At 39.3% G+C, this 64,200-nt stretch overlaps 5 protein-coding genes across 6 annotated transcripts; all 5 read right to left on the bottom strand.

Moving 5' to 3' along the window:
• Positions 1-11,534: 11,534 nt before the first annotated feature.
• LOC139621005 (thyrotropin-releasing hormone receptor-like) lies at positions 11,535-15,059 on the bottom strand. The gene is made up of 2 exons (XM_071477146.1): positions 14,175-15,059; positions 11,535-13,032 (listed from the first exon to the last, which is right to left on the bottom strand). The coding sequence occupies exons 1-2, from the start codon at positions 14,949-14,951 to the stop codon at positions 12,634-12,636; spliced, it is 1,176 nt and encodes a 391-aa protein (XP_071333247.1). The 5' UTR covers positions 14,952-15,059; the 3' UTR covers positions 11,535-12,633.
• A 2,827-nt stretch (positions 15,060-17,886) lies between these two features.
• ocstamp (osteoclast stimulatory transmembrane protein) lies at positions 17,887-22,400 on the bottom strand. Its single transcript, XM_071474976.1, has 3 exons — positions 22,363-22,400; positions 19,861-20,875; positions 17,887-19,786 (listed from the first exon to the last, which is right to left on the bottom strand). The coding sequence occupies exons 1-3, from the start codon at positions 22,398-22,400 to the stop codon at positions 19,433-19,435; spliced, it is 1,407 nt and encodes a 468-aa protein (XP_071331077.1). The 3' UTR covers positions 17,887-19,432.
• Positions 22,401-24,329: 1,929 nt separating this feature from the next.
• slc13a3 (solute carrier family 13 member 3) lies at positions 24,330-34,144 on the bottom strand. Of its 2 annotated transcripts, none has more exons than XM_071477143.1 (13): positions 33,991-34,144; positions 32,823-33,088; positions 32,119-32,297; positions 31,306-31,375; positions 30,989-31,168; positions 30,778-30,903; positions 30,460-30,552; positions 30,249-30,353; positions 30,007-30,104; positions 28,655-28,767; positions 27,733-27,894; positions 26,014-26,151; positions 24,330-25,934 (listed from the first exon to the last, which is right to left on the bottom strand). In XM_071477143.1, the coding sequence occupies exons 1-13, from the start codon at positions 34,096-34,098 to the stop codon at positions 25,752-25,754; spliced, it is 1,821 nt and encodes a 606-aa protein (XP_071333244.1). In that variant the 5' UTR covers positions 34,099-34,144; the 3' UTR covers positions 24,330-25,751. The 2 variants fall into 2 exon arrangements, with proteins under 2 accessions (XP_071333244.1, XP_071333246.1); XM_071477145.1 differs by having other exon boundaries at positions 25,618-25,934; positions 32,823-32,915; positions 33,991-34,118.
• Positions 34,145-39,483: 5,339 nt separating this feature from the next.
• On the bottom strand, positions 39,484-46,290 carry LOC139621003 (uncharacterized). The gene is made up of 5 exons (XM_071477142.1): positions 46,135-46,290; positions 45,558-45,686; positions 45,217-45,430; positions 43,519-43,697; positions 39,484-39,925 (listed from the first exon to the last, which is right to left on the bottom strand). The coding sequence occupies exons 1-5, from the start codon at positions 46,159-46,161 to the stop codon at positions 39,878-39,880; spliced, it is 597 nt and encodes a 198-aa protein (XP_071333243.1). The 5' UTR covers positions 46,162-46,290; the 3' UTR covers positions 39,484-39,877.
• An 8,454-nt stretch (positions 46,291-54,744) lies between these two features.
• Positions 54,745-56,310, bottom strand: tcf15 (transcription factor 15). The gene is made up of 2 exons (XM_071475010.1): positions 55,663-56,310; positions 54,745-55,142 (listed from the first exon to the last, which is right to left on the bottom strand). Exons 1-2 carry the CDS (start codon positions 56,137-56,139, stop codon positions 55,080-55,082), a joined length of 540 nt encoding a protein of 179 aa, XP_071331111.1. The 5' UTR covers positions 56,140-56,310; the 3' UTR covers positions 54,745-55,079.
• Positions 56,311-64,200: the final 7,890 nt, after the last annotated feature.

The following is a 64,200-nucleotide window of genomic DNA, read 5'->3' as shown; positions in this document are numbered from 1 at the left end:
AACAACAACAACAACAATAATAATAATAATATGTATAATATGTATAATTATATAATATTTTAATAATATAATAATATTATGTTTATGTTCTGTGACACATAACTCCAGTTTTACTTCACTATGCCATGTTTTGTGGGGTCGGCAATGTTGGTGGACAGATTTTTTGTACAGAGAGTCATGGTCCCAAGAGGATATGTCCTACTGACTTTGGTTACCTCTAGCGCCACCATGAGGTTGACCTTTGTGATTAAACTTGAAATGTGTCAACAATAATTAAATTGATGATCATTACATTTTGTACAGACATTGTAATATCTTTGGATCATCTGAATTTTCATCAGTTTTATGATAAAATATCTGCAAATGACATTTAACCTCAGCTGTACTTTATGCTAAGGGATAATTAGCAAGTGTTAGCATGCTAACACACTCAACTAAGAGGGGAATATTATACATGTTAAACATTAGTACATTAGCATTGTCAATATCAGTATGTTAACATGCTAAATTTAGCATTCAGGTCAAAGTTGTGCTGTGGCAACAGTTGCAGCAACAGGTCTTGCAGATCTTAGTTTTCAATACAAACTTAACAGTCCAATGAACATATGAAAAATTAACCCTAAAATACCCAGACACTTTGCAGACTCTGTAATAAAACATGTTTAAAGCATGAGAGTGAAATTTAAAGAGGATTTCCTTGTTAGCTAGCAAAGTGTGTAGGTTAACAGTGCTGCAAAATGAATAGTGAAAGTTGTCAAATGATAAACTAAACTTACAGTCATGTACTGTACAGAGTGAGAAGTAACAGCACTGTGTTGTGAGGACTTGTTGTGCAAAATCAGTACCACTCTTATGTTATGTTATCAAAGATAGCTTACACATCTTAGCATAAAGGAAACAGGTGCAACAGTTAGCATAGCTCTGTCCAGAGGAAAGCTGTGATTTCCTCGAAGTAGCCTACGACTGGCCAGGAGATAGTCTGGCATATTACCTCTTGTGTAACTGCAGAGGTTTCAGAGGTGCTGGTCGACAGATTTTAGTTTTCCAAGTTTTTATGCTACGCTAAGCTAAGATCTGAGTGCGGTATTCATTTTCTCTCGTAACCCTCTGCAAAGAAGTGACTAAATGTATCTCTTAAAATGCCAAATTATTCCTTTCATGTCATATTTGATAACTATACACATTTGCAGCTTTGGTTGCTATAAACATAATTAATAATCCTTATTTAAATAATTAAATAAGGATATTCAATGTCCAGAAATCAGTAATTGGTAACACATAGTCATGTTTCCCAATCTGGCTGGTTTTGCATATCTGATCCAAAGTTAGGAGAGAGACCAATGGTGTTTTCATATGAGTTTTCCCTGCTTTCTATGGGCAGACTTTAATTTTAATGAATTGTTTCCTGTGGGAAAGGTGTAACATCAAGTTGATTCAGACAAGCAGGATTCTAAATCTGCTGGATTTCAGTAGTCAATATGGGACGTGGATGTCTGTTGCAGATGCACTTGTTGATTCAGATGGATAATCCTGTCTTGTCCCATGACATTAAAGCAAGAGATGTAAGTTTAACTCAGACTAAGGACTGTGTGCTCTGAGCTGTTTTATGTTTTCCCTCCACACTCTGTTGCTATAATCTCATAGTGGCAGTAAAATGAAGATGGGAGTTGGGCACTAGCCGATGTAACTAATAGCAGCCACTGTGGCCTCAAGTTGTAATTACAGGATCATGGGACATTGAATTTGTCTCAATTTCCCTAGTGTGAGTGGCTGCTTTAAAGACATCATGTAAATTGTAGCATAACAGAAGCACAATAAAAGCAAAGTGATAGCAAACTCATTAATATCAATAAGCCAACATACAGTAGGCTATATGTTAAGTTTGTTGATATTAGCCATCATAAGTTAATTCGTTAAAGCCAGATTCAAGGTGTAATAACAAACCACTGGGTCTATTAGCTCATAATTTTCATGCTTCTGACTCACACTTTGAAATTATTATTATTTCTTATTTATTTAAAATGTGCAAAATCTTACTTAAACACCCAGGGATGTTTGCAGTAGCCTATAATAATATCTTGGAAAATTAAGCAGATTTATAGACACCACAGTGATATAAAACTGTAGGTCTCCTGACACAGTCTGGAGTGCAACAGCAAATAAACAGAGCATGAAAGACCTCACATCCGGTCAAGAGCCGAATTATGGCTTGAACACAACAGCAAACGTCAGGGGGGTGAAGAGCAGATTAATAATGACAGCAGTGATCTTCATATAACTGCAGGGACACTGAGGTGCAATAAGGTACGGATAGACAGTGAAGTGGAGCTGTCTCGCAGAATTAAGGTCTTCTTGTGAGATGTGTAATAAACACATCACCAGCCTGTAGATGCTAGCAGCTCAAGGTTTAGGAATGCTTGTCTTTTGGTCAGTTGGTCCACAACTTTTTTCCTCCATCACCACCATGATGTTGAAATTTGAGAAACTGACCGATGAGAGATGATGGATTACCACGAATTTGGTTCAGAAGATCATGTTTTCTTGAGATGAATTGTGACAATTTTGTTTATCCCTTAACTTTTCCTCGAGAGCCATAATCAGGTAAAAACTAACATTTTGGTTCATGATCAAATCTGTAAAACGAATGAAAATCCCATCAGCCTCAGTTCTACTTTGTGTTTTGTCCTATATGTGAATTATTTAAATTTTTGGTCACAGTGATTATTATTTTCTTTATGTTGTTCATCTGTTTACCTGAAATCAGTTACAAAGGAAGCATTATTTCTTCTTCTTCTTCTTCTTCTTCTTTTTCTTCTTTTTCTTCTCAAAATAATAAATATTGAGGGGTAGAGAATATAAAAGAGGAGAATCCTCTCCTCTAAGGATACATAAAACATGCATTTACAACACACTATTGATAGCCCTGTTGCTCCCTGAAATATCAAAACCCAGAGTAATCGATTCATGAGATTCTCTGTGAGTGACTCTTTTATGACATTTTTGATTGCAGAGCAGAGAGTATTGATCAGCACTGACAATTTAACCTCTGTACATGAAATGTGCTTTTCACCTGAATGGTTTGAAGACCCATTAAAGAGATGTTCTACTGACACTATGAATGTTATGATGATTTGGGTCACAAAAAATTTCTGACTTGTATCTGTACGTACCGAGAGGACTCCCCTCTGCTTTTACAACCAATGTACAGTAATGCTTTATGAAAACTGAATCTACAAAAGAGATAGAATAAAGAGGTCTATCATGTGCTTATTTATGACAATATAATTTTGTCAAAGCCTCAAACCAATCAAATGAACAACAACAGCACCATTTTAATGAGTGATCAGAAACCTTTGGCATTCATTAGAAATCCATAATGCAGTAACCAGGCAGGGTGCTGGCCAGATGCAACACTTTTAACATCTGTATTAAATGAATCAATTATGTATATGAAGTGTCTTTGTGTTTTTTTGTTTCCTGGACAAGAAATTCAAATGTTGTGGAAAACTGTTCTCATCCAGTGTTTGAATGGTTCATGCTTTTTATTTGAGGATAGAATACAGATGATCAGTTAATTAACCCTGCAGGAATACCAACACATCTTAGTAAAAGCTGAAAGACACAATACACAGACAGCTTTTTTTCTGCAGGTCATACTATCAGACACTATCAGTTAGAGATATGGAGATTGAGGCTTCTTCTTAACACAGAGGATGTATGCATAACCACTCTGTTCCAAGATTATCAATTTATTGGTGCAGCATGGTGTAGGATATGCATACATACATGCAATTAGAATAGAGTAAAACTATACAGAACATACAGCTTATTTTTCTGACCATCTTAGCATGTTTGAATTGAATTTACTAGGTTCTTACACAGGGTCATTAATACCTCACACAGTTTGGGTTTTCTGGGCGCTCAATATTTTAAATGGCTGTAAATGTAACATCTGGGACAATAATATTGACTTCAAACCAAACATGCAGTGAGGCCTCAGAAAAGTTCAAAGTACGCTGTGATAAGCACCAATCAATGTCAAAATGTTTGCTGTGGCAGTAAAGACGAAAGATTTGCTCCTCTACTAAAGCATTCATTCATGTGGTTTTTAAATATCTAAATAGTGAAATAGTGTTAACTTTGGACAGAACCAGGCTAGCTGTTTCCCCCTGTCTCTAATCTTTGTGCTAAGCTAAGCTGATCAGCTGCTGGCTGTAGCCTTATAACAAACTGATATGATTCCTCTTGCTTTACCAAAAATCATAATATCTGTTGTCAGATGTTTATACAGAATCACCTTTAATGTTTTAATCAAAACTGTATTATTCAAGCAATGACATAACTTATGATATAATGTATATGGTATCTATAATGGTTCCTGCAGAGTTATATGTACCCTCACACAGCTGAAATACAGTACAGGGTTACACAGACAAACAGACAAAGACCCGCTGAACTCCTGTCAGAATATAGATACACCAATATACTGCTGCACACACCTTATCCAAAATCACTTTACAGCACAGGATAAAAGCTCAGGACGTTTCATAGCAACCTGCCCTACCCTCCATAATCAATGAGGCCTCTGATGCTAATAACCTCCTGTTTCTAAATGACTGTATAGCTCTTGCACAGTAAATCAAGAAATCCTATAATATATTGTTTCAGTGTTTATTATAGTATGCCTGTCAAATGTGGTATTGAGATGTTGAGACTCCCTTCAGGATGTAATCCTGGGTACGTGGAGAGTTTTATGATGCTTCCCATCAATAAATACAGAGTAATAAATGAAGGATTTTCTATTCCAGTAAACTGAATAAACTCACATGGACACAGTGGTTGTGGCACGAGAATCGTTCTTTCTTTCTTTCTTCAAGTTCTGGCCGTGTTAGAGAACAAACCAGATCAATGGGCCAAAGTGCAGTCTGCTAAAGTTGTTTCAAGAATGTCGATATGCACCTTTGCCTTCCACCTCCATGTCCATGCCGTGGACACTACTTTTTTCATTTCATTGTGGAAATGTTTTAGGGCACTATAACAAATTAACATGCTCAGAATTTGGAGACTCAAATTAAATGGGTGAGGATTTCAGCCACAGATGGACAATGGGAGATTCATTTCAATGGTGGCACAACAGCTCTGATGTTTATAAATTTTATAAATTACATTCATATTCTGAACAAATACAGCTCCGATAGGATCAGTCATTTCCTATTATTACAATAAAGTACTTTCATTTGTTGTATACCAACTGCAAAAATATTAAGATTAGTGTTTACTTTGTAATATTAATATTGACATTGTGGGGAAACGGGGTATGGTGTTGAATCCAGTGTTGTCTTACCTGTGTAATGAAGGACCATTAGGTGGTGTCCTGCTGTGTCTGCCACTGCCAACTGATAATGGGACTGTAACAGGCAATGAGGGGCTAACAACACAAACCATCTTCCTAATATCAACTTAAATGAACTGTTCACTTGCTTTCTGTAAACTATACACACAGGATTTTCCCAGTGACTGACTGGAGAGACAGTCTGCTGGGTGGTGCAGACAATTCCTGTGGCGTTGCTATGGTGATTAATTGGTCTCTTAACGAATGAACAGCCTCAAAACTGCACGTCTTCTGCACCGTCTGTGTGGATTTCAAAGCCAAAACATATCATTTAGTGAAATTTGTAAATATGATACTGTACAGATTCCACATTGAGTGCCTTGGACAAGTTCAATAAATATGTACTTGCCATGAAGCTAGTTAGTGAAATATTCAGCATATAAACACTACTTTATTATTTCTGCTGCTACTGAATGTGGTATCCCACCTTTTATTCAAGAGAGCAGTGCTTCACTTCACCAATGCATTTCAGGGATCAAGGTCCAACGAAGGCAGAGTGACGTCATCATGCGCACTCAACAGAAAGACCATCTCAAAACCTCTGTGTTGGTTGCACTTTACTAACTTTGGTGGGTCTTTATATTCCACAATGTCACAAAAAGCCTAGGGAACGAATGGCATCTGTGTCCTCCTCCCTAACTGAGTCACACCCACACAGCCATTTTCAATTATTCTGACTGATTAGACCTCTGCCAGAAAAGTGAGGGAGGTTCCAGCCAAGCAGAGAATGAGCACACCCACACAGTGCACAGATAAGTGACACCTGTGGGGGCTGGACCTTTAAGAAATATTCTTGCTCCAATAAAAATGGATGTGCGTGTCTTATAGCTGGGCTGTGACATTTCAGTTATCCAAATATTGAATCTGTTTCTGAGTGATATTTAAGAACATTTTTAATCACACTTTCTCAGAACTGCATTTGTTCCAGAAAATTAAGTTCACAATCTGTAGATGTAATCAATACAATAATAAACTGCACTGGCTATAATGTCTGACAGTGTTAACCCAATGCTGTTTAAATTATTTTTCAAAATTTGTTTTTAGATGAGCAATTTTCTCATTACATAAAAATATTCAAATGTCTTTTCCCTCTCAAAATCTAATAAAGTCATATCAATCTCATATTTCTATCATGATCCACTGTATTATTTGTGTAATTCCAACATTACAGCAACTGCATTGCACAAATATTTACATATAATGGACGACTGCAGCACATGTGCACTGTGCAGATGGCTCAGGTGCTGGTTTGGGTGGAGTTCATGCGCACAGCTTCCTTCTCACCTGCTGAACTTGGCTTAATTCACCATGAACATTCAAACATCCTGCTTGGCTTTATCTGCAACATATGTACAGGTTATATAATTTCAGTCCTGGTTGTATGAGCTGTATGTACGATTGACCTGAATCAACACCATTTCCTCACCTTCACAGTTACCCCGTCTAAATGAAGGACATAGTGAAAAACAAGGCCACCTTCATGCTGAAAGTAGCCCTTTGTGAAAAAACGCGTGGCGCCACAGTGGGGGGTGGCAACACAGGGTCGTCCAGCAAAAATGTTAAAACTGGCTAACTGCAGGTGGTGCTGCAGTGGCCACTAAAATACATACAAATGTACATTCCTGCCAATTTATTTCTTCTATTTACCTTGTGATCGCTGAACTATGATCAGCACTGAGGAAGACGGATGAGAACTCTTCTTGGAAAACCAAGACCTGGATGAAAGTAAATATTCACAGACACTTTGTGATTGCTACAACAAAAGAGAAAATGGCTGTGATACCTTTGCAGAGTTATCACACTGTCTCTGATTATTACAAACCGTTTCCCGGTGTTTAGCCGTCTGATAAATGCAGACATGCAAACAGGTATAATGTTTATCTTATTCACCTTATTTTAGCGTGTTAGCATGCTAACATTTTCTAATTAGTAATAAACACAAAATGTGGCTGGGGCTAATGTAAATATCATCAGTATTTGGTTATAAACTGAAGCATTAGACAATGCTGCAATATGGAAAGTCAGGGGACCGTCAAACTCATAGGTTTCATCCTCTGGGGTTCATGACGGTCTCTGTTTTAGGGACAGAGGGAGGAGATTTTTTATTTATTTATTTATTTTTAAAAATTTGAGTTAGTTATAGTTTTGTTCACTGGTTTAAATCCCCATAGTCCACTTGGTACATAAAAGGCATAATTTTCCTTGAGGTCTGACTCACTCCAGCTTTTCACACTTTTACAGGTATATTCAGTAAAAAACAAAAATCAAGTATTTCAACAAGTATTTAATTTACACTATGGCATATTCAGCAAATTAGCATCTACTTTTGCTTTGAGAGTACTGGAACAAAATATTTGTTGTGCTAAAACCCATCTCCTGCCTTCCCGCTTTGTGTCTTAACTAATTCTGCTCTCCGCATTATGTAGTTTCCATGAAGAAGCCTCGAGAACAGAGAAATCTATTCAAACACAGGAGGATTAATGGACAAGAAATAATAAATAGTCTCTTCAATGCAGCATTATGGGCTTCCCTAAACAACACAAAACACTGGCTGCCTTCGATTATACTGTGTGTTGATACTGACAAGACAAGAGCTCTTGACAGATGCAGTGGATAAATTATTCATTCTCACAGAAGAACAGCTCTTAATTTTGTGTATCATCAAAAGGCATTAAAATATGTTATACTAGCTGCCACCGATCATTCTGCCTGTTACTCCTATGATTTATTCATGATCTTTAAATAAGTGGCTTTTTGAGATTCATATATGATACACATTCAACAGTACTGAGTTAATTTCTCAGATGTAGATATCTAAATGATCTTAGGCTATTTTGTCTTTGCCGCATTAGCTGGAAAATTAGGGGCTTTAAGTTACATTAAAAATCCAAAGATGAAAGTTAACATTAATATCTTCACTAATGACTTCACGTCATGCATCCATAATTTTACTGAAGTAGCATACAAGTACAAAAGTATTTTCAGCAAAAAGGTACTAAAATGGCCTCGGTAAATGTTGTATTATTGGATTATTATTATATTGCATTAATATGTAAGAAGCATTTTAACAATATATCATATTTTAAAAAAGGATCATCTGTTTTGTATGTTGATAGATCTACAACATAACTAGTAACTTTAGCTATTATATAAAAGTAGTGGAATAAAAAGTACAATATCTGTATTTACAGTGAAATGTAGTAGAATGTAATAGATGTAAAAATAATACTAAAGTAGAATAAAATTACCTCAAATGCGTATTAAAATACAATACCTGAGTAAATGTACATAGCTATTTTTCGCAGTTTCATTTGATGTAGTTCACAATAGTGAAGTATTTTGGTTTTAAACAGGCTTTGTACAAAAGTGAGCTCAGTATTAAGAAGCTCTAACTCTGAATGAATGAATGAATGAATGACCCTGCATGTTTTGCCCATTTTCTGCCCATGGACAGTGAGAACTGTAAACATAACTGTCAGCTTCATGCCTACACATCTGTGCAGCAGCTGCATCTGTTTGGTCATTAAAGGCTTGAATTTGTTCGGTGGTGTCAAATGTATTGTGAGTGATAGTTCACTCTGTAACAAAAGCGAAAGCTTTACATTGTCTAAAATGTGTTCACAATGCACACTGAGTGGAGGAGAGCAGTATACAGTACATAATGTTTGCTGCTATCCAAAGACAGAATTGCATCAGTAATATAGAGAAGATTTATTTGTAATATAGTTTATTAAATTTGTACAAACACCAAAGAATAAAAACACTTGGTGACCTTCAGAGCTGCTAGTGGGAGGATTTTGTTATATTTGACAGATTCAGGCTAGCTGCTCCCCCCTGTTTCCAGTTCTTATGCTATAAGCTAAGCTAACCAGCTACTGGCTGTAGCTTCATATTTACTGTACAGATGTGTGAGAGGTATCGATTTTCTCATCTAACTCTTTTCAAGAAAGCCATTTTCCAAAATGTCACACTATTCCTCCAGGACACTTTACTGTGGCAGTTGCAATGTTTATGGCTGCTAAATGCTTTGCAAGGATTCAAATGAATTCTTTCATCTTTGCACTCTCTCTTTTTTTGCATACTTTGAACTCTATATTCAGTCTGTTATGAAACTTTAAATTTACATTTCAAATGATGTACACTTCATTATATAAAGTAATAATTGCAGCCACTGTTCTGGTTTCTGCGTTTGTTTTCCTCCCCTGTCATTAATGTGGTAAAACATTTAGTACAAATGAGTGGGCGCAGTTTCTATTGTATGAGCCATAATTAGAGGGAAAAAGAAAAAACACCATACTGAAAAACAAAGCTCTCAACAGGTATTAAACCAGAGCCTACTTAAAAAGCTTTTCAGTGCAGTTGCTGGGGAGGAAAGACTGAAGGAAAATGATGATAAGAAGTCCTTGATTATCACTTGGAACTGTTTATAAACTTTTTTTGCTTTCAGACATCAACTTCTTGTTTTTTTTTCTGCAAGTTCCTGTTCAGACCCACTATCATCCAGCTGAGCACGCTGCCAAACAACAAAACAAAATGGGCCAACTATTTGTAAAAGCTGTTGGTTTAATAGTAGTAATATCCCTGTAGTAAGTGGTCAGCATATCTTTGAATCATGTCTTAAGCGTTTGTCTAGGCTTCTACGCTTCTACAACATTTGACACCCACCAAACGAAGGACGGTGGTATAACTGTAACTGAAAGATTAAAGCCTTGAATCTCTTATTAAGATATCGAGTTTTGTGGAAAGTATGAATGCTATAGAAATCTCTAAAGAATAATTGTATGAAAACACAAACAGGCTATCAGTTACACAAAAAGAGATTCTGCTGTCTGACATTCAACACAACAAAACAATGTATTATTAATCCATGTTACATGTCAGAGATGAAAAGAAAATTTAAATGGCGCTGTGGGTGAAACAGAGCCATTAGAAGCCTCTTTTTTCTGTAGGTTTTGCTGTGAGTGTGTATTTCTGCCTTCATTGATTCTTTCCCTCAGACCCTTGTGACATCTCTTTCATCATAAAAGCTGCTTATATAGAATTTATCAGCACTATACAGCCTGCACAACGTCCAGAGGGACTTCATTGCTTTGTAAGATATTTCAAATGTGACTGAGAATATGGCTCCCACATTAGAAAACACTGTCAGGGTTGATTATTGACAGTAACTTCACTCTACCACCCAACTTGATGATTTAGCTCCTACAAAGGCTTCACATTTTCTCCGTGACATATATTTGGCTAATTATTGTCATTCCAACTGTTATTTATGTTATTTCACGCTTAAATGTGGTCTTGATTATGTTTTTTTTTTTTTTTATATAGCTTAGAGCTGCAACAGGGAACTGGAAAAAAATCCAACAAAGCTGTGATCTGATTTGCTCAATCACACATGGCAAGATATAAGCTAATGAATGCAAATCAAAACAAAAGAGAATAATAAGTGTGTCCTTGAAATGGTCCATCTGTTATTCTCTTTTCAAACCTGATGCTTAAAAAGGTAATATATATATATATATATATATATATATATATATATATATATATATATATATAAAATGTATGCAGATGTGTTACTATCAATGTTAAGTCACAGTTTTCTTAAGAAAATACTGGAGGAATAACTCAGAAGATTTATTTTAATTTGACACACAAAACTCTCATAAATAAAGAGAATCTATACATATTCAGGGTTGTAAATGGGTTTGCTAATCCCACACTCCACAGGAAACTGCAAAGCCTGTTTACAAAATGTATTTACACAGGATCAACTTCTGGCTCAAACATGAAAGGGATTTACACACATCTCACACTGGTGTTCTAGATATTCAATACCAAGTTACAGTATATGACAAATAGAGAGGTGGATACGTTGAGAGATGCAGTACTGTGGCTGACAACACAAGACAACAGCAATAACACGAGAGAGACTGCAAATTGGTGACAACATTTAGCATCACAATATTTTTTTCAATAATGTACTTGCTGTCAGATTTGTTGCAGATCTCCAGTGGATAAAATGACAACTTTATATTCCTTCTCTGACTTGGCTGATGTCTTGAATTGGAATTGATTTGTTTGTTATCAGAGCTTCTGTGGTTCCTACCTACGAGTTACTACCTCTCACTGGATGGGCTGCCTCATTTATTTATTTATTTATTTATTCATGGTATTTTCAAGTAAATCCAGTGACAAATCCTTGAAGTAAAAGATGAGGAAAAACATTCTTGCTACAAACTAGGACTGAAAAGACTTCATATTAAAGGCCCTGCACACTCTCGCAGGTGTGTTCAATTACTTTGGCTAATTAGACCTCTAGACGTTCTGAAATTAGATGGAGCTATTCTGGGAATTACATGATGTCGACAAACTCAGTGAAGTTTGAGGAACGATAATGGCACAAATGGTCTGAAGCTAACAGGTGCAAAATATGTGACGGGAGAGTAAGGGAGCTGTCAATCAAACTCTGTACCCGCCCACACAGATCTGCAAGGAGGCCTCATTAATTAAAATCCTCGTTACACAGAACTAGTACTAGCTCTAGAGCAGCAGTTCCCAACTTTTCCAACTTATGGCCCACTTTAAAATTTCAAATGATGCCTTCCCATAGCACTTTTCATTTTAATGATAATGATTATATATGTATATATGTATATATGTGTGCAATAAAATTGTAATATTTTGCTAATGGTTTGTCGGCCCACTTGCAATACCTTCGCGGCCCACCAAAGGGCCAGGCCCCACAGGTTGGGAACCACTGCGCTAGACAAAACTAGTTAACATAAAGTCTGAATATTGTTCCAAAAGAAAATTTTAAATATGCATCCACAACATCAGTAACACATGTATTATAAATTGTCCATCTTCCCCTTCTTACTTCATGTCTTATTTATGTGACCTAAAATTGGGAGCACAATATTTCAAAGAACCACTAATTTTTGTGTAACAGTGGTGCACACAGTATAATGCAACCATGTCCCAAGTTTGAAGTACACTAAAGCCTGATATCAAACATCTGTATTTACAACACAGTTACAATAATGATGCAAAAATACCACAACTACAACAACATATATACAACCTGTGTCACAGCAAAAACAGAGAATATCTACAGCGTCTGTGAATATGTTTTCTAATAATCTTCTAATAATTTGAAACATTAAAATGAAACATATTCATAAATAATTTATCATACATGTCATCTGCCCTGATGAACTCAACACACACAATCAAAGCCTTTATTAAGAGATGCTGAAAGTGCTGGTGTCATCATCTGTTGCATTGAACCTTTTGATGGTGTGGCTGCTCACGTCCTCTTGCTCCGTGACCGGCTCGTTGCTCTCGTGGGATGAATCCTTTATCATGCCGTAATACATCGGCATGTTGTACTCGGCCACCTTCTCCTTGTGCCGCCAGTTGCACTTGCAGAGCTTTTTGAACGCGACACGAAACTTCTGAGACATGAGGTTGTAAATGATGGGGTTGATGGCACTGTTGGTGTAGATGCACATCCGGCAGAAGAGGAGGAACCAGGTGTTGTGGTAAGGTGGGTCGACGAGGGAGTTGACCACCACCAATGTTCGGTAAGGCATCCAGAGCAAAGCGAAGAGAACGACCACTACAGCCAGCATCTTTGTTATCTGTGGATACAGAGGGGGAGGCCGAGGAGCAAGGAAACAAAGGACAAGAGAGTGGTGTAATCATGTGACAATAATGAGGAAGATTACAGTCCCCAGGCACAACTGTGTGACTCAATCTCAGTGTTGAAGAAGATGTTTAACAACTTGAATCTGCAGCCCTGCTCGCAGCTGTGTGCAGTACTGAAGATCAGTGGTGCTAAATGCTAAATGACAATGACAATGCTAATGGCCAGGTTGCGCTAAAATGGGTTGTCTGACCATGTTGGAAAGCTGTTTATAGTTCCAGTCGACCACACTTTAAGGCAAGGTGAAAAGCAGAGAACCGCACGATTAATGTTTAAATACGGAGATAAAAGTGCACATTTTCAGTTTCACTTCATCCTGGAAGACATCCACAGTGCTGCACCTGAGAGCCTGAGTGAGAAGGTCAAATTCGGCTCACTTCTTACTTGGCCAATCTCTGTGAGAAGTGGGTGTGAAATGTTAACATAAGATGGTCAGATGCAGACCCACCACTTCTGATGTAAGGGGTTTCCAAAGCTATCTGACCAATGGAGAAACACTTCTGATGAGGCATAGTGGCAGATTGACATGCTGATGTTTAGGAACTATAATGTTTACCATGTTCATCATCTTGGTTTAGTGTGTTGGCATGCTAACATTTGCTATTAGCGCTAAAGACGAAGCTGAGGCTAATGGGAATTTCATTAGTTTTGCAGGGTTTTGGTTACAAACCACGGTTTCACACAAATTAAACTTTTGTTCTGAAGGTGGTAGATGAAAACTCACCAAAGATATTACATTTAATCAGCTGCTGTTGAGACATTTACTCAAAATAACAAATGTCAACCATATGGTGGCGCCAGAGGAAATGTCAGTAGAATTCATCATCTGGGGACCATGAACAAAATCTACCGATTGTTGGTGAGATATTTCAGTCTGGACCAAAGTGGAGGGCCAAACATCTGACACTCGCACAGCCTAGCATTATAAAAGATTATAAATTTGAGGAAATCAATATTTGGAAAATCCTGACCTGAGGACATTTGTTAGACATTATTCATAAGATCTCAGTATTTTTTCATAAAGGTGGAGTTTTCTCCTTTTTACTCTAAAGCGTCTCAGTCAAGCCTCTCCAGTACCTGTTTCCGTGCAGAGACCGCACCCTTGTTGGCCTTGTTGGCGCTGTTGGAGTGACCCTGGTGAACCGACCCTCCTCCGGCTCTGTCGTTGAGATGTGACGGCAGGGGGCTCATGAACAAAATCTTCGCGATGAGTCCGTAAAGCACAGTGGCCACAATGAGAGGGATCACATAAAAGAGAGTGAAGTCCAGGAAATAGATTGGCATGTAGAGGCTCCTGGAGACACGGTAGCCACAAGTGACCACCACTCCGTTAGCATAGACGGTTTCATCTATGTCCACTAAGAAGAACCACATAATGCAGTAGAGTGAGGTGAAGACCCAAACTCCAGCTATGATCCTCTTGGCCCGGGAAACAGTGCATATGAACTGTGCTTTTATGGAGTGACAAATAGCGATGTATCGTTCAATGGTGAACGCTGTGATGGAGCAGGACGACACGTTGATGCCCAAGTACTGAAGGTAAGTAATACACAAGCAGCCTGTGTAGCCGTATATCCAGAAGGCTACAACATCAGAGATATTAGGCAGCCCTGCAGCCAACAGCACAATGAGGTCTGCGATAGCCAGACTGACAAGGTAACAGTTGGTTGGGGTCACCATGTGTTTAGTGCGCAGCACAACCAGCACCACCATGATATTCCCAGCAATCCCAACTCCACAGATAAGCATGGTCAAAAATATTGTTATGACCTGCTCTTCCAGAGGCTTCAGAGGCATTTCTGTCAGATTCAAAACCTGGATGACATCCTGAAAGATGGTTGTGTTGTTCTCCATCGTGTTCAAGTGCTGCAGTCAAAATTCAGCTGATCTCGAGGGGCATAAAAAACAAAATCCTAAAGAGAGAAATGCAAAGAGAGAATAGTTAGGGATTGTCTGAAGATTATAGGGGTGTGGAAGAAGGTTGAATTTTTTATTTCTTTGTTAGAAAGCAAGGTCTGGTCCAGGCTTATTAATATTTTCTTTGGACTCTGCCTCTGAAAAAGAAAACACCCTCCCCTCCAACATCTCAAAATATAGTACTGAGTTAGTGTAGAGTACTGTAAAGAATTTGAGATAATATAATCTAATATAAATCTCAAAGTGACTACAATAAATATTTTTATAATAACATCAAAAGATAATGTAAAACCTGTGTGACAATATGAATGGGATCGCTTGACAGAAATGTATCACCTGAATCTGCAGCGTTATAGTGAGAGTCAACTCATCGTTCAACAGTCCGACCACAACTTTACTGTTCTGATTCATTCTCCGCACTCTCACTATGTCATTTTTGGTCATACCAGGCAGCTGTTTTCAGCTCTAAAAACTCACTGGCACGCCTGTGTGCCAAATTGCAGCAAACAGTCAGACGCTGCTAGAAAGCACCTGGTGTTCATCATGGAGTAATTAGCTGCTAAAGAGCCAGATATTTCCCTCAAGAGTCAATGGAATCCAAAACCAGAATTAAAAGAGAGTGAATAATGGACTTAGATTGATCAGGTGGCCAGAAACACGTCTCCAAATCAGTGATAATCTCACTCTGTGGTTGCTGGATGTGTAAATAAGTAATTGTTTGCTAACAAGTTCACCATATCAACTTAAAAGGTGATGATAGGTCAGTGTTGTGTTTACAGCTTGTTTCCACTGCCCCCAGGTGGACAAAAAAAATATTGTTATTGCAGGTTTAATGGTCGACGTCGGTGATTGTACTTTTCACCATAACCACCAATACACACGTTTGAAGCGTAAATTTCAAAATTTATAACAAACATAACAAAATTATGAAAATACCAGCTATTGTCTATTATAGAATAAAACAATACCAAATAAAAGGCCAACATTATATGACATATTCAACTATTTTATTAAACTTTTTGTTATTATGCAAACAGAAGGGAAACAACTGCTGGTATAGATAACATTAAATCACAAATATCCATAAAGATATGTATTCTGTGTTTCTCATATATAGTTGACTATATAGGAATAATTAAGCCCTGAAACAGTGACAGGAGTATTGTCCTCAGCATATAATAGAAAACATGTTAATGACCCACTGTGTACATGAAAGCCATCATTTGCAACTATCTGATTTTTTTTTTTATAAATCTTGCAATTGAAGTAAAAATTTAAAGACACTCACCTGCTCTCCCCGAGAAGTCAGGCTGTCCTACCCTATTTCCCTCCCCTTTTCTGAAATAAAGCAGAAATAAATTACTAAAACATTTGCAGCTGAATCAAGTCAAGAAAATAAAATCACAGCAGGATAAATAAATATTTTCAAGAGAAGGAAATGTGCAGCTTACCATCCTTTTTCCAAGAGGCAGTGCTCACTCTGACATGGTCGCAGCACTCAGGTGCAATCAACCAAGAAACACAGATGACTGCTTAGTCCTCCTCCAGAGCCGCTCTGGTCGTCCACATATGTCTCTCTCTCCCTCTTTATTTTCCCAGAGCACCCCTCCCTCTCCCAGCACACACCACTTTATCCACACTGCAACACACTGCTTTGTTCAGCCACCAACTTGAAAATCAATTCCACCTCCCCATCCAAGCTCAGGATGTCATGTCAACCACTGTGGCCATGGATGTGACCATAAACCCTGCAATTATTGAAAAGAACGGAGGAGGTAGCCTGCAATTCAACACATCATCCACTGCAGTCATTCGCCATTGAACTGAAATGGCACTAATTATGAAGCCGACCTTTTTTTTTTCTTTTTTTCTTGCCACTAGCAGACATAATTTAGTTAACACTTCATCTTGTGTGAAAGGACAAATTGATATCTTTAGATTCTCTGGGTTGGCGCTCATTCAGGAGAGTAGAGTAAGAAAAAAACATCTTTCTGCTTGAGGGACAAACACACAGGGGAACACACATCGGAAGATTAAGATTCTTGCTGTTCCTGTGACATTTGGGAAAGCTTTTACGGCTCCTGGCAGTCTGACTGCGTGGTAGATGCCGACGCTGTTATACCTGGTTGCTCTCAATAGCTGGAGACATTAGGTAAACTTAAAACCCATCATTCTAAAAAAAAAAAAAATCAAATCTGTTTCTCAAAGCTATCAAAACAGATTCCAACAAACCACTTAGAGCTTGGGTGGCCCTTTGACCCTCGGTCTGTAGACAGGACTGTCAGTATGAATGCTAATACATGAGAAAGGCTTGTATTTTCATAGAAGAATCGTTTTTAGTCAGTCCACCAGACTGTCTCTAATGAACAGGTAACAGCTTCACAGAGGGGGGAAAAAAAAACAGCAGAACAGTTTGAGTCCAGGTAATTGTCTGACTGAACTGCTGCATGCTAAGAAGTCATCACCAAGTCTATACTGGGTCAAACAATTATAGCTTCTTCATTCATATCTTTATTTATACTGGCCTGCCTACTGGTTTGCCAATAATGGAAACTCATGCTCTGCATCAGAAATATGTTCAAATCCATTGACGTTTTAGTTGAGATCCCAAAGTTTCTAAAAGTACCAAACATGCCAAGCTGAACTTTGGGGAATTTATGTAAAATGAAAGACATTTAGGATATTTTGTTTTTTTTGTGATGGGGTAGAGGTCAAACAGAGCGTTCAGTTTTAATATTTTACATCATATAGCTTTTTGGTAGAACAGGCTGATACAGAATATATTCAGTATGATACTGTCAGACAGATTTTTGTGACCTTAAAGCTATGAAAGGAGAGACAGAGGGGGGAAATTTGGGTGTAAAGGCTTAATTTTTATTTACATTTCAGCAATAATCCATCAGCGCATTTCTTTAAGCTTAGGAGCAGAACTGTCACACTCATAGTAAACAAAACACTGATGTGAGAAGTCATAGTAACAGAAAATATATATATGAATTATTTATAATGTCTGTACCATCATCTTTACACAGGCTGCTGCTGAATTTTGAGACAATCATGAAGTAGCTAAGAAGTCAAGAGTAAAAATAGATGATAAAGAGGTATTCTATTATTATTCTGGGATGAAGTCTTAAAATAAACTCCTGAAGCCTCATGGGAATTTTAGGTAGGAGTGTACTGATATGCAAAGGACTTTTTAAAGAGGAAGGAAGTGATTCTTTTTTATAAGGCCATGCTAAAATAGGCTGGTAAATTGTTTCATGTTGCATGAAACAGATTCATTTAATTTATTTAAGTTATCTAAGCCAATGTGATGTTGAAAAAAAACTGGCAAGATCTAATCTATTGCTGCTCATTTCCAAACTGGAGTTACTGTATGATTCACTGTCCTCATTTGTCCAAAGCACCGTAGTGACATCTAGTGACACTGTGGGGTAAAAAACACAAGAAATAACAGACTGAATTACACAAGGGGGAAAACAGCGCTGCATGGACAACACTGAAAAAATAAAGTGTACATTTTGACTTCCTGTGAAAAACAACAACAATGCAAACTGAGCAGATGTTGTGTTACATCTATAAAAACCACATCAGGTTTAAGCGTGAGCGCCTTCTGAGAGGAGGCTGTGGTGATACGCTCACAGAGGAAAAGGTGTTGAGACAGGAAGCTCTTTCATCAGTTTATATTTTGCTAAAACAGGATGATGTGAAACAATTTTAAAAAGAATAACTGTACTGTGGACAATGAGTCGACAGCCACACTGGCAGCTGTGAGGCTGACATTTGCTAATTAGCACTAAACACAAAGTCATACGTTTTGCAGGTATTGATAATTAAAGCTGTGAATAATTAACATTTGGCTTGATGATTGGATTAAAAGCTAAGTGCTCAAAGTTACTACACCTCATCCTCTGGTGGACATGGATGTTTTCATGACAATTCATCCATTGTTTGTTGAGACATTTCAATCAAAATGACAAACATTAAATCTCTGCAAATCATTAGACACATTGTGTGGGAACCATGAATCTTATTTTGTGGCAATTCATCAAGTAGATTTTGAGATTTCACTGGAGAATGAAAACATTAACCTGCTGGTGGTGCTACAAGACAAGTCAGGAGACGTTAAGGTGATGAGGATTCATTGTGTTGGCGCCTTCAATATCTGCACCAAATCTCACGGCAACCCATTCAACAGCTGTGGAGACACATTTCACTAAAAACCTAAAGGTTAACCTCAAGCTGTGCCTGAAGAAAAGTCAAAAAATGTAGGCTTTGTCCTCTGGGGACCAAAATATGCCTGTAGAGAATTTCATGGAGATATTTCAGTCCGGAGTGATATTTGATATTTCCATGCAGCTAACAAGGCCAGAAATGTCAGAAAAATTAGATGAGCTCTGCTTTGTTCAGTGACACCTTCACCCACAGGCAACCTGAACAGGAACGGTCTCTTTTTGCTCCTTTTTATTCTGTTTCTCTTGTATTTTCTTCATCAAGTAAGCCATTCTCCTCTCCTCCTGCTCTCTGAAAAAGGAAGCAGAGATTTTCCCACGCAGCCGTCTGGCGTAAACCTCGAGGAACACCAGAGAGTAGCTCATCAGCCAGAGACATCCCAGCAGGACTGTGACTCTCAGGTCTGGAGCTGAGGTTGTCACATCACAGAGCGACGGCTCGGGGCTGAAGGTCCATTTGTAATCCCTGTGGAAGTTGGTCAGGTCCTGTGTGACGCAGAATTGTGGGATAATACAGGATGCAGGGGAGAAGAACTCAACCTGAAAAACAAGAGCAAATACATGTAAAGCCTAGAAGTCGTGTAGTGGTGAAAACAGTCTGTGTGCTGTCTTACCGTATAATTGACACTGATGCCAGCAGATGTAGGTGGAAAATCCAGTAACCAGGGCACAATCACCTCAACTATGTGATGTACAACATGATCCAAAGCTACTATTGCAGTAATTGCAATGAAATATAATGTCACCACAACCAGTGTTATGAAGCAAGAGGTGCATTCCTGACTTGTTACTTTACAGCTTGTGAGATTGAGTTTTTTTTTAGCTGGTCTTTTGTTACCAGCAGGAGTTGCTTTTTTCAGGAGCTCTCTGGAGATGTGGCCATTATCAAACTGAACGGATGTCAGATAAGATTTCAAGTAGCGTGCAGATTCAAATATAAGCAAAGCAACAAAAGCAGCAGCAAGGATCCGGTTTGCAAGCAGTTTGCAGTCTTTTAGCAGGTTCCTGGCATGTGAGAAGTTCACCTCTATCTGCCCAATCATTTCATTAAACCGACGTTTGACTTCTGACACATTGACATGTGTGAAATGATCAAACTTCCTTAAATTAGTCACAAAGCTCAAGTCTTCCCTCTTCATTTTGATGGTTTCTTCAACAAGGTCTCGCTTCACCTTGTTCAATGGTTCAGATGAGTTCAATAAAGTCTTGGTAAAACCCTCAGCGGTGCACTTCAGGATGCGAGCTACAGCCCCTACATTCACTGTAATATTGGGGATGACGTTCACCATTAAAATCATGATGGAGGCTGTGATGAGGAGTTTGCGTCCCTGTTTGGTGCAGACAGTGGGCAGAATCATGGTGAGCACGCAGCGCAGAGGGTGACACAGGAATGAGACCAGAAGTATAGCCACAGTGTAGATGCAGGTGGTCTGAACAGACGCGTCATGGTCGTATCTCAGAGTCTTGGACAGCCAGTGATGAAGGAGGCCACCGGTGATGATGGCAACTGTGGCACAGAGGGACAGCAGAGTCAGGATGTCTCGACCAGCGGGTGAAGGTGCAGAGTAAACATCCCAGAGATAAAGCAGCACAGACTTTAAAGCCTGTCTGCAAGATCTGGCTCTGTTCCTGAGGATAAAAAAAAAATACAACTTAAACAATGTTAAGGAATAGTTTGACAGTTTGGGAAATGTGCTTATTTCCTTTGCTGCTGAGATACAGATAAGAAGATTGATATCACTCTCATTACTGCATGCTAAATAAGTAGATACCACCGGCAGCAGGTTAGCTTAGCGTGGCATAAAGACTATAAACAGGGAGAACAGCTAGCCTGGGAAAATATGTCCACCAGCACCTCGAGGTCTCCACTGGTGCCCTGACAGCGTCACAGGGTCAGCAAGACTCCAGCACACAATACATTTTGTACGGCTTAAACAGATGAGATATAACGTGTTAATTAGTGAGCTGTAGAGATACAGGCACAAGGATTTCTTACCACTGGACAGAGCAAGCTGTTCCCTTGTTTCCTGTCTTTACGCTAAACTAAGATAAGACAAGTTCAGCTAAGATAAGATAAGATAAGATAAGATAAGATAAGATAAGATAAGATAAACTAAGCTGAACTAAGCTAAGCAATGCTAACTGTGTCCTGGCTCCAGCTTCATGTGAAACTGAGAAGAACCCTGCTGATCTTCTCATTTCACTAAGCAAAAAATCAAGCATAGCATTGCAGGCTTTTGGGGGGGGAGGGGGCAGCAGAAACATTTACATATGAAGTTGGTACGTTGAGCTTGTTAACAAACAGTCATTTATTTCACATCCAGCAACTACATTGATTTGGAGTCGAGTTTTAGGCCTCCAGCTGAATTTCAGTCCAATATTCACTTTGTTGTAGTTCTTTTTTGGTGTCAACCAACATCAATGGGAAATATCCGTCTCTTTACTAAATGTTCCACTATGTTCACCTGCAGTGAACCAAAACAGTAAAACTGCAGCTAAACAAGGACCTGAAACTTGTATTAAATATTCCCGGTAGGTTAATCACTACAGGTGACCCCTTTTAATGTTGTTGCATTGTTTTCACATTGTCATTTGATACATTGTTAGTATGAAAAATTACCATCACCTCTAAATCTCACATATCTCAATTGTTTCATCCATACACATAAACATAAATAGAAAAAAGATCATTTGTGGTTTTAGGGGGAGTTATGTGCAGGAAATATTTATTGACACATATCCTGGAAATCAGTGCCTCCGACTGTTATTTGTCAAGAAATAAATACAACACACAACATTTCCTGTAAAACCAAAACTTGTGGTTTTTCTCTCCTCAAGATTTTTGTCCCAAAATGATGAAAATTTTCTTTAACCCCTCAAAGTAAAAAACTGAAAGGAGGATCACTTCTGTAAACATCATCATTATAATATCATCATTATAATAAAATACACTGATATAAGCCTAGATCATTTTTCAGAATAATACTGCAATTTTCAATTATGTAGGCTTATAAAAGAACTTCAAGTACAAACCACATAGTTATGTTAAAATATTAAGGCTCAATAAAAATTAAAAAAAAAAAACCCCCAAAACAATAGAACCTAAAAATTCTTACCTGAGAGGAGTAATAACTGTTTCTGTAACAGACTTCATTCTCTGACATTATGAGATTGAGGAAAAGCAGGCCTGGGAAATGTTGGACAACTGTGAAGGTAAAAAGGGGAACTTCTCTGAACAGTCACGGTCATGTTGGTGTTTGTCGGTCGCCTACAAGTTCCCATGTGGCAAATGAAAAGACAGCTCTTCTCCATGTGAACCGTACATGAGACAAAATCATATGGAGAGGCATGACACATTCACACACACAATGTGACACGCTAACCCGAGTGCAGTTTCAGAGTGACATAAGGTTTGATGTAATTTGTTGTATTTTTCAATCAGCTCACACAGTGTGAAGTCAACGACAGTGTGATCGCACAATTCAGTTCAATTCAATTCAATTTTATTGGTTTAGCGCCAAATCATAATATACATTATCTCAAGGCACTTTACAGGGTAAGGCCGAGACCTTACTTTGTTACAGAATAAACCCAACAGTTCCCACAACGAGCAAGCGCTTGGCGACAGGGGGGAGGAAAAACTCCCTTTTAACAGGAAGAAACCTCCAACAGAACCGGGCTCAGGGTGGGCGGCCGTCTGCCTCGACCAGTTGGGTTTATCTAAACTCAAAAAGAGTGTGCAGTTTGACAGCGTAGGCTTTTTTACACCCATGCCTGTAGGAGGGAAAGTCTGTCACTGAGGAGTTTCCTGTTAACTCTGTCCTCCAGTCTGTCAAATGAATAAACTGATGACTCATGCACATTTTCAAATCATACACGTAACCACAGATGGGCCTAGGCAGGTCTGGGCCTGGGCCCCAGTTCTCCTGGAGTTCAGGTCCCGTAAACACAGGGCTTGACAGTCACAGCTTAAAAAATTAATCATTACCAATCCATAGCTATTTTTAAATGTCCTCTAGATCATGTGACAACTGAAAATTAAACTTTTCATATATTTGGGTCTTGTTTGCTACTTGGTAATAATGTTCCATCATCTTCCTCTCTGTCAGCCAGCATAAAGCCTCACAAGCTGCAGAAACATCTGAACTTCCAAACTTAAAATTGTGTCACATGTGCTGTGAATGGCAAACAAGAGCTAATCATTAAAGCAGATTTTAAAATCTGCATCTTAAATAAATGCATTTTTAAACTGAATGAACAGAATTAAGCAGCTATGGTGCAACGTTTTGTTACCAACTGCAATAACAAAGTGTTTTCAATCCTCTTTGTTTTAGTATTAGTATTAACTGTAGGTTATCCTTTTGTTGTTCTTTGATTGTTGACATGTTATTGAGAACTTATTTTTTCTATGGTCAGCTCACTCCTTAACAAGCTTCTAATTTGCTGCTAATGCTACATTGAATTAGCGACTTGAATTACTGTTGTCTTTTTTTGTTACAGTTGTTACTTGTACTCTTGTGAAGTCTTAGTTAATCTTTCATTGATCTTTGTTTCTTCGTGGAGTGACAGACAATGTATAATTTGACAGTCTATACTTGTGTGAAAATATTTTCCTTGTTACTGTTTTATTTCATTTCCACAGCGCCTTTGGTTTTAATGCTTATTACTGGCAGTGTTGGGGAGTAGTAAATTACATGTAATTAAATTAGCAGCTTCCATAGGTGCATAGTGATTCAAGTTAAATAACTTTAATAACTTTTTTTTTTTTTTTAACATTTTTTGTGTAGTTAACTTCTGATACTACAAACTTTCCCATCAACAGCGGAGTAGGCCTTTTTTTTTTTGGTTTATGTATGACCTGTGAACAAGATGGCACTTTTTGCACTTGCAAACTGGCACGTAACTTTTGTGTATTATACCAGGTTATTTTGTTATAATTTCATATCACATGTACATTGTCAATTTGATTATTTTTTTTACTTTTTAGTAAAAAGTTGCAGTACTTTTCCCAGTGGTAATGTCATAAAATATTATTGTTTTGTGACTTGTGATCCCCAGTGATGAATTTGTTGTCCAATACAGGTTTCACAGTTTCTTCAACCTTTATTGGACGTGTGTTTTGCTTGTTGCAAAGCTGTGCACCTTCACTCATATTGAGGACAGAATTATTAGAGGCCTTACAAGACACTACACATTTTTCAGATACAATGGTGGAACGATATTGAGATGTATATGAAGTAAGAGAGATTGTGTGTCACCGGAGAGAGATGGGATTCAACACAGAATTATAGTTCCGGTTATGACCAATACAAAAAAAAAAAAAGAAAAAAAGAAGAAAAGTCAATTACATTGATTATGAGTAACAACTGAAGATTGATATATTTATAATCTGTGTTTGGATTCTCAAAAAGCAAAGTCGTAAATCTGCTGTGGTACAGTTATGTTGTGTTGTGCTGACGGTTGGGCACAAGCTGTCCTGTTCTTTCAGGTTCAGGTCAGTATTTTATAATTTTGCATCTAAATGCCACAGGACCTTTTGCACTGACCCTGCTAACACTGAGTAACCACATGGCCTCGCACAAGTTAACTATTGTTGTTGAGCCTTGTGACTTCAGACAGTTTACAACACCAAATAAACACTGTCAGGAATTTACAACTGTGTGCTCTCTGTCCTTGTGTCTTCAGAGGCCAAAATGTGTTAAAATATGCGTTAAGCCTGTGGAGGTACGGCTACAGCAAAACCTGGGGATTGAGGGTTACATTTAGCAGATATTCTGATAACAAATCCCTTCTATTAACAACAAAACCTGCTCATCCTGCTAATCACAGACATATACAGAGACTGCATAAAACTAAATGATCATTATTTAAATTCAAACAATTTATTTGTAACAGCAGTTATACTGGAAGAATGCAAATCACTTTTTAACAAAATTTACACATTCATTAGTCAGGATTCAAGCTCTAATGTAGAAAAGATTTAAAATATTGTTTGTGTATTATGGCTCCGGTCACTAAACACGTACCCTATAACACATAAACAAGTAACATGATCACTTAGTGATTTTAACCAAAAATATATATTTTTAGAAGAATTATTCACAGATGTCTCTCTCATTCTTTCAGCAGGGGTCAGCCTAGTAGCATCAGTACAAACAGCACACTCTGCAGACTGGAGTTTCAAAACATGTGTATAAAAAAAAGTACTCTAAAGAGCTGCAGTTTTTGTTGTTGTTGTTGTTAATGTTGAGGTTGAATGTTTATCCGGTCCAGTTTTAAGAAGGCAGAGTAAAATAATGCTGCCTTGTTTTTTTGTATATTTTTTGAATATAACAAACTTATGAAAAGCATCATAACAGGTAACAGCTGAAGCTCCCAGAGCATTTTGACATTTTAGTGGCACAGTGTAGACGTCTACAGACAGTATTTTGTCCCTGTTTAGTGTTAAATCTTTACACAATCCTTTGATACTTCTCCTGTGCTCATGCTGAGACTGGGTGAGTGATCAGAGAGTAGCGTTCAGCGACTGGGCAGAGGAGAAGTGCACATCAGGAAGAACGGCAGTCTTGTTGATGGGCTGAGCCCATTCTGGATACGTGTTCAAGTTAAACATGGCAACGCCCCATGTGTTCATGGCCAGAGAGACGGAGAGGACGCCCAGGATGTTCATGACGAAGCCCGTCTTCACCTGAGAGGACACGAGGATATGTGACGGGCTGTAAATTCATGTAGCATACAAGTGTGGAGTGCTGCTGTGACGATCTTACCATGTCTTTGACCATGAGATGCCCCGATGCAAAGGCTATGGAGTTGGGGGGCGTCGACACTGGCAGCATGAAGGCGTATGAACATCCAACTGTGGCAGGTATCATGTAGTACAGAGGGTTCACTGAGATATGAATAGCCTGCAGAGACAAACACAAAGGCCAGAATGTTTTCAGGACAGGATGTGAAGTACATTCTATCAAAAGCACTATTCTCGACAGGTTTATCCAAAGTTGTACTCTTTAAAACCTCAGATGGTGCCAAAACTCTGATTAAAAAAAAAAAAAATTGTATAAATACATTATAAATATATACTGTTTAAACCTACAAAACTTTACTTTATATTCTAGTTGTGATCTGAAGCTTTCCAAAGATACCTAATAGGTTCAAGCTTGGCTGACGGGAAAATGACTAGAATCTAGAAATGGTGCAGCCACACAGAGGTTTTGTGTTTGTTTAAGAAAAAAATTCATTTTACTTTTTGAGGCTGTGTATTGTAAGAGGAGTTTACAGGCATGATACTGGGTCTGTGAGGCTGTTCTTGGGCACAGTGGTCGCTAACATGCTCACAATAAAAATGTTAATATGCTTTTGCTGAGCAGGTAAAATGTTTACCATGTTCACCATCTTAGTTTAGTGTGTTAACATGATTTACATACACACACATACTGAGGCCCTGTTTAAACCTGGCATTAACATCTGTCTCAGCTGATCCGATCATATGTGAACAGCTCTAAGAACGCATTTGAGATCCAATCACTCAGACCACATACAGAGATGGTCTGAGCTACACGTGGCCACATTCTTTATCAGTGTGAATGCAAATGCATCCTGGGCCTCACTAAAGCGACCTTATAAAATACTCAACTGACATCCTGTGCCACAGTCTGATTCTGCCACAGTTTCATGATGAACTGAAAATATTTTACTGTTTCAAATGGGTAAAGACCACATTTCACTGTAGAGCTACGTGCAGCGCAATGATTTGCTCAACCCTTTCATGCCCCGCTTTACATGTCTGAGATCTCTATCTCTGACGTGATACAATGGAGATGAATTGTGTTTCATTGATAGCGCTCACCGCCTTGAAGAATTACATTTCGAAAATTCAACAGCAGCTTCTCTTTCTAGGAATGTCCTGTTACTTTGGATCATCCACAGAACACACTGTCTTCACTGATTTCAGATGAATGTCTATATTTCTTTGGTATTTCCCATTAAAACTGATGAAATGCAATAAACTCAAATAAATAAAACTAAGGAAAATCTGGGGTGGTTATGGTTCAAATTTTTTTTCTTATTTAAATGACAACTCAGCCCCTTGTATGTCCTTTGAATAATTCTTTAAGTAGTTTAGTAGTAGTTTAGTTCTAGTACTTTTACTTTAACTGTGTTCTTTAAAGTTTAGGTACCACTGCAAAGTACAAAAGCTCCAGTTAATAATTACTGACACCAGCAGTTAATGTCCAACAGGCTACAAACGTAAGAACATCTATTGCAAGAGTTTAACAAGTCTTCCAATCCTTTGACCAACAGATAGGGTGAGGTCAGCAACGAACCCTGTTCCCTGTCCAGCTGGTTAGTTTCCATTGCTTTATCCCGTAACAGAGTCTCACAGCTTGTCTGCTTGATTGGCATCTTCATTGGTTTGTTACACAACAGGAACACAATATCAAATAGTCTAACTCTCTACGTATCTTTAAGTTGAAGACCAGTCTCACCAGTTCAGCAATGACGGGTAAAAATATTATAATTGTGGCCGTGTTGCTGGCGAACTCAGTGAAACAGGCCAGGAAAGCAGTGATCAACATCACAGCTGCAGCAGGGGGGACCTCGGCCAAAGGTTGGAGGTGGCCTCCGATCCAGGAGGCGAGGCCAGATTCCTGCCAAACGCCACAAGATTGGGGTTAGGGGTCAAAGATCAAATCACAACATAATAAAGCAAAACAGAGGACAGGCCCAAACAGAGCAGAGCAGCACAGAGGCAACAGGAGAGAGGGGAGATACGTTTTATTACACAGGCTTATGACATGTAACGTTGTACAACTTAGTGTCGCTGATCCTGCATCCAGCTGGCAGGAAACCTTAGCAAACAAGAATAATCTTAAAGGAAGAGTTTGACATTTGGGGATATCTATTTCTTTGCAGGCAATTCTACTGTAGAAACAACCAGCAGCCAGTTAGACTTGGCTTAGCATAAAGACTGGAAACAGGGATAGAGCTAGCAAGGCCCTGTCCAAAAGGTTAAAAAAAAACAAATCTTTACATCTTGCTCGTTTAATCTGAACAAAAAACAAGAAGTTCTGGTTTTATATGGAGGTTATAGAGTCTTATCCAGGAAGTCACTGCATAGAGACCCTACAAAAAAACAGTTAGTTGTTTTTACACTTTGGTTTTGTGTAGGTGGATTTTTTTAACCACTGGCTGACTGTTTCCCCCCTTTCCAGTCCTTATGCTAAGATAAACTAACCAGCTACTGCCTGTAAGTCAGTGATATCAACCTTTTCATGTCTCATGAGGAAAGCGAATAAGAAATTTCCCAAAATGTCAAGTTTTTGCTTTAAGAAACATAAGAAAACATCATGAACCAGTCGTATTTCATGACAAGTTTATGACTGCTTTCACATGGATCAACATCTTTACCTCACAACCTTTGGCCATTGCGAAGCCGCCTCCAAGCAACAGAATGATATTCCAGGGAACAGAGTCCTGGGCTTTCTTCCATGACAAGAGAGGAACATAAGGAGTGTTTGAAGCTGAGGAGAAACAATGTGGGAAGAAACAATAGAAAACAGTTTTAAGTCAAGACTTTTATACACGTAGAGGAATATAATTCACTTTGAAGCTGGGATGTTTATCCTTGGCAACACTTAGGACATGTTGTGTTCTGTACAACATCACTGGTGACTACCGATGCAGGGTGTGATTAATGCAGTCATATCAACATCTTAACATCTGAAACCACTTGTCAGAATAAACACTGTCTGGTGTGCTTCCTGTGAATACAGTGGATGCATTTTACAGCTCACAAATCGTTAAACAGTAGCTACATTCTCAAAATACTCAAAACAATAACAGAAACACGAGCTGGTACTCTGAACTGCCTTTGGCAACCGAAAATATTTTGAAATCAGTATTTTAAAGAAAAAAAGAGCCATGAATCTTGCTCCAGAGTGTTTGTGTTGAAGTATTTCATTTGCATTTTTTTATGATTGGAACTAAGTCTTCAATACAAAAATGGTCTTTTCTGTTCTGCTTTTATATTTTGATGAGCTAAACAGCAAATTTCCACTCTGGTAGACAGTTAAGTTGAATTCAGTCTGATCTATTCTAAATTTTGACCTACATTGAGAGGGACAAATGAACCCCATGATTTGCTTTTTTTTCTTTTTTTTTTTTCAGTGGTTTATTTGACCAGCTGAACATAATATACACAATCACACTCACACGTGTCTCCAACACACGCGAGACACGTGCATACAGTGTGTGTGCACGCTCACACACACACACTCAAAGACACACACACACACACACAAAACAAAACCCCCAAAGTGTGACAACATAGCTTTGAGAGCTTATTCTAATCAGAAACAGAGAAACTACAGTCTTGCTTCCAGACGGAAATTTACTCAGACTCTCTAATCTACATTATTAACATTCCTCAGCTTATTTTCACTATTCTGCAACAGTCCCAGTCTGAATATCTTTGAATCTTTAAGAAATATTAATTAATGAATATTAATTTCTTTTTTTTACCCTTATTCAGCCTTACAAGCTGCTAACTATTCATTTCCAGTTGTTTTGTCTCTTTGGTGGATGGCACTCTCATTTTATCCCTTTTTACAGCTCTTTCTATGCTGCAAATCTCATCACTCTTGTTTATTTATAGTATCCAATATTTTATACTGCCAGTCATTAAAATAATAGTTTATAATGTTAATTTGAATCAGTAATTAGTATCCCTTCATAGGTGTGTTGTTTGAGAGGTCACTGACCTTTAGGGTCAAACCACCAGCTCAGAGAAGGTTTCTGCGAGGGGAAGAAGAACAATATGGACACAATGATCACACCGGTGACTGCATCTGAGACGTACCTGCAGGACAACAACAGGAGGACATAATTAACCCAAGAGGATAATTAACAGGCATCTCAAAATATAGATGCTGCCATCATTTCTTAATATGGAAAGCTAGTGTACTGAATAACAAGCACATTACTACAAGTGTGCCTTTCTTACCCTTTTTTAAAAAACACAGACCAGCCAGTGACAAATTTGGGATCTCGCGTGAACAGGAGAACGGCAAACAATATAAAAAAGAATGAGATGGCTCCCTCTGCAAAACTGAAATTGAATATCAAGAGTAAAAAGTCATTAAAAGGCTCTATGATAAAAACGTACTCATTCACCATCTATTGCATGAGATTTGAAGACATACACGAGTGCTCACTTTATGGGCCCTAGTTTCCTGTAATCCTCCTCTATTAGAGCCTTGGCTCTGGCCTCTGCTTGGGCTCTTCGGTCGTGCTTCTTGAAGCACAATCTGCATAAAATAAAAATGTGAAAGACAACAACATTTCTGCATATTCATAAAGAAAAAACAAAGAATACTCTGGCTGTACAATAAAAGTGTTTTCCTTCAAATGAAATCAAAACCATTGTCATGACATTTGGACTTTACTGACAATGTTTGTAGTGTCATGGAGCTAGAAATAAGTAGTAATTGAACATCAACTGTATAAAATTTCTACACATTACACCACATTACCGTGTATTCAGTCCCCCGTAGAGAAATGCAATCCATATCCATCCCAAAAACAGGAAGAGAAGCATGAGTGGGAAAGCGAACGCAAACCAAGAGCCGAAGTTGATGAGGTCGCAGTCTGGGAAGTAGCTGTAAACCAAAAGGGTTGTTGTCAAACAGAAGCATAAAAAATTGCTTCTTCTCTGATTAAATGCTGCACAAAATAAAAAGTTACCTCTTCAGCTGTCCAATCATGATGAGGTTGGGCGCGGTGCCAGTGAGCGTGGCGGTCCCTCCGATACTGGCCGCATAAGGAATGCAGATCAAGAATCCTTTCCACACCTTCAGCTGATACTCCGACTCTGATCGGATCTCCTCAGCTGTCCTCCCGTCAGTCTGCTCCATCCCATCCGGCCTTTTCAAGTCATAAGAGACTTATCATTATTTTATACGATTAAGTTTATGTTCTAAGGTGTCATATTTTGTATACATAAAACACACAATGAAAACACCATCTAGGTTTGTGTCAAATGATCACCATATTCTTCTTACCCATCTATTGACAGTATTTGTTTTTCCGAGGGCACGGAGGGCAGTGAATGCAGCTTTAAAGTAGACTGACCTGAAAGGAAGTGGAGCAAAGATTTTGCATTAGGTTCACATGAAATATAAAATTTAATTAAAAGTTAACAGTAATCTCCAAATATGAGTAAAATTATGAGTTGTAGCTCTTTTAGGAGGCCGTGCTTTTTGTATATTTAATATCTGACTAAGTCAATAAAGTATCATTAATCAATTACCACTTGAATATTGACTAACTTTGTATCTGTTGACTCACTGTATTGGAAAAACTGCACAAAGTTCACGTCTTAGATTACATATTAAAGGCTCATGCAGACAAGGTTAAGACAATGCAAAATATATTTACTGTCTGTGTACATTTTTTTTGTAAAGTGAGGACACATAAACATTATTGAACCTGCATGTATTGTTTTTTTTATTGGTAATTTGGGGACTTTGGTACAAGCTGTAAACACAATATTGACACATTATTACCTTGCAAAACTGATATGGCAAACTGGTTGCTTATTTACACATCCAACATTATCATTATCAAATATTTACTTGCTTTTAGCCTCATCTCTGGTCTCCACCAGCTCCTGAAGGGAATATCTGGCTCTTTAGCTGCTAAATGCCCCACTATGTTCACCAACTAGTTGCTAACTGTGTCTGCCTGCGGTCACTCCTTTAAGATGATACATGGATATTTCATCCATTGCTAATATAAAAATATTGATTAAAGCAGCTTTAAGTAACGGATAGTCAGGGATTAGTTGGTAAAAATTGCAAAGACATACAACATACCGTTTATTATATCGCCCTCTGGATCCTCTGAGGACTTGCACTTTCGCTTCAGGGTTTCCAGGTCTCCAAACAGACTCTCCAGGATGGCGTTAGCGATAGGGAGCATCATGGCTGTTGTGGCTGTGTTGCTGAGCCACATGGACAAGAAGGACGAAGTCATCATCATTCCCATTATGAGCCTGGGAAAATAATACAATCCTCAGCCTTAAATCATTAACACTAAACACCATCACAAACTCTCACTGAAAGGATGAAGTTGGCTCTATGTTCATGTCAAGAAATAACATCAAAAGACCAAATCTTACAATGTATTAGTCTGTTTCTCGATGCTTTCAGACTTCCCTAACCTGCCCTTAAGGCTCTCAGCTCCAAGCCAATGACGACTGAAGACATAAATCTTTAGGAATACCTCTTAAAGATTTATACATTTGCTATTATAAAACTGACACTAGTTTTTAGCTAATGTTCATCAAACATTTGCAGGGGACTGTTTTGAGCTGTGGATTAATACACAGGGAATGTCACCCAGTGCAGTGGTATGATTTAAATAGTTTTTGGACAAGACAGGAGCACTATGGCACAGATCCTACTAACAATACTTGTTAGTAGGATCAAGTCATTGTTGGGTTTGGTCTTTTCCTGACAATGAGATAAATATAGAATCACCAGTCTTATCCTTTATACATCCTTCCAAGTTTTCTCACCAGGCTGGTTTTACCCCGACAATACTCAGGACCTTCAGGGCTATTCTGCGATGCAGGCCCCACTCCTCGATTGACGACGCCATCACGAGGCCGCTGAGGAAGAGAAAATTTGTTTCGAGGAAGTACTGAGGGCAGACTTTTTTGGACGGAAGAATTCCCAGTGTTGGGAAGAGGCAAACTGGAAGCATCGCCGTGACAGCCAGAGGAAGGGCCTCTGTGCACCAAAACATAGCCATCAGCACCACCACATAAAGACATTTTCCCTCCTAAAAGATAAGCAACATGTGGTCGTTAATGTTCAGCCAACTACAAAAACAATAAACTCTTCACAGGTTAAAACGAAACAGTCAAATGAGCTACAGGGTTTTATTTCACAGTTAATGGACTGCATGTTGCTGGGGACGTCAGTGACACAGCACTGCCCTTCAGAAAACAAAATAACATCACATTGTTATGTGTGTTTGTGTCAGAGAAACACAGAATGGGTACATCTGTTCTTCTGTGTGCATGAGAGGTATTTTTGCAGAAAATGAATAAGTAATAATAAAATGCATACTAATACTGTTGACTAGCTTCGATGTTTGGCCAATGAAATGTCAAAAATAGTTCAAATATACCCATCACAACTTCCCAGTACCCAAGCTGATGTCTTCAAATGTCCTGTTTTGTTCAACCAATAGTCAAAAACTAAAAGATATTCAGTTCATAATGTTCTAAGTCAGAGAAGAACAACAAATCCTCTCATTTTAGCAGCTGGAACTACAGAATATTTAGCAAGTTTTTTTCAGTAGTCTATTTGTGCTTAAAAATTACTAAAATGCCTCATGCATCATCTAAATAGTTGCAGATTATTATTCTATTGATTAATGAATTAATCAACTAATTGGATCAACTTTGACTGTAACATTTCTTAAAGTTGCTAACGTAATCAAACCGGGAACATTTTATTTATTTAAAACTCTGGCCCATTTGTACTTAATTAATGCAAATTCATAGCTCCTGTTTGAGATAAATGAAAAACAGTGGCATGACTGAACAATGATTGTCTGATTTTAGACATAAATTTTTTTCATGTACATAGTGGTGTTTTAGGGCCTGTGTGAATCAGCCTGACTCATTCATCAATCATGGCAAATGCTAGAAACTCATAGAGCGTAAAACCACTCACCTTTTCCGGCAGAGTGAAGAGTAAAGGCAGGAACAGCAGCGGGCTGAGCAAGAGGACCAGCTGTTTGTGGACGCTCCACAGCTTCTTGGACACAACTGACATTTTCATCTCCAGAGAGAGAAGTTTTGCTCCGTTTGAGGAGAGGGAGCTGCGGACTGGCTGAGAGGAGCCTGTTGGGCAGCACTTTGAAGCCTCTGGCTGAGTGTGGAGAAGATTAACTACACACTTTGCTACACGTTAACTCCTCGTATGTTGGTGTCAAATAGTTAAGCTTTCCGTCAAGTTTCCCACCAGAAGGACTCTCCCTCCTTGACAAGAATAGTGAAGCATCTTTAGAGTCAGGGAGGTGGAAATGCACAGCTCACACACTGATACACACAATTTTTCTGCGTCCACAGTGTTTTGTCCAGTAAAGTTAAATAAGACATTTTTTAAACCTTGCCTACACATTTTTAATGGACAAGAGAAATAAGCCTGTGATTATTCTCATTTGTCCAGGTCATAATATCTCACAGGAATTTTAAATTGAAAGCAACTGGACTTGGTTATTTGACAAATAACCAAGTCCAGTTGCTTTCAATTTAAAATTCCTGTGAGAGACAAGAGAAATGTGTCACATTCAAGAAGTAAAACATATTTCATGACATAAGCACAATTAGAAATTTTAAAAATTAGTAACAGTCTTATGACATGAGATTATAGCTATATTAGAAGCTCTGCATTTGAGCTAAATGCTGAAGTTAGCATATTAAAATGGTAATGATAATATAGCAGGTAAAGTTTACCATGTTCACTGTCTTAGTTTAGCGTGTTAGCTTGCTGACACTTGCTAATTAGTACTAAACACAAAGAACAACTTAGGCTAATGGGAATGCCAGTGGTTTTGCAGGTGGTGGGTCATGAACTTAAGTTTTAACATGATGGTGGAGCTGGATGGAAAGTTACGGGATCACCAAAGTGATATACTGTCTGGGGACCATAAATGTCCCTATAAAATTTAATGGATATCCATCCAGTGTATTGGCCCTGAAACCTGCAGTGCATCATGGGAGTGTTTTTGGACCTAACATACTTCAACAAAGTGCTGCAGAAGGCTTCATCAGGCTGAGTACAATTCATAACTAAAAAAGTGATTTACCAAACAGTTAACATGCAAAGACCATTAAAAGGTTAAGCATAGCAGTTACATGTGAGCTCCTTGCCAGGAAAGTATTAAAACATTTTGTGGGGAAGTGAGTGACCCACAAAATACAGTACAGTGCGACTGGATTATTGCTTGCTGAGTAAGATTTATCACATGTAAAGTTATATTCTTTTATAATCTTTCATTGTTGCATTACCATTGTCAAATAGATTATCTTGAATCTCCAAAATAATCTTCTCATCCTGATCATCATGAAAATGCATAAATGGATATTGCTATATCAATAATGTTCCTGGATGGATTCAGCTTTGTGTTGGTGCATCTTCATAAACATTAATGAGCTGTACTGTCTGTTTTGTGTCTGATGAAGATCTTCTGATCAAAACAATACCACAGTAATTCAGCATTATTACAAAGGAGAAGCCAGGTCTCTGCCTGATCTAGAACCAGCTGAAGAGTTTTAATTTAGTTACATGTGTGTGTGTGCTCTGTCTTAATTTACTTAAATATAGTGGGTCATGAACTTCCAGGTATTTCGTGTGCTGCTTGCATATCTACGGCTGTGGCACACTGCTTTCAAATAAAACAAATAAACACAAAAACACATCACATTGTTAGAGGGTTGGTATACTGCCTTTAGCTTGCGCCTTCTCTAGTACACAAATTTTAAGTTAAAATTTGCCCACACAACCACAATGTACAAACAAATTAGCAGGAATAAATAAATATCCTCCATACCTAAAGGGCAGCAACAGTGACAGTGATGATTAAAACTGAAAGCTTAGGCATCATTTTTCATTTAGCTAGCATTATATAAAGTGGCCAAAATCCCTTGAAGTCACTAAAATATTGTCAACATTACCCTCACAAAGACAGTTAGTTAGTTAACAAGCTTCAAAAGCCAAGATACTAAAATGACACTTAAATCAGATGTTATTAATGAGCCACATACCTTAGTCGACTGCACGCTGGTAATCTGGTTAAGGTCCCAAACTGTATCTGTACATTTGAAATTTACCTTAGTAAACAGTGGATGTGGTCCAGGGTTCCAGTCTGCAGCTGAGTGTCCCCAGAACTCATTCTTATTACAGCAATATCCTCTATTATTGGAAAAACAACAAGCTTAGTGTAAACTCATGATGTAATTTTTACAGCAGTTCATTACAGTGTGAGTCTACAATATGAGAACTGAGCAAACACCTTTTCAGGTTTGGCAAACTGGTCAACACCTGCCAATTTCTTTGTTTTTTTTTCAGTTTATAGGCCCAGTCAGCAGAAGAAAACCGAAGAGGAGGGGGTAGCCATTCTAGACACAATCTGCGGGTTCTGTAAGAAATCACAAACTATGCAGTGTGCTGTTATCTGGATCTTACATGTGGCAGCCTTGTGCCAGATGCTGTCACATTTGCTCAGAATACAATACACATTTCTCTGGTCTCTTATCGCTTCTATGCAGATGATATTCAGCTATACATCTTCTTTTAACACTCAAAAAAATTACTGCCGCAATGTTATTAAAAAATGGTTTGCTGATAAGTTTCCACAGTTAAATGCTGATAAAACAAGTCTATATGTGTGCCCCTACCAGACTTGTCCGTAAGGTGTAGGAAAGCCTTACTTCCTTCGGTTCATCTATGATTTGTCACTCAGGAATTTCATGGCCAGTTTTGACCAGGCACTGACTTCATTAGAGATCTACTGCAGCCATATTATATCACCAGCTCATCTCTAAGGTCAAGCCATTGCTCATGGCTCAAAACCAAACAAGACCGTAACTTTAAAGTCGTGGCTCCTAAACTTTCTCCCTTTCTGTGGACACATTTACTATTTAACATTTTTTTGTCTTCTTAGTATTTTATTGTGAAGCTGTTTGTGACAACTGGTCTAGAAAGGGGCTACAGTTATATGCAAAAGTTTGGCCACCCTGGGCAAATTATGCACTGTGGTGATTTTTCAAGTGAAAGCAGGTAAATACAACTGCAGCAAACAGGGTATTTGTGGTAAATCAAGTGTTACATAATCAGAAGTCTGAGGCTCTACCAGCTCAACAGACCTACTCATAGTAACACCCCTTTAACCAGTTGTTAAGCACGGGGTTGGAGGAAATATTCTGCTTTGGGGTCATGTGGCATTACATTACACAGATACTACTAAATAACAGCAAACTCTGGACATAAAAGGCCCGCAGTCAGTCAAGGAACCGAAACTGAAAGGAGGCTGGCTTCTACAACAGGACAATGATCCAAAGTATAGCTCAAAATCCATCATGAACTGCTTCAAGAAATATAAAATGAAACTTTTGGAACGTCCCTCACAGTCCCCTGACATGAACACCACTGAAAATCTGTGGGTAGAGCTTAAATATGCAGAGTGTGCAAGAAGGCAACTTGAAATGTCTCTGCAGGAAGAGGGTTAAGTAGGTGCTGCCGCTGACTGAGATCACAACACTGTGTGTGTGTGTGTGTGTGTGTGTGTGTGTGTGTGTGTGTGTGTATTTGTGTCTGTGTCACCTTGCTTTATTATATTTGTGGGGGTTCAAACTGGGATTCCATTATACTTGTGCGGTCAGACAGTTTTGTGGGGACCAAAATGCTGTTTGAAGGTTAAGACTTGGTTTCAGGTTTAGGGTTAGAATAGGTTAAGGATTGACATTCAGTTGTGATTGTTGAGATTAAAGTAAGGGGCTAAGGAATGTATTGTATCAGTGACAGGTTCCCATAAATATAGTTCAACATGTGTGTTTGTATGTGGGCATAATTACGTAAGCCACAAAAGATGCAAAAGATTCAATGGTTATATGAGGTTATAAGTCATAGTCATATTTTGGGAGTATAAAAAGACCCAGTGCTGAAGGAAAAAAAACCCCACCCCTGTTGGAGGCGTTGTTGCAGCTATGAGTAATGTTAGTGGTTTTTACTGCGGGGGACAAAGGCACATTCTAAATATTGAGGGGCACATATCCCCTTTCTTCTGCAAGGGATTTAATTCTTTTCACTTAAAAAAAAAAATCAATAAAATATGCAATTTGCCCAAACTTTTTTTTTATACCATTGTAAATATACAATGGATTTTACACTCACTTATTCTCTGTTCTCAATACCTCAATCACGTAAATTACATAAAGCCACAGGAACAGTTTCAACACCCTGTGCCCCACGGTAGATGTTAAAAATGTTTCACCCCCTAAATCTGATGCAACTGCATATTTTGGCGAGTCAGATTCATGAACTTCGGCTCCGGCCCAGCAATCGGTACAATGCAGTGATTAATGTGATCAGTCACACCTGTGTTTGACAGGTCAAAATGTCTGATGTGAAAAAAAGTCTACTGAACTTCACTTTCACTTCAGTGGAGAAGCTGGTTTTTCTCCATAAGCTTCTTCCATGAAGCATATGTTATGTAACATGTATATGTATATGAGCTTTTTTAATATATAAATATATATATATATATATATATATATGTACATCTATTTATTTATTTATTTATTAGTGATTTTTAAAAAAATATATACTGACACATTTTCTAATGTTTATTCTACTATGCTTTTGTAAAGTTAGTAATGCATAATTTAAATGCACATTTAATTAATTTAAATAACGTTTTTAAACATTTAAAACTTTTATATTTATTCCTGTGACACATTCCAACTCCATCATTTCACAAGATCAAATCCCACAGATTTAAATTCTATTTTGTAACATGCACTAAAATTAATCTTGATGGTTTAGTTGGTTTTTAAAAAATCTTGTCTGACTGTGTTGCTGGGGATTTGCCAGTAGGTGGAGATCTGTGCACATGGTTTTCCACAGAATACCTGCTGAGCTGCTCTCAGTGAGGCACCTGGCCTCCTGATGATCTCTAATCAATATTTACAAAAAGCAGTGAACCATGTAATGTGTTTCCGGCTTTAGTCTGACTTTGTAAACCAGGAGGAGAATTCAGTGGTGTGATAGCTTTTACCAGGTGTCTGCAGGATAGAAACTGCTAGATTTCTTCACATCCCCAACAGTGAAGGTCAATACAGACGGGAGAGAGCACAAACATAGAACCCAGTGTGCCAAGCTGCACTCTCAATTCCCCTCTTAAACTGGAACTAGAGTCACAAGAAAGTTTCAGCGATCAAACAAAAACTGTAAAACTGACAATGATGGTGGTAATGTTTCAGTGATAACTTAGCCACAAAATCTGTTTGATAGAAATTAATTGAAATGTTGTTTATTGATGCATGTCACTGTTCCAGAATGGTGTCATTCTTATTGTCCTCTTGATCTAGGACAGGAAATACAAGTGTAACAGTGCGGTGGGTGGAAACCACAAGCTAAAGGAAACCTTTGAGTTTTCACAGGCAAGCTTAAAGTGAATTTATTATTTTACATTTTACATTTTACATTTTACATTACATTTTTACATTTTCCAGTAGCACAGTAAAAAACAATGGAATACTTTCAATGTATTTCATTAATTAAGTAGTTTTCTTTGTTGTTTGTAATTTAAACTCTCTTGGTAAGAGACTCCATATACAAAAGCATTTGTGCATGATTGTGGTTTGTTTCTCTATATAGGGTTTACATCCTCTCGTGTCTGTTCCAATTGTTCCAAATTGAGAATCTTCATGAAAATAAGTAAAATAAAATAAATAAAAAATGCGAAAATAGAATCTCTTACAAGTGCTGATTTATAGGACTTGTCTGTGTATTTACATGATCTCTCTGTAGTCTCCAACGGGTCGGACAGTGAGCTTCACCACCTACGTTGCTGTTGTTTTGAAGACCTGATACAGTCAATAACCTGAATGATCACAGAAAGAGACAAAACAAGACAGAATAAATAAATTCTGCATGTGGTTGTGCATGTGGAAAAAGCCCACCCACTTTGTGTAGATGAAAGAAAAACCCTTATGGTTACAGACAGGCTGCTGTTAGGGGAAATGGTACTTCATGACTAAACAACAGCCATCCACCGTCAGAGATAAAGTCCCACACAAGACAGGATTACTCATGTAAAGGATATACATGTATGTGACCACACGTTCTTTCCTTTTACACTGCAAGCTAAAACCTCCATAATAAGCATGTAGTTGAATTAATACAACTCTGACAATGTTTATCAAAATAGATCATAAATATCATATCACATAAAGGTGGAATGTATAGCCACGATGTATTGGACTGCATTAGATATCACAGTACCTAATAAAGTGGCCACTCAGAGGGACACACTAATCCCTCCAAGTTAAATGACAAAATACTTTGCTTGTCAGTTCCTTTTGACTGTGTATAAAACACAATGGCTAAGGTTTGGTTAGAGTTACACATAAAAATATCTTGGTTAGGTTTAGTGGAAGATCATGGTTTGGTTTTAAAAAAAGGGCTTTGTTAGGGTTTGCGAATGATTGTAGTTATGCTTTCAAAAGAAAAAAGTTGTTTTTGTCTTTTAAACGTAGGTTGTTTTTGGGTCACTTCCTGAAAAGACTGATGCTCAAACTGTCTGTTCTGGCCAGTGTCAAAATTGTAATTTTTTGATTTGTGATTATGATATCACAGTGAATTTCCTTTTTTAGACCTTTCTGACCTCTCTCTATGGATGTATATCGATGACAAAAGGACTGAATGGACACAAAATAAACTCAATCTGTGAGTCAGCCTTTGAGAGTGTGCAAGCACAGATTTGTGTGAGCACCATCAACATTTTTTCAGCCGTTTTGGGAGGATCTGAGCACCTGACAGCTTAAGAAGCAGAACTATTACCAACTATTTTTGACTAGTGAGCTTTAAAAGGACATGAAGTGGAAAAGAGCTGAAAATCAGATGACAGAAAACAAAAGACTCTGAAAATTACTCTGCCTTATTTGCTTAAAAATGAACTAATTTGCCAAAATATGAGATGTAATCTTAGTAATTTATTTAAACTTTGACATTTTAACTTATAGAAAATTGTGCAGATACCAGATTATCACCCTGTTTGGGTTTGCCTTCAGCACCAAAAATGAGAGAGAGCAGTTTTGATCATTATGAGCCTGAAAAACCCTGTTGATCACTCACAGTTCACAGTTTCCTTTGGCAAAACTAGAGCTAAAAAACAATCAGTAACTACTACTACTACTAGATTAATCATTTGAGCGTCTTGTCCTGTCCCATCTCAAATCCATCACTGACCCACTCCTGGACCCCCTGCAGTTCGCCTACAGAGCCAACAGGTCTGTAGACGACGCCGTCAACATGGCTCTCCACTTCATCCTCCAGCACCTGGACTCCTCAGGGACCTATGCCAGGATCCTGTTTGTGGACTTCAGCTCTGCCTTCAACACCATCATCCCGGCTCTGCTGCAGGACAAGCTCTCCCAGCTGAGCGTGCCTGACTCCACCTGCAGGTGGATCACCGACTTCCTGTCTGACAGGAGGCAGCACGTGAAGCTAGGAAAGCACGTGTCTGACTCCCAGACCATCAGCACTGGATCCCCACAAGGCTGCGTTCTTTCTCCTCTGCTCTTCTCCCTGTACACCAACACCTGCACCTCCAGCCATCAGTCTGTCAAGCTCCTGAAGTTTGCAGACGACACCACTCTCATTGGACTCATCTCTGATGGCGATGAGTCTGCCTACAGGTGGGAGACTGAGCGTCTGGTGACCTGGTGCAGGCAGAACAACCTAGAGCTAAACGCTCTGAAGACAGTGGAAATGATAGTGGACTTCAGGAAGAGCCCAGCCCCACCCACCCCCATCACCCTGTGTGACTCCCCCGTGGCTACCGTGGAGCATTTTCGCTTCTTGGGAACCACCATCACACAGGATCTCAAATGGGAGCTAAACATCAGCTCCCTCATCAAAAAAGCTCAGCAGAGGATGTATTTCCTGAGGCAATTGAAGAAGTTCAACCTGCCAAGGACTATGATGGTGAACTTCTACACCTCCATCATTGAGTCCATCCTCACCTCCTCCATCACCATCTGGTACGCTGCTGCCACGGAGAGGGACAATAACAGACTGCAGCGTATCATCCACTCTGCTGAGAAGGTGATTGGCTGCAATCTTCCGTCCCTCCAGGACCTGTACGCCTCAAGGACTCTGAGGCGTGCAGGGAAGATTGTAGCTGACTCCTCCCACCCTGGACACAAACTCTTTGAGACACTCCCCTCTGGCAGGAGGCTGCGGTCCTTCAGGACCAAAACCTCTCGCCACAAAAATAGCTTCTTCCCATCTGCTATTAGCCTCATCAACAAGGCTAGAGAGCCCCACTGTTGCTGATCAATTGCACCAATCACCAGAAAAAATTCCTTGTATGTGAAAGCATACTTGGCAATAAAACTGATTCTGATTCTGATTCTGATTCTGATTCTGATTTCAATCTTTTTTCTAGGAGAAAATGCCTAAAACATATCTTTACCTTTTGGACTGTTATACATGTTACATAACATATGCTTCATGGAAGAAGCTTATGGAGAAAAACCAGCTTCTCCACTGAAGTGAAAGTGAAGTTCAGTAGACTTTTTTTCACATCAGACATTTTGACCTGTCAAACACAGGTGGGACTGATCACATTAATCACTGCATTGTACCGATTGCTGGGCCGGAGCCACTGTTAATGTTACGAGCTCCACCTCTGCTTTTGCTGCTACGACAAGTCAGAATGTCTGCTGTGTAAGAAGTTCATGAATCTGACTTAACTTAACTTGATAAAGGGACAAGAGCGCTTTGACGCTAACAAGGCTGACCACTAGATGGCTTTAAATCCCACACACTGGTTCTTTAACACAGAACACCGCTGGTTTTTATTTCCTCTTCCTAAATGGCAGTCAACTTAGTTTATACATTTTTTTTATTTTTTATTTTTGTCTCTTTATTTAAGTGCAATCTCAATCATTCCCCTAAGTGGGTGTTTATTACTGTAACCACAACAACAATGGTATACTAACCTTGTGAACACAGTCGTCATTTCAGCCCAAACTGTGATATTTTCCTAAATCTAACCAGATCATCTTAATATGTGACCTATTGTTACGTCAGAAAATTTATTTATTATTCAATTCCAAATTATTCGGAAAATTATGTTGTCATACCGACAGGGAGACCTCAGAACTGATTATTATTCTCTATCATCTACTTGCAACCTGATTAGTGTAACTCTCTTTGTTTAACTCTCTCTGTCAGCCAGTTATGGTCGTTTTGCCCTAAATTCATAAACATGCAGCAGGAATGCCCCTCCCCTCTGCTGGCCTGCCATCACTGGTTACAGAATTGATTTTAAGATTCTTTTATATGGTTTTAAAGCACTGCATCGCTTGTTTTTATATGCGGTCTATAAATAAATTCACTCGAACATGTTTGTGTCATAACCTGTAACAAATCCAGTGTAGTGCATGCAAATAAATAGAGTTTGTTTACCCAAATGCTGATGACAGATAAAATGATTTTCACGAAGCTCACTGCCACATAAACGATAACGCTCCACATGACTGGCAGCTCCTCGCCTTGTTTGTGGCAGGCTAGGATGGACTGAGTCGTGTTTGACAAAGGGGTCACTTCCTGAATCGCTGTTGTCGGCGCAGCCTGGGTCACACATTCTGTATTTGAACAAAATAGAAGACAAAAATAGAAAAAAATCAGTGAATGAACGAGATACTTCACTCCAAACTGGTATGAATATATTACAGCAATAAGTGTTGTTTGAATTTCATTCAGGCAGACACCCTCTCTACCTTTAAGATCAGGCTTAAAACTGTCTTGTTTAGTAAAGCTTATAGTTAGGGCTGGCTCGGGTATGTCCTGACCCATCCCTTAGTTATGCTGCTATAGAGCTAGACTGCTGGGGGATTCCCATGATTCACTGGGCGCTCTCTCTCTATTTCTGTCTCTCTCCCCCTCTCTCTCTCGATAACTTCATGCCATTAACTTTGTATTTTTTCCCTCCCGTAGTTTGTGCTTCTCCTCTCTCTCCCTCTCTCTGTCCTCATTCTGCAGGTATCTCTGCCCCGGGAGCGGCAGGACCCAGATCCACCACTACTCATCTTTACTATTAACCACTGTTACCTGTCATTATTATTGATAACACCATTACCGACACAGCTGTTCCTGGTCTCTCTCTCTCTCTCTCTCTTCTCTCCTCTCTCCTCCCCCTCCCCCTCTTTCTATCTTCTCCTAAACCCAACCGGTCGAGGCAGACGGCCGCCCACCCTGAGCCCGGTTCTGTTGGAGGTTTCTTCCTGTTAAAAGGGAGTTTTTCCTCCCCCCTGTCGCCATGCGCTTGCTCTTTGTGGGAACTGTTGGGTTTATTCTGTAACAAAGTAAGGTCTTGACCTTACCCTGTAAAGTGCCTTGAGATAATGTATATTATGATTTGGCGCTATACAAATAAAACTGAATTGAATTGAATTGAATTGAATTCATGATTAAATAAGTTATGTTCAAATGTTATGTTATTTTTACCTCAACAAGGCAACATTGTTCATTGGAAGACAATTATTTTGAATTAATGTTGGGACACTTTTCCATACATACACACAGTGTGTATGTCACAGTGGAAACAAAAATATTGTCTGTGTTTGAGGAGATGGATAATCTTAAAGAGGGTTTCCTGCTTTGTGATGTGGTTCTGCACCTTCAGAGACTTCTTGCAGAAGCTGAAATGAGGCTAAAATAGACTAGTTTGGGACCCTTGTCAGATGACTTTAAAACATAATGTTGCTTAGGGTGTGAAACTATATGGATAAATACAGTTTATATTGATAAGGTTCCCAATCTCCAACACACTTATCATTGAGCATTAGTCATCTGTTCTTATCATATTGGAATATTGTGGCATATCTGGCGAATGGTTAAATGACAAATGGCAATGGCAAGTTTGTTTATAGTTTTGTACAGTACGTCTTTATTTGATTGTGACTGGGTTTTTTGAAACTTTAACTGTCAAATATGAAAGAATATAACCTGCTTCACTGCCAGAAACATTTTGTTACCCATTAGAAAACCAGAGTTTAAAGAAGACAGTTAAGAAAATCTGTCCACACACTCTACTGAGACAGCTGCTAACTGTAGCTCAGGTCAGATGCTCTAACGATGGTGGAAATTAAATTCAAAGCTTACCATGAACCGTTAGATCAACTTGGAAATTCTGATTTTGCTGCCCTATGTTTGCACTAATGGCACAATCATAGGTTCCTGAATCTTCAGGTTTCACACTGGGAAGCAACAAACTGTATTTCTCTCCAAACTCAGCCGTAGGAATGGAGCGGTAAGACTGAGTTACGTTGTCACCTTTACTTCTCCTGATAATGCCAACTTTTCCCTTGTTGTTGAGCTGTACAAAGAAAACCAAAAAACTTCAGATCTCCTTATCAAATTAAAAGAAAATGAGCGGCACACAAGAATAAACAAACTATGTCTCTGGCTTCATCGTAGCTGAGAGCCTGAGATGGGCGACTGACCTTGTACCATGTCACTGAGAGGAAGTCCATGTTGTCCATGTCATCAGCTGGACAGCTCAGTGAAACACTGTCACTGCAGTCTGCTTGAATCCCCGCCTGACTCTGGGCTATGTAATGCACCAGCAGCAGCTGAGATGAGCACACCACAGTATTCAGAGAGTTACACAGATTCAAGTTTATTAGGAAAACCTGGCTAAAGCTGAATCCAGTCTAATACAACAGTCCTGCTATAAATGTGTGAAGGTTATAAGGTTCACTTTAGTTTTTAGAGAGGTTTTAATTTAACTGTATGATCATGTGAAGGCTGTTTATATTGACAGGGGTTCCTGTTATTTCATCTACCATCTCCTCCTCTCTTGTACAACAGTTCAACAACACATACATCCTGTAAAATGATCATGAATCAACACCACTCAAAACAAATTTGAACATGAACTGAGCAGTATAGGAAGGATTTATTTCACAACACTGATATATAGAACTGCTTTGTCAAGTGGACGTCATCACCTGTGAAATATTCATGTAATAATTTGACCTTGAATTGAAATTATTATGTAAATAGTCAGTTTTAACTCACCTTAATGAAGAATACCTTGTGTGACATCTTCACATTCACTTCTCTCGAAATGGAGCTAGTTTCCTGTTTGGGGGCACATTTGAAGCACTGAGATATTACATGGAGGAATTCATTGTCTCAGAGACTATGCCACCAAGTGGGGCTTTAAGACAGTGCATCTTTAGTGTGTTATTACTCTTATAGCTCATGATCACATTGTTTTTAACAGAACAACAAAAACGTTTGAGCTTTGGGTCACTTAATTCTTACTTCAGAATATTCTACTCTCCTACATTTTTTGTCAAATGCAGTGCATGTTTCCTTACGGTGCACTAGCTGTCTGTTCTGTGTGCTGTGGGGTAAAAAAAAAAAAAAAAAAAAAAAAAAATCTTGTGTTCCTGCACAGCCCTGGCTCTGTAAATGAAAAACAAAGTGGTTCACAGTTTCATCCAATCAGCAACACCGGAGTTCATGCTTGTGCACAGGTCAAGTGAAATAGGAAGAGAAGAGGGGTTATTTTTAAAATTTGTCTCTCGTCAGCCACAAAGTATGTCATTTTTGTTGTCCTCCAGTGGTTTGACTTCTCACCTTGCTGCAGAGCTGCAGGAGGTGTACTCCAGGGTACGTAAGTGATACGCGACATCATACTGGTGGTTTAACAAGGCACAGCTCTGACAACATGTGTGCAGTTAGAGGTGAAATAGATACTGTCATAGTGTGTGACATCACAGGCAAGACACAGCGGAGACTGACTGACCACCACCGGTGTAGCTTGGACAGGAGGATGTAGAGCTGGCGGCCAGCTGCTGTCGGACTCTGTGTCTCTGCTGGAAAGATGGTGAGTCAAAGGCGTCCCTAGCAAAACCCTGTCAAGCTACTTGTTCTGCATTAAAGGTTCTGTAAACAAGATTTTATACAATAATATAGGAGCAAGCAACTATTTTCTATGCAAAGACATAGTGGAGTAACGGCGTCCTGAGCAGAGACATGGTGTGTTGTAATCTGAGTTTCTCTGTGTTTTGGTATCCGGTCTAGCAGCATGTACATGTTAGTGCATGTACGTGTGCACGTTCATGCCTGTGAGTCCCTCATGTTGCCCTCCTCATGTTTATAAACACACAGGGACTGCCCACACGCGAGATGGCACAGTGCAGTGCGAAAGTGACCTACCAGAATTCCCTCCACTGAAGAAAGAGCTAAGACCAGGGGACAGGTGGACTGGCCACAGGGAGTACCAGCTCAAATCCCAGTTGGCCAGTCGCCCATGATGACATCCATGAAGTTTTTACCGGCTCTGTCATTTATGCAGCCGGTCCCAGTGGACAAGTCCAAGGCTGAATTTCTTTCCCTGTCAAATCCAATACTGGTCAGGCTTTACCAAGAGAAGAACTCCACAAGTGGCTAAAAGGCTCCAGATTGACTCAGAACTAGCTTTTCCCCAATGTGTGAGTAACTTGATCACCATATGTCTGTTTCCATTAGTGGCAGTACAGTAGGCAGCTAAATTGCTATTACTGATAGTGTGAATGTGTTGTAGCTGGCTAACTCAGTGGCGTGCAGTGACTTTTATAGATAGGCAACAGAACCGAGCAGTGGCTGCTTTTGCTGGACTTTATATCACCTTGTTGACTGAGAATGTGAAGAGGGGAGGAGGGGTCGTGGCCAAACAGAGGCCTGAGGTGTGGCTGATGATTTGTTTTGGTCTGAGATGCTGGTGGTCTAGTGTGACATCTAGTGGCAGTAACGATCGTCTGCAGAACCTTTGAAGGTTTTTTTTAAAACTGGAATTTGTGGACTGTTTGTGATCTGACCATATGCTTTAGTGGTGCAGTGTAATTTCCTGAACTCAAATGTATGAAAGAAGCCACTGTCAACCAGTCTATGTCTTTAAACAATAGCACAACACAGCAATATAACTTATAAATATGAGGACGATACATGTATTCATGATAAATGTGATTTTTAAAAAAGAGTGTAATGAGTGAGAATAAGGATAAAATAAAGTACAGGATAATTTAAAGTGCTTGACTGACATGGGAACCCAGAGGCTGTTTATACTGTATTTCATTTAAATGGGTTTATTGCGAATGGAATAGATAAAACATTTAACCTGTTACACCTCATTTACATAGAAATATGAATCACTGTCCAGAGGGGAGGATGTTTGGATTCAAGATGGATTTTACTTAATTCATCAGTGAGAGGCTCACACACACACACACGCACACACACACACTGAGTTATGAGGCTGGCTCATCCTGTTGTTTTCATGTCAGGGAACTCCCCATTGTCTCCCATCAAGCATATTATTTGTATGTGTCGCTCTTGTTGACAAAGGAGGTCGATATATGGTTATTAATAGCAGACTCACTTTATGGAAAAGGGAAGAGTGAGGTCTTTGGATTCCACCATCTGCATTAAACAATGCCTCATTCAGCAGCAGCTGGCACAGCAAGCTCAACTTAGAAATTTACTGATGTTACAACAGAACATCAGTGGAAATGAGGATTTTTCTTTTTTTTTTTTGGCCGTGTCCTATTTTGGACACCAGTAACTGCAGCTGTGTGGGGTTTTAGATTTCTGACAGGCAGTAATCTCAGCATGAAAAATAAATAGCAAATCCAAAAACATGATACTTCACATTCTTGAAATGTCTCTCTGTTGTTGGTCAACACGGGAGTGCTGATACTCCAGCGTTGCTTAATGAAGCACCTGGGAGTTTGACATTTGTACAAACTATGTGTTATAAGCAAAAAAAAAAAAGGTAAAAAACGTCTGTGACAAAAACTGCTGAAGCTCATCAAAGTTGTGATTCTCTGAAGGTTTAATTGTGGGTGTAAGTGTGAGCGAGTGCATACGTGACGTGTGCATGTATGTGTTTGATTCTGGCTCTCCGTGTTGTAGCTAAAGGGTGTTGCACGCCACAGTAAATCCCAGAGGTTGTTAGCACGCCCAGCTGCTAGTGCAGGTCTCCATGTTTCTGTCAGCGAGGTTGTTCGCTGCACACTCTTCAGCCTCTGATTGAGGAAATCCTCTGACTGTTTGCTCTGTTCGCTGAAATCAAACGTCCCAATGGTTCCGCTGGCTCTCCCACAGGCCCTGCACACCGACACTTTCCCATGAAGACTGTGCATGTTTACTGGGGTTTGACAGATATATAGCTCTTTGATGAACCACAACAGCACCTATGTTTCTGAATCTGATCGAATCCTTCTCATTTCATTTCAGTTCATTTGTGATCTTTATTGTCCCGCAAGAGGAAATTGTTTTTGCAATAGGGAAGCATTAAGACAAAAAACATAAACACAATAAAAACACAATGGAACAAATGAAGACATTAAAACTGTTGGTGTTTAACACCCAATATGGCCACAACTGCAACAATGGGAACAGGCATAAGCTAAAGTGGAGGAATGTTTATGCTACATTAGAATTAAGAGCATTTGCACAAATAAAAACTTCAACCTGTTGCGCCTGCTGTTGGAAAACTGTGCAATCGATCTCTAACATAGACGGCTGCTGCTCACTAGTGATTTTACTTGCTGCATTGACAGTGTTGTCCAACTGATTCCTGTTATGTACGTTTCAGCTCCTGCAACAATAAGTTAGTGAGTCAGGACTAATTCTATCCTGGATCTGTAAAAAATTCTTTGTTGCTGTTTTTTCTTAATTACCTCTTTCAGGATGAATGACCAAAGTAAAAGAAACTCTCAAAACATTAACGCCTAAACATAAAAATGAAATAAACCATCCAACACATTAGCAGCAGAAACTGGCTGAACTGCCTGTAGTGGAAGGTAACATTTGCTGTTTTACTAGACTTAAGTGCAAATTTGGGGCATTTTTCCTGAATATTTCAATTTCATGCTACTTTTTTCCACCAGAAGATTCAGAGGGAAACATTGTGCTTTTACTTCACATAAGTTAAAAAATATGACACATTTTTATAGATCAAACCACAAAAAAACCCAATCCAAAAACAAACAAACAAACAAACAAAACAACTACATCAGGGCATCATGTTTCTGCATTATGACCACTTTTACTTTCCATGCTTGAGGCTTAACAATGTTGTTTTACTTGAGTGACTTTTCAGTGCAGGACTTTAGCTTGTATGGAATATTTTTATGTTGCAGTAGTGCTACTTTTACTTCAGTAAAGGATCAGAATGCTTCCTCCACCACTGCTGACTGATAATATTGGACTGATTCAGTGACTTGTCAAGTTGACACCATTTCTTCGTTTAAAGAAGCTCACATGTCTCAAACATCCTTTATGATAAACATATGCAGGTCACACACGTTGGAGGGGACGAGCCGTTTTATATCGACTCAGTGTCGGCCAGTAGGGATTTCTACAGATTGATCTTGTTTTGGACTGTTGAATATCACTGTACATGCCTGACACAATTCCTGCCTTTGTGAAGGAGTTGGGGCTGCAGAGCTGCATCATGCTGCCTGTTCAATTGTTTACTTAAGGAAGCAAAAACCCCTTTAAGTCCGTATTGCTGGATTCTCACCTCTGCCTCTTTGGCAGGCTGCTGTGGACTAGGGGTTGATTGTCCAAGCCTGCAGCAGAACAGGGCCATGTTACGACGATGTGTATTGTTCCCTAATTTCTTCTCTGGGATTTCCTCTCACCAGCTCCCCCCACCCACCCCTCCTATTCACTGCACAGCCCTCCATCATCCTCCCTCTGTCTGAAGGCCTTGCCAAAGTCTCTGGCACATGAAAACAATTGTTCTTGTATGTTTGAGGAGACACAATCAGCTCCTCAGACGGGCTTTTCTTCCCCCCCACAGAAGCTCGGCTGACGGTCAGGCAGACAGACTTCCTCCTCCGCCTCCTCCTCTTTTCGGAAAAGCGGTCATGTTCAGTTACATCGGAAGCGAGGTATCTGAGTCTCAAGCCACAAAAGTGACTCAGAATCATTAATATCTTTGACATGCAGGTGGAGCGAGAGGCCATCTCCCCAGCCAGAGAGTGTTTGAAACATGCTGAAACAGACTCTGTGAGAGCAAGAGCTATTAAAATATTATCATGTGCAGGTTTGTTTCTAACAAGAGCTCCCTGGCAAGACTACAAAATCCTGAAGATAAGCACCCCTTTGGGAATCAGGACTGCGCTCCCAGATGATGTTGAAAAAACGTTTTACATCCTTCCTGTTTCTGGATCATCTGTTTTAGTTTTTTTTTTTTTTTTTTTTTTTGGTGAGGCAAGGACAGGAACATGTTTGAACAGTCGTTCTGAGCATTGATTTTCTGTTTAATCTCACAAGAGATTAAACAGAAAACAGAAAGAGACCTGGCTCAACATGGTTCATTAATCTTTCTTCCTTAAAGTGTCTGTTTCCTCTTCTGCTTGTTTAGAGCCCACAACTGTTAGTCAGTCAACATCAGCTCGCTGAGGTGTCACATTACATCAGTTACATTTATGCATAAGTGACTCTTTCCAAGGGTAGACACAAAACATGAGACTGTAGCCAGGAATGTACAATAAAACACCGAGCTGCACAATGGGCAACATAAAGATGACACACAATATTGCACACTCAATATTGTTTGAAATGATTTTTATTGTGCAGTTGAACTTAATTTCTGCAGTGCATCTAAATCCTGTACACATAACTTCTAAAAATCATCCTAAAATCTGTTGCTTCTATTTTATCTGGTTTATATGCAGCATTTAATCCCACCCACTAAAATGAACGGCTTCAAAATAGACACAGTTTGGGTCGATATAGCACTAATACAGTATTGTATTGACTTTACCCAGTGCCCATGGATAGAAAACCACCTCAGACAAGGATTTGTTTTAACCAGTGTTGCCAGTTTCTGTGGTTTTCTGAACAATTGGGCGTCTCTCCATTCAGGCAGGTTGTTTTTTGTACCATTTCCACCAAGAAAAAGTTAGGCAATATTCCCATAAATCTGCCCCTCCTCTCATTATGTTTTCTGCTTGAGACAGGGTACAGAGTTCAGCTCGACATGCAGTGACCGACAACTAATGACGTCAAAACCAAATGTCATTTCAGTTCATTACAACCAAAACTGAAACCTTTTATATATTCCAGTTATTACTCTGTATCATTTTCTGTTGTTCTGTGATAAAAGCTTACATCTATATATATGCGTGAAAATGTCATATTGAACATTAAGATCAATCTTAAAGACTTTGAAAATGAAAACTGAACTAATTTTTGTCAGTCCAATCTGGCAACACTGGTTTTAACTGAATGTTAGTGCTATTTTTCCTCAATATTACCATTGGGTTATTTAACCAAGCTAAAATATGGTGGTGTTGCAAACTGTTATAATGTGCTCCAGCTCTTTTTAAACATGCCGCTATATTATCATTAATAATATGCGTATCCTTTGCCATGTCGACATATCACCATATTGTTTGGTACATCTAACAATAAAGTGTTATGGTAAAACTTGAGCTTGAGGTTCAGTAAATAACCCAACAGTATAAAAAAAGAAATAATCCTTAAAATAAACATTTGTACTGGGTAAAGTTAAGTCAGTACTGCGTGGGTTGTATATTGACCTTCATTTTTAACCCAGTGATTTTTATAGAGCAAGAGAGAAGGAAGGACGGAAGCAAATAATCATCTCGCTTTGCCTCGGTGCCACTTAACTTTGTTTGTTTATATAAAGTTACAAGAATGAATTCAGGCTTCACACATCATAGAGATGACAATGAAATATAGCAGAAAGAGAAAATAAAGAGAAGTAACAAGTGTTTTGCTGCTGTTGTTCTCCTCTTTTTTTTTTATCTTTCACAAAACAACAGAGCACACAGATTATCAAGGTCTTTTTTCGTCTCAGGTCACAAAACTGGCAGGAGGAGGTGGAACTGCATCTAGCTTCATTTCTTCTCCGCTGAAATTCTTCCTGCTCAAAACCTCTGCTGGGATTAAGAGATGCGAGTGTCCACGGAAGAGGAAAAACTCACCTAAGTGAAGCAGTAAACCTTTGCAGTGGTCCCCAGGTGGATCCTCGCCTGTCAGACATGTTAAACAGATCCACACTGACCTTATTTGCTGCCTTTGCCTCCCCTCACCCGCCCCCCCACCATCTCTTCTGATGCTCTCTGCCATCAATTTGTTACCTCTCATCTTGGGAGGAAGAAAAACTCTCCTTCCGATTTTGTTGAAAACTCACTATTTGGTTCGCTCGCTCTGAGGAGTACCACCAGAGAGCTGTACATCTGGGTCCCAGCGCCGGATGATGTCAAGACTGGCACTGACCCAAAGCCCGCCGCACAGAGAGTTCCTCGGAGAGGTCGGCTGGGCGTTGTTTTCCCTTCCTGTGCCTCCGTGACATCTTCCTGCCGGGGGGAGCCTCTGGGAGCCATTTGGTGAGGCCCGGGCCCCGAGCATGGAGAACTTAGCACAGCAAATTCCAATTAGGCTGACAGGGCAGGTGGGGGAGGTGGGGAGCTCGGACCCCCAGCATGCACCTTTTACTGCCTTAAAATCCTCTTTCCATACAGCCTCCCGTGTCATCGGGGAGCCCTCCTCTGTCATTTTGAACACTAAGTTTGTGGTCTGATTCAAAGCGATGCCAGACAGGAACTCAGGCTCAGCTGTCTGTGTGTCTGAGCTGCAATTTGCCTGTTAGACCCATCACCAGGGTCACTTTTTCAGACTGGAGAAGACAGAGAGAGGCCTACAGAGACTGGGCTGCTTTTGCTTTGCAGCCTGATTTCTCAGCAGTTATGAAATATTTTCCAGTGCAAGTGTTCTGAATCAGCTCTGTGCTTCAGGGACCATGTTCCAAGAAAATTCACAAATTAATAAATAAATAGAGCAGTAATTATCTGTCATGGTGACAGTGATAGTAAGAGAATGAGCCTTGCTACCATTACAAGTCAAAAGGCTTTCACTTCTGTGCTCCACCGTGACCTCTGACCTCTCACCCCATCTCTCCCTGTCTATTGGGCCAACAGCAGTGATTTATCCCCCTGACATACCAACAGCTGTGTTGGGGGCTCCCAGCAGAGTGCGGGCTACTATTTGCCGCCGTGACTAATCGATAACAGACTTCAAAAAACACCAATCGTGAGATTTGGAGAAAGAAAATACACCAGAGTGCAGTGACACCAGAAACCCTGAACCTTTGCTGTGGCTCTGCAGGCTTCATAAACAACGTCTTGGCAACATTACTGGAAACAATGGAAATGTGTGTGTGTGTGTGTGTGTGTGTGTGTGTGTGTGCATGTGGGTGTGACATCTTCCCATAAAGACAAAAAAAAAAATATATTTTATCCACCTAATTTGGCGATTAGGAGGATCTCTGTTTGCAAAAGGAGCTGTACACTCACTGAACTTTGAGCTGAGAAAGAAATTTAAACTTAATCTGCTGCTTTTTATTGTATTAAAAGCAGTCTTTCTCAAATGCCACTCAACATGAACCAGAGAAGGTCGGAAAAGATTGTTCATCGAGGAAATAAACATTTTCATCAACATCCATATACTCTGTGTGTACTTAGCTTTACATCAGTGTCCCCGTCACCACCACAAGGAGAGCCACTTCATTTTGTATGTTTCTATCACAGGTGTGGTTCTTTTTAGTAATATGACAAATCTGATTTTACATGACAGGAATCAGGAGAAAAAAAACACTTATTTTGATAAAATATATTTTATTTAAAACTTCTGCAAAAAAACAAAAAAAAACAACAAAAAAGAAAACAAAACAAACACAAAAAAAAGAAAAAAGGACAAAAACTCATAAGTTTCAAACAAATGCACTGCATCTTTGAAAGGCTTATGCTTAAAATTCTCAGTCAAGTATAAATAGTCTTTTCTCTCTTTTTTTCCTCCATCATTTGATCCAGCATGTGCACATCTACATGTGTGTGTGTGTGTGAGTGTGTGTGAGTGTGTAACGCCAGCTTTGACTCTTCCCTGAGAAAGTCTTGTGATTATTTTCAGGCTGCTGATCAGTCGCTGGTCTTCAGTCAGCGTCTCATTCGCAGTGGACCCAGTCCTCGCATTTTTAAACAGTCTTTTCCGTCCTTTATCTGCAGAGAAAGAGATGTCTCAGTCATATGAAGCCCCAACGGTGTTTAACTGCACCAGGAGTCACCGGGGAAATAAAGACATGATTCATTTTCATTTACTGCAAATGAACAGCCCATTTAAAACTGTCATTCTTTTTACTGTCGCATGAATTTCTTCATGCAAGAGCAAGCTGAAAACTGTGTTGGCTGCTACATCATGTTTTGCACCACACTGAAGTTCTTCCAGTAAAAAAAAAAACAAAAAAAAAAAACCCAACCATCTGTGTGTGACTGTCTGAATGTACAGACGTGTGCAGTGCGTGGAAAGCGCTTTTACGCGCACACGCTTCCAGATAAAGCGATCAGTACATGAAGGTTAGAAGATCAGCAGATGCTGCATCACACAAGCCTCTTGTAAAGCATGATCAATAAAAAAAACGTGTCTGGGCTCGGAGCTGATGAGCCTGTTTCACTTCATTCTGTGATGCATATAACACATTAGCTGCTTTTTGAGTCGTGTTTGATGTAAAACAGCATTTACCCCTTTCCTCTGGTTGCTCAGGCAGAAGGTGCAGATGGTCCGCGGCTGCTTCGCCCCGCTCTCTCCCTGCACATGGACCGCGCCGAGGCACGGCTGTCCGTCCACGCAGCCGTCTCCAATGAGAAGCACGTTGGCCAGATGGGAGATGTAGCTAGACGCCAGGCGAAGAGTTTCAATCTTGGAGAGCTTTCTGTCCACCGGCTCGGTGGGTATGAGCGTCCGGAGAGCCGTGAATGCGGTGTTGACGCTCTGGGTCCTGCCTCTCTCCCTGGCGTTAGCGGCGGTCCTCTGCTTCACCACCACCGCGGTGTCTCCCTCCAGTTTGCGTGAGATCCTCCGGCGCTTCTCGCTGGAGTCGCAGTAGCTTTGCTCCGAGCTGCCGTCGCTTTCGCTGCGGTTTTCGTCGTCCTCGGACATCAGAGCGAAGTCTGAGTAGATTAAGTGCGTCGCCACAGGCCGCAGCATGGCAAAAGTCATCTTAAAAGTCACCAGTCCCGGCTCCAAGTCCGCTCTCAGAGTTAGTCCCAAAACAAGCTCAGGGACTTCTCCTACATCTCAATATGGCACAAACGGCTGCGTAAAACCAGCTGCGGGGGGAAAAAGAGGTTTTTAACACGCTGACCGTGTTTTCTTAAGTCAGCTTTCACTGGCCTGAGTACCTGGTCAGCTGGGCTCTTATAGCTGGATGGGAGGAGCTGCCAGCAGCGCGCTGTGTTACAGTAGCTGCTCCACAGCTGCTGAAAGGACCATACAAACAACAGCTCAGCGTAAATATGGAAAAGTGTCTTAAATCATAAATGCGCAATAACGCGAATATTACAGTGATGCATTAACAGATTAGGCATCATCACTGGAAGCCGCAGACACAGTGTGACTAAAACAAACGTTGACTTTTTTTATCATTTCAGTGCCACACTTTTTAAGGAGTTATAGATTTTATTTTATTTTTATCTTTTTTTAAAGAAAAATAGAGACTTTTGCAGACTGTAGTACTGCAAGGGCATATAGCAGAAAGTTATAGCTGCATGTATGGTGGTGGAAGAAATATACAGACCCTTTACCAAAATAAAGGTATGGCATGATGAAAATACTCCATCACAACTTCAAGTCCTTCATTTATCTTACTTTAGTAAACAAGTGTTAGCAGCAGTTTAGTATATAAACAGTAAAAGTTCTCATTTTGCAGAACAAACTCCCCCCAATGGTATATTATTACATATTATATTACATATCATATTATTGTTAATCATGCACTCATGTGTAAGTAGCATCTTACTGTTGTAGCTAAGTCAAAGTTGAACTAACTTTTTAATGTTTTATCCAATGCTAGATAGTTTGTAAATACTTTATAAACTGAACATTTATTTTGTATGTAAAAAGCAAAGTAAATAAGATAAGATAAGATGAGATGAGATAAGATGAGATGAGATAAGATAAGATAAGATAAGATCATCTTTTATTGATCCCACAGTGGGGAAATATGCAGTGTTACAGCAGCAAATGTAATATTATAAGTAGTAACTGTAGTTGACAAATCAAAAGTTAGAAAGAGTTCAAAGTTAAAAGAATAATCTACATGATAATGTAGACCTATATGATAATAATATTTACTATTGAAATGGTAAAGAATGTAGCATAAAACAGAAATACTCAGTAAGTACAAGAACAAGTATGTGTAAATACAAGTAGAGCACTTGAGTAAATGTTTTTACACCAGGGTGCTGGGAACTCTCCTCTGTACAAAATAAATGTCTGGGTCATGAGCTTGATTATAAACTTGTAAAATGTAGGCCTTTTCGTGGCACTGAGGGAGCACAGCTTGCTCTTCAGTTATTTTACAGTTTACTGTCTTGGGTTAGTCCGACATGTTTACAGTGCTGCCACCCTCTGAGGTTTGTTTTTGTTGGCTGGTAAACCAAACCAGTACAGTCGAGACCAAAATGGAGTGGATGTGTATGTAAATTCAGTTTGACTTGCCAGCGCTCACATTTCCAATGGAAATGCTCGAGACAAATGTAAGAAGTTCTTTAATTTGCATTATCTTTTTTCAGGACGCTGGACTTCATGTTTGACCTTGTATCACTATTTCACAACGGGGTGGAGTTGATACAGTAGCCAAGGTTGATTAATCCTACTGTCATGTCCTCGTATTAAATGCTGCTTTTGGCTCATATGGAGGAACACAGGTCAGCCAGCAGGAGAAAGTTAAGTGTGAGTAAATAAACACTGACCAGATGATCCTGGAATGGCAGGGAGTTATTTGCTCGTTGCCCTGAGTTCAAGAAAACAAAGCAGTGGCAAATGGGTGATTTAGTCCCTCAAAGCCACATCAGCAGACACAGGTCTCCAACCACTTCAGTGCGCCTCAGCTGCATCAACAGTCAGACATCAGACACCAAAACTGTCTGCTGAAGGAGCGCCGAGGTCTTACAAAGGACATGAGCCAAGCACAGGAATCTGCAGTGCCAAAGGCTGTGTGAATATTTCAATTAGCTAAAATAAGGTCGTCTCTCCAGAGATTTGACTTCATACATTTTAATTAAAAAATACTATGAGCTGTGAGAGAAACACTAACTCATTTTAATTTGTTATGATATCTGATGATCCAGTAATAACAACCCCCCCCCCGAACTGTCAGCCAACAAATTACAAAGCCATATGTCACATACGTCTCACACACTCCCCGTTACTGTATGTGTTACTGTATAGTTAATTACACTGTGTGTGTGTGTGTGTGTGTGTTACTACAGACAGAAGTTGAAGCGTTTTTAGAATAAACTCTCTCATTTCATGGAGCTGTGGAAAGGTTTTCTGCTTGTCCGGAAGACGTGGATCCATTTATCTGTAGTGATGAGGACGAGGTGACATCATGTAAAATGTAAATGTAAATCTCTGAGAACTGTAGTTCTGTCTGAGCCAGAGAGCGCGAGGTGTATCAGTGAAAGGTTCTCTATGGCTATTTTAGTCTGTTTTGTACAGACATTCATTGTCTTCAGAGAATGAAATCAAATGGCTTTGCTGATCCCCTGACTTCTCCTTTAGTGTCACCATGAGGTTGATATTTCAGCAGCTGTTTGACTGATCGCCTTTAAAGTTGGTAAAGATATTCATGATGCCCAGAGGGTGAATCAGTATACATTTGGTTATCCTTTAACTTACTCTCTAGCGCTGCCAGCTGGTTAAAGTTTTCATTTATCTTTTCATTCATGGTCCCCAGAGGATGAACCCCAATGACGTAAGAAATCCACTGACTTCTGGTGAAATATCTCGCTGTCTAACATTTAAATGTTGAGAGATTTATAAGTTAAACGTTTTCATGTCTTTTCTTATTAACTGCACCGTTGAAAGTAAAATTCAGATTCAAATTCAATCAGATTGAGCACATTAAATTTTGTTTCTTCTCATACTTTTCTTCACCACTGCTGAAAAGTGGCAGACCACTGTTTGCTCCAGTTTTTTGGCTGTTGTTCTTTAATGCACAAAGCAGAGAGCAATGGCGACTCTATCCAGTGACTCTCTGTGTCATTTGTCAAGAAATCCATTTAATGCTGCCCTTTACGTCCCTTTAAAGGACAAGACTGGTGCTATTCTATATTTTTCTTGCTGTCAACAAATGGTCTGAAGAGCTGAAAACCAATATCCAGCTAACAAGTGTTGTGTGTTAGTGTCCAGTGAATATATTCTATTCCTCTGTGCTATAGAGCACCGTTCGTCCAAAAAGTCTCTGTGGTTTAATTAGAGTGGATCCCATATACTAGCTCCAGTTCACTATAGTATTAAACCTGCAGCTAAAAAAATCCACAGCCCATTTAAGATTGAAATCACAAAATTGTGACTCTGTTTTAAAGATTTATGTCTTCAATATAAACAAATGGGCTCAGGGCTGAGAGCCATAACCAGGCTGGCAAAATCAGAGAGTATTGACAGAGGGGACTAACTTACTGTTGGTTTTAGTCTTTTGGTGGGATTTGGGAGGTTTGTCCCCCTTTTTATTACTGTTTCTGGTGGTGCTTATGGTCGGGGTTACAGATATAAATGGTCGGGGTTAAGGCTGTGGCTGTGTTGGGATAAAGCACAACGATTCATCCCACATTTCACCACAGATTCATACTGCAGCATCATGGGTGAGACACTGTTAGATAATCAGGCTTCATCTGCAAAAATGTGTTTTAAAAAATATATATATTATATCTGTGTTGGAACAAACACCTGTCCATATTAAGACGAGATAACTAGTGCTGGTGGGCCAACATATTAACTTGCAGGGGCATCAACCAGTTCACCTACAGGACAGATGTGCTCTTCTCATTTGTTCCCAAACTTCTCTCTCTTTGGAAGACAAAAATATTTTGCTCATCACCAGTTTTTCTTTTCTTCTCTGCCATAGGTCCTTTCATCTTGTACTTCACATACAAGATATAAGATGTACTGTACATAGTTCACTTCTCTGAATAAATATTGCCAACATGAATCTTCTTCTGAAGTCAGCAGAGTGCAGACTGTTAGAGGACAAGGCTGATGTGAAGGACAAGATAATACGTTACACCACAGACAGTGTCTTCTAAAAAAAGTCAGCTGCTCCTTTCATGGTGCAGCTCTGTCAAGTTGCATATGTTCACTCTGATTGGCAGAGCACACCCAAGCAAATTTCACTGTACTGAGGAAACTAGATAAGTGTTTAAGCAAATAGAGCCACTACAAGTTTGAAGGCTGTGTGAAATACAACCTATTGCTACTATACCACATGTATACTCTGACAAAGCTGCATAGACATGAAGGTTTATGCACAATGTGTCTCTGTGGTGAGGTCAGAGGGTGGATACGGCATTGCAAATCTGGCACAAATTACACGCCTGCAGCCACCAGTGGTCTGAGGGAATTCCGGATAGGAAGCTGTGAGAAGTCCTCATCGGCTCGAACAGCTAAAACTGAACTCTTTCAAGAGGATTTGGTTCTAATGCCTCCCCAAGTGGAACAAATGGGTGAGCTGGCTAACCAGAGATCATTTTTCAGCGTTAGTTTAAATGTAGACAGACTCTCCAGGAGAGCCAGAATCAGCTTATGTTTTGGTAGCTTTATTCTGCCATTGGATCCCTTTATAGGGCCGGCAGTTATAAGAAGACACAGGGGAAAGCTGTGTAAATCAATGATTATCTCTTATCTCAGCAGGTTTGTACAATATTAAACAACTGGCAGATTTGTCACTATTAATATGCTCCGGAGTCTAGTAATCTAATTTTACACAATCTTACACAATCTTAATCTCAAAAGTCCTACACAAGACACCACTAATAAAACTAGTTTGTTAACACAATCAAATGCTGTCTCAAGGCCCAGTGTTTTCCTTTAGCCTCAATCAGTGCTTTAAAATTTATTCTAAGCGTCCTTTTGAATCGAAAGATAGCTGTGCCTCTTCAGTACTTCCAATTTTAAAAACTTATCATAATCATACTTATGAGTAGCTTGTCCACATCACGCACAAACTGATGCTGCTTTGAGCCCCACAGATTCCTGGGGTCCCTCAAAGTAGCATGAAAAAGTGAGAACTTTGGAAGTACTGTCTGAACCATTTCAACTTTCTGCACATAAAAAAATAATTTCAATATCAATCAGGTTTATATCAGTTTTATATTCTTCATTAGTCATTAGGATGTTACAATTGCAAAAATAGTCTCTTAGATTCTTCAGTTTTATGTTTTTATGTTTCACTTTTTTCTGTCCTGATGTTGCAGGAGAGAAGCTATGCTGAGCTCAGAGGATCAAACCCACCCAACTTTATGAAACATGAAGTAGTCATCACAAGTTTATTTGTTTAGTCATCTCTGAGCAATACAAGAGCAAATGGCAAAAAAAAAAGTAAATGAGCGTTCACATGGCCCCAATCCATTTGTGAAAACGACCACAAACACTTCCTCTTCTTAGCCCCTTAAACCCCCCCTGATCTGTTTAAATCCTCAAAGATAAAGCGCTCTGAACCACCCATGGAAACTGCTCCCCGAAGCAACAGGTGCAATATATTTTTTCATACCGGTGTTGCGTGTCAGAAACCCTTTGAGGATATGGTTACTTCCAGACAGTGAGCGAGTTACAGGAAATCTTCTCACACGCGACGATTCAGGGGAGAAATTTAGAGTCCTTTAGGGCCGGTCGGTAAAAGCTGCCCCCGGGTCTCCCTTCATTTCCTCGATGGCCACAAAGGGAGACCATCAAGCAGCTCTGAGGTTTGCATTGTGAAGGTGCTGATGTCGGAAAGGCCTCGTCTGTGTGCAATGACCTGCAATCTATAGTCTACCTATATCATTCTTCAAACCTACAGTTCCTTCCTCTAAAACAGAGGCAAGGGAACTGTCGTCTGGCCTGGTTTGGGAAGCAGGGCCAGTCTCAAGGTCAGTACCAACAACAAACAAGGCGTTATGTAATGTAATTACGCATTTACTTCACATTATTTATCACAGAACAAACCATTAATACCATTATTTTGTCTATTTAAGGAAGGCAAACAAAACACAATCTGGAAGGTTACGGGAGGGATCCTTTTCAGAGACGACACGTAAGAAAGACTGATGATAGGTGCAAACTCAGCAAGACTCAAGAACATATTGACAGAAGATGCTGCCAGCCCGGTGTTCACATAACACCTGACTCCTTCGACAAACCATCTGGTCCACAGGCTCCTGTCTGTTACCCTGTCTGAGATATCACAGTCAGAGTTGACTGTGCATGAACAAAGTGAGATATATCAACTTAAAAATTGGTAACTGTGTGACACCAGATGCACCAACACCTCACAAAGTTTGGATAGAAAATAAAATCCCGTACTTGTGTGTGAGACTGTGAACCTGTTATTGCCTTTTTGTTTGCTTTCTTCTCTTTCTTTTTTTTTATTGCTTTCACACAGGTGCTTCCACTTGACTGCACAAAAAAAAACTACATGGAAGTTCAACACGTACATGCCAAAAACAAAACCCACAGCAAACAAATATAAATAATACTAATTATATTGAAACGGCAAGCAAATATAACCATAACTATATCTAATGCATGCAACTCAAAATACAGCAATCCAAAATATGACTGTAAACAAACAAATAAAGCAATAACAGGGTCACAGTCTCACACTTTGTTGCAACATTTGGTGCAGTCCTACTCAATTATTAGCACTGGTACAGTCATTTGAGTTTATGAAAAGATTTTATACACAATGCACTTTCATTTCCTCCTTGTACTCTGCTGCTGTTCACAAAGCAGCTCTGCACCATTTGATTTCTAAAATTAACACAAAAAGAGAAGACTGACTACAGGGATGTTTTGATATATTTTAAAATACTTGCATTTTAAATCTTCCTCAGTAGGAGGAGCTCTAAAGGTGCACTTGAAGGACTTCTGCTGTGGCAGACATTTTCACATGCCAGAGCTGGAAAAGCAAAGGTGTAAATAATAAACTGAATGGTGGCTGAATTCCTTCTACCTGCTTAAGATTCAGGGTCACGGGCTGTGTCTGAAGTCAGTTGTTCACTACTCCCAGTGCAATGTGTTTTTGCATCTTAAATGTGTGTATGTTGTTTGCCACATGCTCACATACAGCAGGTTTGATGCAGAAACGATCATCGAATGGCATTCACAATTGATGATGAGCATATTCAAGAACCACCCCTGCTTCATTTTAGGTTTGATGTCAGTTTTAGAGTATAAAGTCTGCTTCGAGCTGCAGCTAAATCAATCAAAGTTTGCTTCTTAAACTTTCCCTCACTAACATGAATTACAGAGGGCAGCACACTGAAAGCTGTTGACCCTTTACTGCAAATTAAGCTTTGTTTTCTTACTGAACAAAAGTATTAAACATTTCTTTGTCTTGTTTATGCTACGTGACTGATGCATTTTTAATATAATGGACATCTTACAGACAGTTACATTCACAAAGTTACTATAGAGTGTATTCCGCATCATCTTCAGCAGCAGCTAATGTTAAGAGGCTCTTAAAGGCTCTTCAAAAACCCTCTTCAATACTAAGTATCGATCGTTATTGGGAAATAAGCCCGAGGACTGTAATCAAGAGCAGTCAAGCTGGGGGAAGCCTTCAGGTCAGCATCTGACTTTTAACTCAATATTGTAATTTTCGTGAAATTCTGACAGCAACGATAATAGTAACAGATGTGCGTTTTTGACTTTGTCCTCTGCTGTGAAAAAGGCTTCAAAACTTTCAGCTCTCCTTGAAAACTGTGCATTTTCTGTACAATAAAATTCCTGTTACAGCAATTGCTTCATCATCATGTAAAAAAAAAAAATACTGCAGAAATGATCATATAAATTACTTTTTATGTGCAAATACGACTGGTGTTTGAAACTGAAAACTTTTAAATGACAGATACTCACTTAAAATGTTAAAATGTGTAACACATTTACTGATACACACAGACCTTTAAAATTACATGAATGCCATGTGTTTAACAAAAGCGTTACATTTCCCCCTGCTGGTAAGTCCTTTGCTTTGCAGTCACCAGCTGCAACAGAAGAGTCATAAATGTGTGTGAGCTACCC

Source organism: Trachinotus anak, unplaced genomic scaffold, assembly GCF_046630095.1.
Source record: "Trachinotus anak isolate AG129_WGS33_773 ecotype Australia unplaced genomic scaffold, CSIRO_AGI_Tana_v1 ptg000004l, whole genome shotgun sequence".
Lineage (NCBI taxonomy): Eukaryota > Metazoa > Chordata > Actinopteri > Carangiformes > Carangidae > Trachinotus > Trachinotus anak.
This window is presented reverse-complemented; position numbering and strand designations above follow the sequence as displayed.

Excerpts from the sequence above, each read along its gene's own strand:
- LOC139621005 (XM_071477146.1), bottom strand. The coding sequence starts at position 14,951 with ATGGAGAACAACACAACCATCTTTCAGGATGTCATCCAGGTTTTGAAT. Across the intron at positions 13,033-14,174 it reads CGGTCTCTGCACGGAAACAG|ATAACAAAGATGCTGGCTGT; the intron begins GTACTGGAGAGG and ends CTGTATCCACAG.
- ocstamp (XM_071474976.1), bottom strand. The coding sequence starts at position 22,400 with ATGAAGTCTGTTACAGAAACAGTTATTACTCCTCTCAG. Across the intron at positions 20,876-22,362 it reads ACAGTTATTACTCCTCTCAG|GAACAGAGCCAGATCTTGCA; the intron begins GTAAGAATTTTT and ends TTTTATCCTCAG. Across the intron at positions 19,787-19,860 it reads GCATCAGTGTCAATTATACG|GTTGAGTTCTTCTCCCCTGC; the intron begins GTAAGACAGCAC and ends CTTGTTTTTCAG.
- slc13a3 (XM_071477143.1), bottom strand. The coding sequence starts at position 34,098 with ATGAAAATGTCAGTTGTGTCCAAGAAGCTGTGGAGCGTCCACAAACAG. Across the intron at positions 30,553-30,777 it reads TACGGGGGACTGAATACACG|ATTGTGCTTCAAGAAGCACG; the intron begins GTAATGTGGTGT and ends TATTTTATGCAG. Across the intron at positions 27,895-28,654 it reads CAATGGCCAAAGGTTGTGAG|GAATCTGGCCTCGCCTCCTG; the intron begins GTAAAGATGTTG and ends GGCGTTTGGCAG.
- LOC139621003 (XM_071477142.1), bottom strand. The coding sequence starts at position 46,161 with ATGTCACACAAGGTATTCTTCATTAAG. Across the intron at positions 45,687-46,134 it reads ACAAGGTATTCTTCATTAAG|CTGCTGCTGGTGCATTACAT; the intron begins GTGAGTTAAAAC and ends TGCTCATCTCAG. Across the intron at positions 45,431-45,557 it reads TCTCAGTGACATGGTACAAG|CTCAACAACAAGGGAAAAGT; the intron begins GTCAGTCGCCCA and ends TTCTTTGTACAG.
- tcf15 (XM_071475010.1), bottom strand. The coding sequence starts at position 56,139 with ATGACTTTTGCCATGCTGCGGCCTGTGGCGACGCACTTAATCTACTCA. Across the intron at positions 55,143-55,662 it reads TGAGCAACCAGAGGAAAGGG|ATAAAGGACGGAAAAGACTG; the intron begins GTAAATGCTGTT and ends CTTTCTCTGCAG.